Source organism: Akebia trifoliata, chromosome 7 (genome assembly GCF_017979445.1).
Source record: "Akebia trifoliata isolate Shusen 1 chromosome 7, ASM1797944v1, whole genome shotgun sequence".
Taxonomy (NCBI): domain Eukaryota; kingdom Viridiplantae; phylum Streptophyta; class Magnoliopsida; order Ranunculales; family Lardizabalaceae; genus Akebia; species Akebia trifoliata.
In genome coordinates, this window is record NC_141381.1 from 13,225,615 (window position 1) to 13,297,703 (window position 72,089).

General features: G+C 37.2%; 1 protein-coding gene across 4 annotated transcripts; it reads left to right on the forward strand.

The window, feature by feature from the left end:
* Nucleotides 1-21,212: 21,212 nt before the first annotated feature.
* PGLCT (plastidic GLC translocator) lies at nt 21,213-48,113 on the forward strand. Of its 4 annotated transcripts, none has more exons than XM_086447402.1 (14): nt 21,213-21,439; nt 21,699-21,945; nt 22,030-22,150; nt 22,286-22,353; nt 22,872-23,004; nt 23,096-23,195; nt 23,288-23,400; nt 30,267-30,360; nt 30,499-30,652; nt 31,369-31,515; nt 31,617-31,690; nt 35,896-35,984; nt 36,105-36,219; nt 47,940-48,113. In XM_086447402.1, the coding sequence occupies exons 2-14, from the start codon at nt 21,717-21,719 to the stop codon at nt 47,961-47,963; spliced, it is 1,461 nt and encodes a 486-aa protein (XP_086303528.1). In that variant the 5' UTR covers nt 21,213-21,439; nt 21,699-21,716; the 3' UTR covers nt 47,964-48,113. The 4 variants fall into 4 exon arrangements, with proteins under 4 accessions (XP_086303528.1, XP_086303526.1, XP_086303525.1 ...); XM_086447400.1 differs by lacking the exon at nt 47,940-48,113 and adding an exon at nt 47,442-47,912 and having other exon boundaries at nt 21,215-21,439; nt 21,708-21,945; XM_086447399.1 differs by lacking the exon at nt 47,940-48,113 and adding an exon at nt 47,442-47,912 and having other exon boundaries at nt 21,216-21,439.
* The last annotated feature ends 23,976 nt before the right edge of the window (nt 48,114-72,089 follow it).

Genomic DNA, 72,089 nt, shown 5'->3' on the forward strand with positions numbered 1-72,089 from the left:
TGATAAACATTCGGCTCCGTGCTGACAAACCTCCGGCTCCGTGCTGATAAACATTCGGCTCCGTGCTGACAAACCTCCGGCTCCGTGCTGATGAACCCTCAGCTCCGTGCTGACAAACCTTTGGCTCTGTGCTGATAAACATTCGGCTCCGTGCTGACAAACCTCCGGCTCCGTGCTGATGAACCTTCGGCTCCGTGCTGACAAACCTCCGGTTCCGTGCTGATGAACCCTCAGCTCCGTGCTGACAAACCTTTGGTTCCGTGCTGACAAACCTCCGGCTCCGTGCTGATGAACCCCCAGCTCCGTGCTGATAAATCCCAGCTCCGTGCTGATCAATATCTGGTTCCGTGTCGACAAACCCCAACTCTGTCCTAACACAAAAATTTTTTTTTTTTTCAAGACTTTCTTAATGCAACTTTACCAGTTAACCCAATCTGGCCTAAATAAATTATCATGCATTTTCATTGTGTAAACGATATATTAATGCCTAACTTTTCATCCGCAGGTGGCCAAACGACCTAGAAAAAAGTACTTGCCACCTGATAATCCTCCGTACTTTCTACGCTCGCAACCAACCATGAGCACATCAGAACAACCTCAGCAAACAACGACAGAAGTAGTAACGGATCTCGCCTCAAAGCTCGATTTGGTAGTGAAGGCACTGGAAAAACATGATAAGATTCTTGATCTGCTGATGGCCAACCCAAGTATCATCCAGGCCGTCCAACATCAAGCGTCCGGCTCGAACCAGGCCATACCCGAACAACCACAACAACAACCTCCGCAAGCACCGAATACCTTACCACCCACCATCCCTGCCAATCAAGGGCCACCGATTCACATTCACTGCAATCCACCACGACATGAAGTCATTCAAGAAGAAGAATGTGAATTTAGGGCAGCTGAGGTAAGGAGTACCACAGAGGAGAAACTCGCAAGCAAGCTCGAGGCAGTCGAGGAAGAGATCCGAAGAATGAAAGGAAATGATTCTGCAAGCGGAATGAGGTTCAGAGATCTTTGCCTCTACCCAAATGCATCATTACCACCAAAGTTCAAATGTCCTGACTTCGAGAAATACAATGGCATTGGGTGCCCTATGTCCCACTTAAAACTTTATTGTGGATCTATGTGCTAGTTTGGGGACGATGACAGGTTGTTGGTCCAGCTATTTCAGAGGAGTCTAACGGGAGCGGCTCTTTCGTGGTTCTCTCAATTAGATCATTCTCGAATCAAGAGCTGGCAAGATCTAGCTACATTGTTTTCGGAAGAATATAGGTTCAATACGGACATGGGATTGGACAGAAATGACATGGCCAAGATGACTCGGAAGCCAAAGGAAAGTGTGAAAGAATATGCCCAAAGGTGGCGAGAATCGGCTTCCAAGGTTAAACCACCTATGACTGAACAAGAAATGAACACCATATTCATCTCAACTTTGGGCCATTCATTCTATACGCATCTAGTTGGTCATACAACTGCAAGCTTCTCGTCATTGGTCCAAGTGGCGGATCGAGTTGAAGATGGTATTCGGTCGGGTCTGATCTACGATTTGTCCAGTCTAGGGGCACCAGTAGGGGGGTCTACTCAACGGAAACCGGTAGTCTTGAACAAGAAGAAAGAAGAGGCACAAGTTAACAATGTACAACCTGTTCAACCTTTTTTCATCTCAAACCAGAGGCCGCCAATACCTCAGGTCCCTTTCAAGGTGAACCCACCTCAAGTTGCACCGGCTCCACCAGTATTTCAGTTTGGTCAAAATCCAGTATTTGGTCAGAACCCACAGTTCGCCCAGAATCATCAAATCAAGCAGCGTAGACCCAACAGAATCCCTCGAGTCTTCACTCGTCTGCCTATGACTCTATCCGAACTACTCCCAGCACTACTCAGGGGGGAATATCTCACTAAGAGGCAGCCAAACCCAGAGGCAATAAAGGGACCAGGGTACAATCCCAATCAATTCTGTGAATTTCATATGGGGGCACCAGGGCATGCCACTGACCAATGTTGGCAACTCAAGCACCAAGTGCAGAATTTGATTGACAGGAAAACGATCATCTTGGATGGTCCGGCAACCCAAGCACCTCAGCAGAATATCAATCAGAACCCGCTACCGACGCATAATGGGGGAGGTAATGGGCCGACAGTCAATGCCATAGAAAAGGAGGAACCAAGCTTCAACCCTTCAGTTTTGATAGCACCTATTGGCTCTAAAGTTAGAGTCAATTTGAGGAAAGAACCAACGTCATCAAGCATCAACGCACTACCACAAGATATAACCAACCAATCACCATCCCAACTTCCCGTCAGACTGGCCAATCTCTCCATTCATTCAAACTCCCAGACCTCAAATTCTTCACGACCACCTCTCATTATACCTTGCACCATACCAACGTCAGGCCCTTCTTCCCGACCACCTCTTGTCATACCCTACACTGCACCGACCCCTCAAACTTCAAGCTTTTCCTCCCGACCACCCCTCATCCTATCTTATACCAACCCACCAACCCCAAACACCACTACATCAACCGTCAAACTCAGTCTGCCACCTCTTATCCTCCATGTAAAGCTAGACCCTCAACCCATGACCATTATATCCCCTAAACCATTTCCATTCCGCTCAAGTCAAACCGTCCCATGGAGTTATGAGACGATGATTGTGACATCCGCAGGAGTTGAGAAGCCAAAAGAGGCAATGATCACGGACGTCGGTCATATGACTAGATCAGGGAGGTGCTACAAAGTGCCAGAGAAAGAACAAAAAAGGCAGAACGAAGAAGAGGACAGAAGAAAAGAAAAAGGGAAAGGAAAGCTGGTAGAAGATGAACAAACACTTCAAGGGGAACCGGAGAAGAAGAAGAGCAGGGTAACTGACAAGGAGGCAACTGACCTCCTCAAGCTCATTCGAAAGAGTGAGTACAACATAGTAGAGCAGTTGAATAGAATGCCAGCTCAAATCAGTATCTTTGACCTACTTTTAAACTCAGAGCACCATCGGGAAGCACTACTCAAAGTCCTTAGTAATGCGCATGTACCTGAGACTACCTCGCCAGATGAGTTGGAAAAGACAGTAGGTCAGATCATGGCCCCCAATCCGATCACCTTCACCGAGGATGAACTTATTAGCGGAGGATGTGGACACATTGAACCATTGCACATTATGGTAATGTGCAAAGGTATGATGGTAGCAAGGGTATTGATCGACAATGGTTCAGCTCTTAATGTCTGTCCTCTACAAACTGTGCACAAGTTAAACGCGGATTTATCTTACCTCAAGTCAACTAGAAGGAACGTAAGGGCTTTCGATAGTAGAAAAACTGAGTCATTAGGAGAACTGGATCTCCCAGTCACTATCGGATCATGTACTTTCGAAATAACATTCGAAATCTTGGACATACCCTCGGCATTCAATCTCCTTCTAGGAAGACCCTGGATCCACACCGCAGGAGCAGTCCCCTCTTCTTTGCATCAGCGAGTCAAATTCATCATGGGACAGCGAATGATATCGGTCCTCGCAGAAAATCTCATACCAGCGAATCGATCGCCGGATGTGCCTTATATCGATGTAGAAATGACCGGGGATAAAGAGGGGTTTCACGCCTTTCAGTTTACATCTATCAATCACATTCAAAGGGGAAAAGAGAAGACAAGGGCAAGGTGGTCAAAAGCAAACCTAATGGTCGGACGAGTGATGAAAAGGGCGGGATATCGTCCGAAACAAGGGTTAGGGCCTAAAGGAAAAGGTAGGGCTACTTTGATCAGCATACGAAAACACATTCCCTACTTTGGTCTTGGATTCAAGCCTACGAGGAAGGACATCTTTGATATGAAGGATAAAAAGAGGGAACTTCGACTTGCACGAAGACAGAACCGAGAGCCTAATGTATGGAACTTGGGCAAAGTACCACACATCAGCATCAGCTTCCCACCATCCTTAAAGAAGTCAGATGACTCATCAGAACTGTCATCGACAAACCGCACCGGAGAACCAAGGGTTGTAAGTATCGAGCCAGTTCAATTGCAAGAAGACTCACTCGTTGAGTCCCCACATTCCTTTATAGATGGCATGGACATCTTGTTTGGAGGGGATTCCGAATGGAGTCAAAAGGAAGAAGAGGGAGAGCCCGCCAAGGCGGAAGTCGCAATATGCGAAGAAGAGAAATCACTGTTCCCCTTTCAAATCGATTGGGGATCTGTCATAATTCCACCCACGCTACAAATTCCTGCGCCCGGATTTGACGACAGTCACCCGGAAGTGATGGTTATATCTGAACCATCAAGGGAGTCATTCTCCCAACTTATCCGCCCTACAGAAGAAGGGCAAGTTTTCAAGAATTGGGAGGAATACCCAATCACTTACGAGGCCGCCATGGGGTCCAGAATCCCTACGGCCTCCAAAAAAAAACGTCATTAGTAAAATCTCGTCTGCCCGAGGACCATAATGAACCCTCGTCCTCGGGACAAGACTGTTTTGGGGGCTCACCTTCGTTGCTAATGAATTTGCATGATTTTTCCTTATCTTGTTTCAGGAATACAGATAGTCCACAAAATCTAAAAAAATCAAAAAGTTTTCAAAATCCGAAAAAATTAAAAATCTTTCAAAATTCAAAAAAATCAAAAACTCTCCAAAATTCAAAAAAATCAAATATTCTCAAAAATTCAAAAAAATCAGAAATCTTCAAAATACCCAAGGTTTTCAAAGAATTTCCTCAGTTGAATGAGCCTTGTGACAGAACAGAGTATGAAAGAGAAGAATACGACTTTGACCTCGAGCTCGACTTTGATCTCATGGGGATTGGAGAAGAGTTAGAGGAAGAGGTTGAGTATCCTCCAAAAGAAATTAAAAAACTCATAGAACGTCACGAGAAGGGTGTTCAGCCAAATATAGAGGATACAGACTCAGTGAACCTAGGCACTGAAGATGACCCACGGACCGTTAAAATCGGAGCCCTATTAACGATTGAACAGAAAGAGGAGATGACAAAGTTCTTACAACAGTACCAAGATGTATTCGCATGGTCCTACCAAGACATGCCTGGTTTAGACACAGATCTAGTCGTTCACAAGTTACCAATCAAGGCGGGAAGCAAGCCAGTCAAGCAGAAATTATGAAGATTGAAACCAGAATGGACCCTTAAGGTCAAGGATGAAGTAATGAAACAGTTCCAAGCAGGGTTTCTCGTAGTATCCACCTACCCTGAGTGGCTCGCTAATGTCGTTCCTGTACCGAAGAAAGATGGAAAGGTACGTATGTGCGTGGATTACAGAGATCTGAATAGAGCCAGTCCGAAAGATGATTTTCCATTACCACACATCGACACTTTGGTCGATAACACAGCAGGGCACGGTATGTTCTCCTTCATGGATGGCTTCTCGGGTTACAATCAGATAAAAATGGCGGAAGAAGATCAAGAGAAGACTGCGTTCATTACACCTTGGGGTACCTTTCACTATAAGGTAATGCCATTCGGTCTTAAGAACGCCGGGGCAACTTACCAACGAGCCATGACTGCGTTATTTCATGACATGATCCACAAAGAAATAGAGGTATACGTGGACGACATGATAGCTAAATCCAATCTCGATGAGGATCATCTGGTAAACTTGAAGAAATTGTTTGATCGATTAAGGAAGTACAGCTTAAGACTTAATCCGGCAAAATGTGTATTTGGGGCCACGTCAGGAAAGCTATTGGGGTTCATTGTCAGTAGAAGAGGCATCGAAATCGATCCAGCTAAAACGAAATACATCATAAACATGGAGCCACCAAAATCAGAGAAAGAGATCAGGGGATTCCTTGGAAGAATTCAGTACATTAGTCGGTTCATCGCGCAACTAACTCCGATCTGTGAGCCAGTATTCAAACTGCTGAAGAAGAATGAACCGAAAGAATGGAATGAAGACTGTCAAGAAGCTTTCGACAAGATTAAAAGATACTTGCTTAATCCACCAGTTTTAGTTCCACCTACATCGGGTCGACCTCTACTGATGTATCTTTCCGTACAAGAAAACTCCATGGGCTGTGTACTGGGGCAACATGATGAAACAGGTTGAAAAGAGCGTGCCATCTATTACCTTAGCAAGAAGTTCACAAGTTACGAGGCAAACTATTCAACCCTCGAAAAAACGTGTTGTGCCCTCGTTTGGGCATCACAACGACTACGCCACTACTTGCTTAGCTACTCGACCATGCTCATTGCTCGAATGGATCCCTTGAAGTACCTCTTCGAGAAGCCGGCGCTAACGGGACGCACCGCAAAATGGCAGTTACTACTATCTGAGTTCGACATCACCTATGTCACTCAAAAGGCCATCAAAGGACAAGCCATTGCTGACCACTTAGCGGAACACCCTTTATCCGACTATGAGCCACTAAAGACAAATTTTCCTGATGAAGCCATCTTATTTGCTGAAGCCGAGAGCGACGATGAAGAATCTACTTGGAAAATGTACTTCGATGGAGCAGTAAATCAAAGGGGAAATGGAATTGGGGCAGTATTGGTTAAGCCAGACGGAACACATATCCCCATTGCAGTCAGACTAAGATTTCAATGTTCGAACAACGAAGCAGAGTATGAAGCATGCATTGTGGGGTTGAAGGCAGCGATCGACCTCGAAGTGGATGAAATAGATGTATTTGGAGACTCAAGTCTGGTAGTCTACCAGACAACGGGAGAATGGAAGACCCGAGAACAGAGACTGGTTCCGTATCACGAGTATCTCGAAGATCTAAGTTCAAACTTCACCCGAATCTCCTTTACTTACATGCCGAGGGCTAAGAATCAGTTTGCAGATGCATTGGCTACTCTGGCCTCAATGATCAGCATCTCTGAAGACACCATAGTCGACCCTCTTGAGATTGGTATTCAAGATGAGCCAGCATATTGCTTACCTGTGGAGATCGAAGAACCTGAAGAAAAACCATGGTATGCAGACATCAAGGCATTCTTAGAGGACCGAACTTTCCCACCCGATGCCACAACAACGGACCGAAAGACTATTCAGAGATTGGCAGGACAGTTCTTCTTGAGTAGCGGAGTCTTGTACAAAAAGTCGCATCACGAGGTCCTCCTCAGGTGTGTAACACAAACAGAAGCTCAACGCTTAATCGAGACAGTGCATGGAGGAGTCTGTGGACCTCACATGAATGGACATATGCTCGCAAAGAAGATTATGAGAATGGGTTACTACTGGATGACTATGGAGAGCGACGGATATCAACATGTTCGAAAATGTCACTTGTGTCAAATCTATGCCAACAAGATCAACGCACCACCTTCAGAATTGCACAATATGACTTCTCCCTGGCCCTTCTCACTCTGGGGCATGGATGTCATCGGACAGATCAATCCTCAAGCTTCCAATGGGCATCGCTTCATCTTAGTCGCCATAGACTACTTTACGAAATGGGTAGAAGCAGCATCTTACGCCAATGTCACGAGAAGCAATGTCTTGAAATTTGTGAAGAACAACATCATATGTCGGTACGGCCTCCCAAGCGGGATAGTAACCGATAACGCCAAAAATCTCAAGAACAAAGACATGTCTAAGATGTGCAAGGATTTTCAGATCACCCATCACAACTCTGTCATTTACAGACCAAAGATGAATGGAGCAGTTGAAGCCGCTAACAAAAACATCAAGAAGATCATCGAGAAAATGGCCGTTACTTATAAGGATTGGCATGAGATGTTACCATTCGCTCTACATGCTTATCGAACGTCAATCCGGACTTCGACTGGGGCAACGCCTTATTCACTGGTCTATGGAATGGAAGCAGTCTTGCCCGTTGAGGTCGAGATTCCCTCCCTTCGGATATTAAAGGAAGTAGAATTGGATGAAGCAGAATGGGTCCAAGCCCGATTCGATCAGTTGAACTTAATAGAGGAGAAACGACTTTCAGCAATCTGTCATGGGCAAACTTATCAACGGAGAATAGCACGAGCTTATAACAAGAAGGTTCAACCTAGAGAGTTCTCGCCAGGAGATCTTGTTTTAAAGAAGATTTTGCCAATACAAGAAGATGCGAGAGGAAAGTTCCGTCCAAATTACGAGGGGCCATTCGTCGTCCAAAAGGTACTGTCCGGAGGAGCGCTGATTCTCACAGAGATGGACGGGGAAGTCTTTCCACAACCGATCAATGCTGATACCGTGAAAAAATATTACGCCTAAAGTCATTCCTTGAAATGAAGAGAGCCCATCTTTCTACTACCTGAACAATTATCTACCCTTAGTTAACCCTCTTTGAGCCATCACATTCATTTCTTAACCTAGGACCGGGGCAAGTCACCACCACAAAAAAAAAAAAAAAAAAAAAAAATTCGTCAAAAGTCAAAACAAAAATACCAAAGTATACTCCTGGCCCGCATGAGGATAAACTGTGAACGGCTAAAAATACAAAAAAATCAAAAAGTCAAAAACCTCGAATGTCTGATCTTAAGCTCGACCCAAATCTCTTACCTAAACAAGTTCGTGTGACAATGAGAGGAGACATAGATCATATTTTCGAAACAAAAACAGACAAACCCCATGTCCAATCTACCCATCAATAAATTCAGACTCAGCCTTTCTTATATCCTTTCACAACCCTAGCCTAAGCCTATGTTTTGTCCTATTTAAAGTCCTTTCAGATCAAGGAATGGCTCAAGGTAACTCGATCACGGTGGAAGCATGTCATGAAAAACAACGTCAGGGTATAATTGATTTTGCTACTTAAGTCAGATTTCAAGCTACCAAAGTCGTTGGAAGACGCGAGAGGGGAGGCCAGATCGAATATTCGAAAAAAAAGAGCGACTCGAAGTGTAGAGTCATTAATCTCGAAGCTCAACTTGAGTCACCGTACCATGAAAATCGTCGGAGGAACTCGAGAGGGGAGTCCAGATTTGTTACTCAAGAAAGAGCGTCACTAGAAGAGTAGAGTGTTCGATCTCGTAGCTCAACTTGAGTCACCAAGCCATGAGGGGCACAGAGAAATCAAGGAGGTATTCAAAGTGAAAATCTATAAAGTAAGCATAGACTGAAAGGGCATGGTGAAAACCCGTCAGGGCACTGTGAGTAAAAAAATCAGGCTATGGCAAGATCAAAACCACCGGCACGATGAAAACCCAAAAAGGGCGTCGATGCGCAAAAATGTGGAAATCGGGTCTGGTGAAAATCGTAATTGGCGCCAGGGGCAAAAATGAAAAAAACAAAAAAAAAAAAAAAAAAAAAAAAAAAAACAACTCCTGGCCCGCAAGAGTATAAACTGTGAACGACAAAAATCTCGAAATCTTCAATATTCCAACGGATACAGCGAAGATAACTCAGTAAAAATTCTCAATCTCGGGGATGACTCTAAAGAGGTTAAGGATTAGCTGACACTTGTATCCTCGACATTTGGCAAAGGCACCATGATCGTTAACTTTCAGAGTTTTCAAACACAGTCTATCACAGATTATTCGACAAAGGCAATCTTTTAAAACCTAAAAAAAAAAAAATGCATCATCAAAATTACTATTTTTGGCCTATGACGAAGAATCTAGGACTTTTCTTAAAATCAAATGTTTTCGAAAGCAATAGATATATCTGAGGCCACTATGTAAAAAACCTATTTCATTCATTTCAAATAGTGCTACATCATTCTCATTAAAAACAGGGTACAAGAAGGAATAGCGGGCAAAGAGCCACTCATGCATTTTCCTAGAAAGTGTAGTAGGCATCAAGTCATCCTTTAAGGCTTCGATCTGAACAGCTTGGTCAACGATGATTTTTACCATATCCGAGGCATGACAACATACCAAATACTCAAATATCATACCATCATGCAAGTCTCTCTCAAGGACGATCACGCAACGTTAAGCTTTCTCAAGACGATCCTGTAACTTCCATGAAAATGGAAGATGGAAGTTCGAAGTTCGGAATAAACAAAGAAAAAAAAATCTCAAAATTGCATTGCATGGTTTAAAACGTCAATCATTTTCCAAAACTTATCAAAAATCAATCCAAGATTTCAAACGAGCTCCGTGCCACGAAGTCAAGGGTTTCAACAAGGTTAACCCTGTCAGACCCTGTGCTTGGGTAGCCACATTCTACAAAAAAAAAATATTCAATCCATCCGATGTTTTTAATCATCATGCAATAAATTATTTCGGATTCGTGCAAATAAAGGGTCTAATTTATTCTTTGCAGTTCTTTGCAAGCAATTCCTGCAAAGAGGGGCAGCTGTAGACACCCCAATTTGCACGAACCCGTAGGAAAATTCAAAATTTTCTTGAATTAATTCCAACTAAGAACTCAAGCCTATCGGACCCGCATTGCCACTTGGCATCATCATTCATGCATACATACATACATGCATCATGTCATATAGTTTGCATGCTCAACCTTGTCCCTAACCCGCTCCAAATTCGCATCCATTATCCCTTTACCAATCCATCACCCATACCATAACCAAGGTCCATTTCCTCCTCCAACCTAACCCAAGTCCATATCCTAAATCCAAATCCAAGTCCAAAACCTAAGTCCATATCCTAAATCCAAATCCAAGTCCAAAACCCAAGTCCATTCTAAGTCCAAAACCCAAGTCCATATCCTAAATCCAAAGCCAAGTCTATTCTAAGTCCAAACCCAAGTCCAACCTAAGCCCAAGATAAAATCCATTCTCTAAGCCCAATACCAAATCCACTCCAAGTCCATTCTCTCACCCCTTCATAAGATGACACATGTTGATACCTCATAAGCCCCCAATGCCCAATGCATCATCTAATTGGAGGGTCAACTTTTCTTTTGTGAAAACTCAAGAATGCCCTTTTCAAAAAGTTTAGTCAATCCAAAAAGGTTATTTGGTCTTTGGTAATAATCCATAAAGGTGAGAGAACTTCCCATTATGCCCTTAAAAGGTGGGAATCTTCAAGTACATACATGGAGTTTTCCCATTGGTCCATGTCAAAATTATACTTCTACCCTTGCTTTATTTGTTATTTACAAATGAACCAAGATCTACTTTTTACCTACCACTTCACCTTTACACATGTCATCCTCCTATTCACTCTCCCAAATGTGCTTTTGTTTTCCCATTGGTCCATTTCAAAATTATACTTCCACCCTTGCTTTATGAGTTATTTACAAATAAACCAAGATCTACTTTTTACCTACCACTCCACTTTTACACATGTCACTCCTCCATTCATCCTCCCAAAAGTACTTTTGTTCTCTCACCTCTATTTACCAAAAAACCAAGGATCAAAGCATGCTTTTAGGGTTTCTTCACAAATGTCATCTTTACCCTCATACAAATGAAAAATCCAAAAAGAAACAACCTAAACCTCATGTCCATTTTCATTATTTTTAGGGTTGGACCACTTTATCCCCAAAAGTTCTCCAAAAACTCTATAAATACCCTCATTTCCCATGAACAACTCATGCTCTCAAGCCCCCATCTCTCAACCTAAAACTCTACCCAATTCTCTACTCATCTCTCATCTCTCAACCTTCAACTCACCCTCAACTACATCCTTTAACTCTCAAATTCACTTTTCAAGCTCAAGTTCATTCAAGACCTCCAAGGGGACAAGGTGGGATAGTAGTTATTTAGTTATTCTCTTTTATCTTGCATCTTCTTCTTCTAACCCTCTCTTTTCTTTTATTTTTAGAAGCCTCTAGGATGTAATGGAGAACCCTCCTTCATCCCGAGTAGATTGAACCTCAACCTTGGGCATGGAATGCTTGAGGCGGTTTGGTCGAAAGGATGGAGGTTGAAGCCCCTTCTAACCCATTATCATATCATGCATCATAATGTACACTATGCACGCACGTCACACATGTTGGCTATGATGAAGAAATGTGTAACTCTCTTGATGGGGTTAAAACACTAAGTTTCTAGCTAAACATGCATGCATTAAGGTTATAGATCTAAGAGAACTCCTTTCATGGAACTTCTCTAAAATCATAAACCAACATTTTAACTCATGCAAAAGTGTGTTGACTCCATAGGATGTCTTTTTCCATAAGATATCTCTTATGTCAACACCAACATCAAAACCTCTTCCAATGAGGTACATACATACTATATGCACCCACCCACTTCATACATCTCATGCATTCTACTTGTTATTTAATCTTTTTCCAAAAAATGGCCAAATCTAAAGGTAACCACCTTAGGTGGAAAGAATGGGGTGCTTAATACCTTCCCCATTCTCTAACCGAATCCCCTTACTTAGATTTTAGGTAGACCATACCTTTTCCATGATTGAGAGTCACTACAATGCCATAAAAAATGGTTTTCAAAAGAATCGATTCGGGTGCCCATTCACACCCATTTACAAAAAAGAATGGTGGCGACTCCAAACAACGTAGCATTGAGGTTCAAAGGTGAACATTCTCATGTTTACAACTTGGCGACTCCACTGGGGATATGTGGGTTCAAACCATGACCATTTGGCCATTTTTACAACAAAAAAAAAAAAGGGGAACAAATTTCAATATGTGTTTCTAACATTGTTGTTGTTTGTGTTTTGTTTGATATTTCGTCTTCTTATTCTTGGGGAATGGTTGTAATATGTTCTTTAATATTTTGTGGGTTGAATGCTTGTAAAAGGGGGTTGATACTTGTTTTTAAAATGCACTTGTGCACTTACGCTTGCATAGCCCATTCTCAACCTTGTATTGTTAATTTCTATTTTATTTTCAAATGAAAATAATCTATATATATAGTTATTTTGTGAGTTGTTAAAGAGTTTGTGAATGCCTAAAGGGATAGTACGTCATATCATCCGGAGTGGTGTACTATCCTGGGATGTACGGTAGGGACCACCAAGCACATACGTGGTATGGAACGCGTATGTGAGTGGAGTCAAACTGGAATCCAGGTTATTCTTCTCTATCTTTACTAGTAAACTTGTAATGTAAAGGTGGTCGTATATAAATGGTTTGTATATTTGGGAATCACATGCACGCCTGATAGGCATAGACGAAGATGATTAGTCAGTGATCACTGACAATCTATAGTAGTCGAACGTTCTGACACATCGAAAAGAGACCCATTGCTTACGGTTACGTCAAACGACCAGCCTGAACCGGATAAATGGTCAACCAAATGTGGTAAACAGCGACCAGTCACAAAATTAGGAATTAAAAGCCAGAGAAGAATTGTAACATCATGTCCCAACTTGGAACGATCTAGTCGTGAATCCCAACTCTCTAATTCCAATACTCCACCATTGTGTATTATGTATCTGTTTTCATATTTTGATATATAAAATGAAATGGATGTTTAATGTTTCTATTTGATTAATTAGATTTGTATGAAAAAAAAATGTTATAGTGAGTACTGTTTATCGATGTAATGTGAGTTTTAAAACGTTTAGTTGTTCATCCCTGGCTATATTACCAGTTAATCGTAATTTCTTTTGTAAATCTTTAATTATTTTTAAATGATTCAGTATGCTTATTCGTTTATGTTAGGAGGGGTTATTGGTAGAAATTGTTTGTTTCCTTACTAGGTATCCATTGTTACTCACAATTTCCTTATCTATTTTTTTAGTCTCAAATTCAGAGTTTGACGAGGCAAGGTATAAAACACGAGTGAGGATAATCTGGTAGGTCAGATAGACAATCAAAGTTCGTCACCTGGTGAGTATTGGGGCTACACCCCCTAGTGGGTCGATTTGTCAAGAAGTATAATAGATTTTGTTCTGAGCGTTAGAACTTTTGTTAGAGTGAGAAATATTTGTAAAATTTAATATTCTGGTTATTCTTCCGCACTCTGATCTTTCGTACGTTATTAGATGTATATAGGTTTCCGTTAGTATTATATTTTGTGTATATATATATATATATATGCAGGTATGTCGGTTATCAGGTGCAGGTTGAATCACCTTGGAATGCTAACATAAACAGAGGAGACCATGTCAAAATTTTGAGGTGCCACCTTGTACTTCGATATCTAACATGGGAATTTGTGTTAGCGTTTGGCGGGGCACCATATCAACGATCCCATATAATACTTTGTAAGCATCACAACACTGCACACATATGCACTTTTACATTAGTTAGAGAGAATTTTCCAAAATTCAAAGATCTAACATCGTCAGTGAGAGTTCAGGATCGAGGATCTGACCAACTTTTAGTTAGGGGAAAGTTTTATCCTTAGAGATCTGGACGTCCCGACGAATTGTTAAATCAGGCCGCAAAATGAACTGTCACTAGCTTTGGCATTTGGATATCGCATTATCTATCAAAGTAGATTTGCAATCTAGTTTGCTTCAACCCTCTATCAAATAAGAGCATTTACAGACACCTCATTTCACACTCGCCTGATTAATCAACTCGTCAACCTGATTACGACAGTTTCTAATGATGGATGAATATTCCAATATTTTTATTTGTTACTAGATGTGTTTCCAAAGCTCGAATGAGATATTTCAAGGAAGCAAAACTTTAGAAATCACGCTATGTTAGGAAAATATGACCCAAAAACATAAAAACGATCATTTTGAGACTAAAAAATTTTACGAGAAAAAATAATAATAAATGATTAATTTACAAAAATAAAATTAACTATTTCATCAATTTTCACAAAATTTGGCAAAATTACGAAAATGCCCTTCATAGGGTCCACAATCATTTCACGCCAAAAATCCATAAGTGATACAAATCAATATTCTCATTGAATTTCTTACGAAAAGTTGATTTCAAAAATTCAAAAACATCAAAAATCAACATCTTATCGTAAAAGCCCTCTTTGAGGGTGTAGACACATGATTTCGCCATTACGATGATCACATCTACGATGGTTTGGAGTCGTCACCATTCATTTTTGTAAGTGGGTGTGAATGATCACCCGATGTGCATTTTTTAGAAAATGTGGCATTTTTGGCATTTAGTAACTCTCGATGGATAGGAACTAATCGAATCTTGAGATTCGGGGTAAGTGGCTCGGTTGGAGAAAAGGGAAGGTGTTAGGCACCTTTTTCTTCCCACTAAATAGTGGTAACCTCAACTCAACTCGATTATTTAATCGAAAATACAAGAATAAAAATGAAAGTGCCATGTGTTGATAATATGTACCCTAAGTAGGGATTTAGTTTTGGCTCGATCATAGGATCATCTCATTGAAAGAGATGATCCTAATGGATCATTTGCCTTGAGATCCACTCATCTTAATCCATTTAAAATAAATGAAGAGGGGGGGATAATAGAAGAGGGAAGAGGAGAAGGTAGAGAGAGAGAGAGAGGGGGGGGATTGCCTTGAACCCACCTTGAAGCTTCAAAAATTTCTTTTCTTTTCTTTCCTTCCTTCTCCTTCTTTGAGTCTTCTTGAGTTCTTAATAGAGTATAAGAGTATGAGAATGGGAAGAGGTGATTTTAGAGAGTAGGAATTTCTTTTATTTTTTTTTAGTGAGACTTGTGGAGGATTAGTGAGAGAGGGTTGGTAAACTTGGTGAGAATTGGTGATGGTTATTAGTAGTGAGAGTTGGGGGGAGAATTTTGTAGTGAAAAGTTGGGGGGGCTTTTTGGGAAGAGGATGAGGGTATTTATAGATGTTGAGGAGTTATTTTAGGGATATAATGGGGTGAAGTGAAGAAAAAGGATAGAATGGTTATGAGTTTGATAGAGAAGTGGGTGTAATTTAGAGGAGATTGGAGGGTATTTAGGGAAGGGGGTTAAATGGGTGAGTTTTGACCCAAATGGTTTGGATCCTACCCAATCCATTTGGGTGGAGTGTTTGGTGAGGTGAGTTGAAGATGGTGGTTGTGATTAAATGGTATTTGGTTTAAGAGAATGGAGGATTTAAAGAGGTGATTGATGATATTTTGGGAGGGTGAGGGAAATGATGCCATATGTCAAAGTGGGTGAAAATGAAGGGTTGAGATAGGTTGATGGGAGAGATTGAGTGTTTGACTTGAGAGGATGGTGTAGGTTTAGGTTGTAGATGTGGGTTTTGTAGGGAATGATGAGGGTAGATTAGGGGAGGTATAAGTTAGGGGTGTGGGTAGATGTGTTTGATTTGAGAGAAAAGGTGATGGGTTGATGTGTGGGTAGATGAGGTTTAAATAAAATTAATGGGGTAGGTAGTTGGGTGAGGGAGGTGAGATGGGGTAATGACATGTATCATCTTTTGATGATAAAAGAGTGATTGGTTGATGTGGGTTGTGGTTTATGGGTTAGGGTTGTGGGTTGGATAATGAATTGGATATGGTTAATGATTTGTGGGCTTTGTAGTGTTGGGCATGGGTTTTAGAAATGGTTTTGGGTTTTATGGATTGATTAAGGGTTATTTTGGAATGGATTTTGAGGGTATAGGTTGGTTTTAGATTTTAGGTGACGTGGGATTGATTTTAGGTTAGGGGTAAGGTGAGAAATTGATTTAGAAAAGTGTTGAGGGCTTGTGGGCCTTAGGTGGGCCTATGATTTTTACGGATTTGGAGGCGGAGCGGTGGTGGTAGAGAAGGGGTAGGCATCCCAAGTCTCATATTTTTTTAATTTATTAATTTTTTTGAGATTTTTGAATTTATTGAATTAATCAAAATGTCATGTGTTGGAAAATTGGACTTTTTAGGCCCGTTGGTGAACTTTATTGAAAATTTGACGTTTTTGATTTTGGAAGTGGAGCGGTGAATATTGGGAAAGCGTAAGGTAGGCCGAGTCCTTTTGGTGGGCCTCCTAAACCATTGAGAGGTTTTAGGAGCCTCGATTCGATCAAAATGTCATATTTCGATTGATTTGGGCTTTTGAGGCCCGTTGGCAATTTTTATTGAAAAATATGTATTTTTGGGCCCTTTCGAGTATGGGCCCGTTCAAATTGGGGTGTATACAGAGGGCAAAATGATAATTTTTCAAACTCTAAAAATAAAAAATCTGAAACTAATAATTAAAACATTAATTAACGTAAAGTGAAATATTAATAAATCAAATTAAAATTTTTAAACGAATAAAATTAATTAATTAAGCCCACGAGCCAAATTTTAAGTAGTGGCCCATTTACTTAAGTGGGGCTCACATGATATTTAATAAAGAACCCTCCATTAGGGGGTTTTGTAAAAACTATAAAAAATTTCATTCTTCGTAAGTCAAAATTCCAATAAAACTTAATTAAATCATAATTGAAAAAATTTAATCTTATCTCTAAGTGACCTAATCCCAAACCCTACTCTCAAACCATAATTTCCTAAAAGTTCTTTAAAAAAGAGTTTCCACCATCTAAATTCGCAAGTCAAGAAAAGTCCTAGGAAAGAGAGGCCAAAAACTCTCCCAAGACTTTTCAAAATCCTAAATCTAAAGTCCCAAGTTCATACCTAACACTCAAACCTTATTTTTTACCTAAAAAATACCTAGAAATTCTCAAAACATCTTGAAAAACTAAAAAATATTCAAATCTATGAGAAAAAAATCTCATCTAGGAGATCAAAAGCAGATCTAATGACGAAGACAAAAGTGAGAAGATTCATATGAGGAACGTTCTCCGTCAATTTTAAGGGAATCGATTGTCGCAATTACCCAGGTAAAAAAAAAATATTTTTTATTTTTAATTTTTAGGACATTTTTCTTGCAATGTAAAACTTTTGGGAAGAGTAGAGATCGGTGTTTGTCGGACGGGAAATAGTCGAAAGGTTAGAGAGATTTGGAAGATATTTGGACAGAATTTTAAATCACCAAATGAATTTCTACATTTTCCTAGGAAGGGTCTCCTATTTATAGGATTTTGGGAGACCCTTAGGGATAGTTTGGTCATAAAACTTTGATTACTCAATATTCTCACAAAAACCTTAATGAAAGACAATAATTAGCTCTCCTCTCATTAACATTGATGATCTTTTACTTACTTATGGGTCTCATCAATCAAGATGATTGAAAAATAGGTTAGTAAATGCCCAATAATTTCTAGAGAATTCTTTGAAATGATAAAATAGTCGTAGACCTTGGTTTTGAGTCAATTGAAGGATAATTTGACCAAAAGACATGTAATTACATGATAAGTTTTTAGTCTCTTCAGTCATTTTCCTTGGGAAAGTCAAACAAACTAAGGATAAGTTGGTTGTTGGTAGAAATTCTAGAAAATTATCTAAAGTGGACAAAGGGTCATAGGCTTTAGAAGGTGGTCAATTTACATTGAATGCCGTAGAACTTCTTTTCATTTTGAAGAAGGTTAGAAGAGTAAAAGTGGGATTAGTTCTTGATAAGCCTCAAAAAACAAAGGTTGGACAAGGTAATTGACCTTAGGTGGGTACCAAGCAAGATTTTGGTTCAAAATTAGGAGAATGAGTAATTTATTAAAAGATCCTTAGTGGAAGAAATTATGAGGGATTTAGCAAGGGTAAAAGTAGAATTAAGAGGAGATTAAAAGAGGGAAATCCAACTTAGGAGGGTAGATGATGTCATTTCCCATGAAGAATCTTGTGCACACATGGGCTCTCTAACTGCCTAATAAACTTGGATGTATGTTAGGTACGATCAGAGGGAATTATGCTTGGTCTTACTTGAAGTAAGGGCAGTGTAAAATTAAGCCTACACAATCTCAAATGTAAGGTCAACACAAAAAATGACTTCGCCATATGTACCAAATGGTCAGGCAAAACTATGTTTGTCTGTTTGGCTCATATGACCAAGCAAATCTTGATTTTTGATGATCTTGATTGGTCATCTTTGATTGGTCTAAGTGGGTCCCACTTTTTGATTGAAATCCTTTCGATTTGATTTTTGATACTAGACTTGAATGAGTTCTTAGGTTTGTTTGATCAAATTGGGGTGTACATTAGGTCGAATTGAGCCAATGATAAAATGCCATATGGAGGACATGTTAAATGGTTGTTAGCTCAAAAGACGAAGTGTTAGGTCATATAAGTCACACATTGTATATCAAACAATGTGAGAGGGTAGACTAATGGGAAAAAAAAGGTGGACAAGCATTAAATGCACATTTTGGGAATGCACGACTGTTAAAACAACTACTAGTGCCATGGGTGTTTCACCAAATCAAAAGGTGACATGTGGAAAAAGGTGTGTTGAGTTTAGGGTGCTTGAAATAAAAGGGAAAAAGAATAAAATGAGGGTTTGTATCCAACGATTTAGAGCTTAGTGGGGCTTTCAAACATAAGAAGAGAGAGTTCTTGGAAGCTCGAACTATGTCCAAACTTCTAAAATGAGGCATTGTGGAGGAAATCTACAAGTCCAACATGAGAACACGTGCTACCTAGGGATACGAGTAGGTCGAAATTAACACAATTATATCAAGCAGTGAGTTCTAGTTAGGATGGCTTAGAGTTTGGTTAAAGAGAGGACAAAACCATAAGGAATAAGATCGAGGGAGATTCCTTTGAACAATGTGTCATCCCAAATCACACCAAACCCTTGATTTCTAGGGATTTGGGCATATATTTGGAAGGAATTAGTTATTAGAAAGATTCTAGAAATGATAAATCTTAACTAAATAAAGTTATTTAATCAAGATAATGATGAATTTGGAAATGTTTAAAATGAATCCCCATTTTCTATAAAAAGGACACACTCATGTTAATCAAAGGTAAGTGATTTCTTCTATTGAAACTCTTCTAAAATCATTTTGTGGACTGACTTAGGCGTCAAAGGCTCTGTGGTGTAGGTACACATAAGATGATTCACAGTAGTAAAGAAGAATCAACAAGGTGGTTGCAGATATCGAGGTAGTGCAAAATTTTTTGAATTACAAAAATGTTAACACCACTTTTGTGGTGCTGATCTATTGACAAAAGGGTAGCCACTAAAGACTTGCAATGAACATAATAAAATTATTGGATTTGTAATTGACATTATTTTAGTATTTCATAATGTTATTTTTTCTTGTTTCTTATTTCCCATTGTGTTATACACATTTATGATTTAGATTTTTTATAAAAAGAAATGTCTTGACAAGAACAATTACATGAACTACACAATGGAGTGCATTATGAAAGATTATTAATGGCGTTGTCCATGGAAGGGAGTATGACATAGATAACATGTAACCACTATAATTCACATTCATAGTCTTAACCAAAATATAATATTATTGTATCTAACTAAATTGAGGTTATTGACGTGTGTTTGAAGATCATGATCACATGCATAGATTTTTTAATTGAATCCTAAAATGAGTCGATTTGAAAAGCACATCTCTTTCCAATAAAATGCAATGCCAATTGAGAACAATGTTACACCACATTTTGGGATGACCATTGGCCTCCACGTTTTGGTATTTTTTTTTAATTAGATTATATAATAAAAGAATGTTAATAATTAAGGAATTCCTATTGAGCTGGAATTAGAAAGGTCCTCTCTTCAGATTTTAATAGAAAACTATGTTGGATTATAATCCTACTAAAAGAGGAAATCTAAACCCTCTATTCTCATTTATTAGTACTAAAAATCGTTGAAGACTTTTGTGCTAGAGACAAATCCATTCCAGCAAGGATGATTAAACCCCTAACTATTCTAACCATATAAATAGAAGAATGTGAATCTAAAAGTGAAGGTGATCCAAACTGGTTCACAAATACAAGGGCCAATTTAATTTATTGTTACAAGTTTTTATCGTTCATTCAATCAAATCTAAACAGAACAAATTAGAGATGTTTATAGGTTTGGCTCTCATAGTATTATAATATGAGCATTACAGAATATTAAAACAGTCATTAAAACAATTTCAATAGTTGTTAATAATTATGTTTAGGCTCATATATAATCTTATCCCCCAAAAAAAAAGAAAAAAGAAGAGTTTCTATTAGCTTTCCCACTTTTACTTGTTGTCAATCATTCATTCATTTTTATTTGTTGTGTAATTAATAAAAGTTGGGGGTGCCAATAACAACTCTCGTGAATAAAGGAGATTGCAGTACACGTGGAAGATGATATAATCGGTCATTATCTAAAACAAAATATAGACAGTGCGTATCAGAAATGCTGAGCTCTAAGTAGTGTAGTGAATTGTTTTCCTTAAAGAAAAACAGTAACAAAAGTATGACTAATGATGAAGTGACTTCAACTGGAACCTTATTTCTCACATGGAAGTGTAGGATCAATAGATTCTTTTTTACTCGAATAATGATAACGTGACCTCAAATCGCATCTTATTTCTCACATGGAAGTGTAGGATCAATAGATTCTTTTTTACTCGTATTTTTATGAAAAACATTTATGGTTCACACGTCAGGAATGTGAGAAATGAGATGCAATCTTTGAGGTCATGGGTTCAATACCCATCAAGAGGAAGAAAAAAAAAAAAAAAAAAAAAAAACAGAACTCCCCGCTCGCAGAGTCGCAGTCTCGCACACAGAGAGTTGAGATTTCCGCTGCCTCGTTGGTTACTACCAAACAAATAGTCTCCTTTAACTTCATTTTCTCTGGATACGACGGAACTATCGAAGTTAGCTTTCATTCTTCTTTTATATAACGAAACGAAAAAGAGAGAACAAATCATTGATCGTTTTCTTTCTTTTGGATCTTCTTCAAGGTTAGATTCTTTGATAATTTCATTGATGTCAGTTTCTTCTTGTCGATCTACTGATTTGCGTTTCCTTTAAGCATTTCTGCAATTTAACTCTGATTCATCTCGATTCGTTCTCTGTTTTTTAAAATGGAAGTTTGGTTTAAATTTTTTTACTTCTTTCAAAATTTGATTTCTACATTTTCGTTATCATTCAGTTTTTTTTTTTTTTTCTTCTGAATTCTGAATTCTGAATTTTGTTTGTGTGCGTCTGTGTTCTAATTAGTGTCCTCAGCGGGGAAAAATGCAGGCTTCGACTGTTGCAAACAAAGGAAGTCTAGGTTATGAACTTAGAAATTACACTAGTTTTAGCCAATTCAGGAAGAGAAGTTCAAATGTGAAGAACCTCTGCATAACAGACGGAAGAAACTCTTGCTGTGATATGGGAGCACAACTTGCTCATACAAGAATGAGATTAAATACTTATTTTGCTTCACCAGAGAAGCCTAGATTTGTCAAGGCTCAAGCTTCTGGTTTCTTTTTCTCTCCTTGTTTTGTTCAGCTGTCAGTACATGTTCACTAAATTGCTTATGACACCATTGTTTTACTTGTTGCAGGTAGAGATCTTGAGGATGCTGTGCTTGATAATGCTAAACCTCAAGGAAAATCTTCAGGATTGGTTCTGCCTTATGTTGGTGTTGCTTGTTTGGGAGCTATATTATTTGGGTATCATCTAGGGTATGACATTGTTGTAATTTTTATTATTAGATTAATAATTTTAATTTTGATTACAAAACCATGCTACACCGCATATGTTGTAATTAATTTTAAATTTATGCTGAAAAGCTTGCTCTATTGATTATCTTTTTGCAGTGTGGTGAATGGGGCACTTGAGTATCTTTCTAAGGATCTTGGAATTACTGAAAACACTGTTATACAAGGCAAGTGCTATAATCTTCTTGTTTTACTATCAAAAGCAAATCATAGTTCGTGATATTTATTTATTCATCTAAGTTTAATTAAACCGCGTAACAAATGTGTCGGTGTCGTCTACACACCTCAGTAAACCCATTACATCAACATGTTTGTACTGTTTATTGCATTTAATAAGAGATGTTTTGAAATAGTTTACTTCATTTAGATAAGCTGATAGGCACGATTGAAAAATTACGCCTGAAACCTATCTATTTGATAAATTAAGGTTTATAGGAGTGGGAGTATTATGTGGCTGAGACATGAGTCTGCCACAGCTGTATTTTCTGAAATTAACAAAAAAGTTTCAGGATCTTGGCATGTCAAAATTGAATTATACATTTTCATTTCTTCCTCAACATTATCTGACTTTAGCTCATACTTATTCAGTTCTTGTTAGAAATTGTAGTGTTTAAAATTCTTCCATATGATGTTCATGATTACCTGGATAGATTTACATGTTTCCATAATTTTACATTTTTCCTAGGATGGATTGTTAGCTCTACCCTTGCTGGTGCTACTGTTGGTTCATTCACTGGAGGAGCATTGGCTGACAAATTTGGTAGAAGAAGGACTTTTCAACTAGATGCGATCCCGCTTGCGGTTGGGGCATTCCTCTGGTTTGTCTTTTTTCAATGACTGTAAGGCTGTGGGGATTTGATCTATATATAGGAAAATATTGTGTTTAACCTGTTTGAATTATTGATCCAGTGCTACAGCCCAGAGTGTACAAACAATGATAATTGGCCGGTTACTTGCTGGCATAGGAATTGGTATCTCATCTGCTCTTGTGCCACTTTACATATCTGAGGTAGTAGCCATTGCATGTTAATGTGGTCATTTTAATGCTACATATGAAAATTTTGAATTGTTATTGTAGCTAAAACACTTTTTGATGTTCAGATATCACCAACTGAAATCCGTGGCGCACTTGGATCTGTTAACCAACTTTTTATTTGTGTTGGAATTCTCGCAGCATTGGTGGCTGGATTACCTTTAGCAGGAAATCCTCTATGGTAATATTTGCAATGCATTTTCTCTACCATTTCTATAATGCAGAAACCAAATATACTAGTGTTTGAGCTGAATTTGTATTAAAGTAAGGTAATAAAGGACCTGGTTTTGAAATACTTTTGCTCGTCCATATAAAATCTTGATCATCATCATGTATCTACTTGGGTGGGAATGTGAGTCCCATTTCACCTTTCAACTCCATCTTGAGCATGTAAAACATGTTATGCCTGCAAGATAAAATAGAAACTATTAACATTATTTTAGGAGAAAGGTCACCTAACTGTAAAATTGTTTGGGTATAACCTGTATAACTCATAGTCTCTAAATGACACCTTGGAAAATGATCATCTCTGGTCCAAAAAACAAATGGCTGAGTTTGAAGAAGTTATGGATGATATGGAACTGAGAATCATGGTGAGCCCTTACTAAGGAAAACCATTGGAGAGCATCATCAACTGAATTCTCATAAACAATTGGTTTACACCATTGTTTAGTGTGAGAACAAATGTAAAGGAGACGAATTAATACGGGACACAAATCGGGCCAATAGTCACTGATTGCAATGACAATTTTGTAATCATTAGATTAGCGCTTGTTTTGAGTCCAAAGTTATTTTTTTTAATCAATTTTATGTTGTTGGGATTAGTTTTATATTAGTTTTTGTTGTTGTTATTTTGGGAGTTTTATTTGAGTTTGGTACTATCCATGACTTTTCTTTAGACATTATTTGATGGGTCAAAACTTGTATTAGATTGATTTTGTGTTATTTGAAAGGTTATTCAGTTACCTATCAAACGAGTTCAAGATTTTGTCATTCTGTTGAGTTATGAGAAATTTATGACGGAAAATACTGATAGATATTAGTTTTACATGGTATTGGTTTTTCAAGGTAAAAAACATCAATGTTTAAGTCATGGTAGGATTAGGGTTTAGAGTTTAAAATATGAGAGCTTACATATATTGATGGGGATATCAAAACTTGAATAGTAAATTTTAATTTTTATTTAATTTTTTTGTTTTAGGGCATTATTTTATGATTTTTGGGCTTATTTTCAAGTTTTATTGGCCTATGATCTTAGTATAATATTTAGGAATAACTTGGTAAATTTATTCTGTCTTTTATTTAAGTTTATAGGGGTTGGGAACTTAGGAGGGAGAAAGTTACAAAAATTAGGTTATTTATTTGGTATTTTAGTTTATTAGTATTTTTAAATTTATTTTCTTTATATATAGATTGTATTAAGATTTTTTTAACGAAGAATTTGATGAATAAAGAATGGGTTTCTTTCATGAAGTGAAGTGAGTTCTTGATGTAGGACATCTATAATCTTAGTTAGAGTTTTACTAGGATTTCTATTTCTATTTCTATTTCTATTTGTACTTCTACGTCTAATAGGATTTCTATTTCTACTTCTAGTAGGATTTCTATTTCATAGTTATGTTAGGAGTACAATTCTTTATTAGTTTCTAATTTATTTTAAATTCATTTTTATTATTTAGACTATAATTAGAAGTGCTTAGAAGTCTCCAATTTGAGTTCTAATAGGATTAGAAGTTAGTATTATGTTATAGATAGGTTATGAATTTTAATTTTTAGTATTTTAGTAGGATTACAAGTTGTTATGATGGAGTTATTTATATAAGGAGCTTTAAATCCAAAAATCAATAATCAATTCAATTATCTTTTCTCTTTTAATTACTTTTTAGCTTTATGCTTCTTTTTCTTTCAAGCTGTTGCTTGTTTATCAATTGAATCTATTGATTCAAATTGATTTTGAGTGTTCCATTGAATACAACTTATTGAATCTTTTGATTCACATGCTTCCGCTATGTTAAATGGTATCAGAGCTCTTGCTACGATTCACAAAAGATGGATGGTGAAAGTGATTTTATCACATAATTTTATCTAGAAACTCAATTGGAAGTCAAATTGAAGAAGTTTGAAGAAAGAATCACCAACAAAATTATGGCTATGTTGAGTCCCGTGTTCAAGGCATGGTTCTCAACACCATGAGAAGGAGAAAGGTAAGAAAACTTTTGGAAATCAAGACCCAAAGGATTCTCACAATCAATTACCCATGTTAGGAGAGCAGAACTAGTTTGAGTGACATGAAATGTAGAGGATGTACCTTGAGGTGTGGCAACTGAGGTCACAGTTGAAGATGAGTGAGTATGAGCATGGATTTAATTTCATACAATAGTGACAATTTGGGTTTGAAGTTGTTGCAAATCAATATTGCCAAGGGAAGTAGGATGATTAGTGGGACGAACTAGTGATGACTCCACAATGGCAGCACGGGAAGCAGAAGGTCTCAAAAAAGGAGTGGCAGGAGATCGCAACAGATAGAGATAGAGCTGAAAACATCGGGCCCTTTCATGGCTAGTTTTCCCACAATGACTGCAAATAAGATCACTTCCTCGACCACAACCACAGCCCCCACGGACACGACTCCCGGATCCAGGAGCATGAGAGTCAGAAAATTCCTGAATTGGCTGCTAGAGCCATCTGATTTGTCACTGGAGTAAAGAGAATATCCAGAGTCTAATTTTGAGATGGGATTACACGGCGACGATGCTCTTCAGTATCAATAGTTGCAAAAGTCTCAAATAAGGAGGGTAAATGACATGTGTTAAGAATCTGTGTTGCAGTGCCTCAAACTCTGGATGTAAGCCCATGAGAAACTGGTATGTCTGATGTTGAGTAATCCTCTTAATCGCATACTCAGCAGCTTTAGCAGATAGCTCAGTCATAGACTCATAATGAGAAAGTTCCTCCCATCGAGATTGAAGAAATCCAAAATAATTAGTTACATTCTAAGTCCCTTAAGTAGCCTAGGTAATGTCTTGGTAGAGCTTATAAATCCACGAATCATTCCTAGCATGCACATATGTCTGAGTAAGAGCTGACCACAAAGATGAGACAGTCTCGTGGAACATAAACATAATATAAATATACTGCTCCATGGAATTAAGTAACCATCAAAGGATGGTATAATTGTCGATCTCCCATTGTTCAAATTTGGGATCAGTGGTAGGTGACTTATTAACCGTGCCCAAAAGTCATCTAGATTTGCCTATACTTCCCAAATAGAGTCTCATGAATCAAGACCAAGATTCAAAAGTTCGACCATCTAATAAGGACTATTAATACGTTGGGCTGAGGAATTGTGCCCAAAAGTAATATTTGATTCCTTGTTCTCTTGGTTTGATGTCATATGTCACATAAAAAGAAGGCAAGTGGATAAAAGACAATAGAGAAATAATAAAATGTAGGAAGAATACAGTTTGATGAAAGGAATAGTGTAGGATTAAATCAACAAACACTTATGGTGCGACAAGCAATTAAGAGTGCAGAATTCTTGAAGAAAAAAGAAGATAAGGCTTTGGCTTGAAGGGAGGTCTTGGCAGTTCCAAACACAATATGCGAATCTCAAAAGGGGCTAAGAAAAAGCAGCCCTATCCCAAGAATGCAGCACTATTGCAGAATAACATTATCTCAAAGAAAAATTAATCGCAACACAGTAACCTAGCTGCACTGTCATACAGCCAACACAGCAGCCTAAATTGCAACACAGCAGCATTGTTATCTAGCCAACAGAGCAGCAAAACAACAGCTTAACGCGCAACATAACAGCGAACACATTAGCACCACAACAGCCAAAATGAAATCCCAACAGCCAACACAGCAGATGTAGCCCTATCGCAGGAGCATTGCATGAGCAATACAGTGATGTAGACCTATCGCAGGTGCATCGCAGCAGCCAAAACAGCATCAACACAGTTCTGTGGGAGAAATACAGCCACTCCAGCTCTATCGCAGGAGCAATATGGCAGCACCAGCCCTATCGCGACATGTGATTGGGAGGTTTGAACCAAAAGAAAACGGAAAAAGAAACCCCCGAAGGGGATACCCTCTAACAAAGGCTACTCCTAGGTCGTTTGATCTTCAAAGATCCAAAGAGAGGAGAAGAAAAAGAGGAAAGGGTGGTTGGTGGTGAGGTTTCAAGGGTTCAAAACCGAGGAGAAAGAACCCAAAGAGGGCTGTCGATGGGTCCGCTAGGGCTTTGAGACCAAGGAGAATTGTGAAAGAGAAATTGTCAAGTCTCATAATGAGAGTTTGACAGATATTTATATAAACTAATGTGTAAATGGACATAAATGCTCTTACATAGAAATAATAGAAAACTAAGAAACTACATTATTTCCAATATCTGGAACCTTCTCTTGGGGCTGCTTGTAGGAATTGCAGTATCTTGGATCCAATTGTTGAGAGGTTGAGGAAAAGGTTGAGCCGTTGGAGAGCTAAATATCTTTCAAAAGGGGGAAGTTGAACTTCATCTGAAGCATTCTCAATAGCATCACAATTTACTTCCTCCCTTTGTTTGTGATCCTTAAAAAGGTGGAAGCCTAAATTGAGAAAACAATCAGAGACTTCCTTTGGAAAGATTGAGGAGTTATTCATAAGATTCATTTGGTCATTTGGAAGCTTGTTTATTGGCTGAAGAAGAAATGAGGGCTTGGCTTCAAAAAGTTTAGACTTATGAATTAGGCCTTTATGGGAAAATGGATGTGGAGATTTGGCATGGAAGAAGGGGGAGGGGGGGGGGGGGGGGGGGAAGGGGTTGTAGAGGAAAGTTATCGAGTCTAAGTAGGGGGAGGAGTGAATGGGTTGGGTAAGTCGGCCTTCAAGGTTGTTCTACAGTTGTAGGTTGTGGTAGGGGTGAACAAGAGTCTGTTAGATTTTAGCAAGCATATTCACTTTAAGGTCGGCAAAGGGAACTGTTCTTTTGGGAGGATCATTAGTGTGGTGATGCCGCATTTCAAATGAGTTTCCTAGGATGTTCTTGTCGTGTCAACGGAAAAATCCTGACGTGTCTCGTCCATTTTGATCTTGAACATTGGGGATGCTGCCTTTCTTTTATACTTGTTTAAATCGATTTGGAACCCTAAGATCCCGTCCAAAGTCCCCTTCTTTGTTTGGACTGTGGCTTTGAATAAATTCCCAACTGCCAACATTCTTAGAGATAGAAGTCTCATCCTCGTGAACTGCTGCTTTTTTTGTAAGTCCAATGGGGAATCTATAGATCATTTGATATTGCATTGTGAGTTCTCTTATGCAGTGTCTTATGTTCTTTCGTTGTTTAAGATCTCTTGGTGCTTTCTCAGCTTGGTTTGCCTTACCTTCCAAAGCTGGAAACCTATGATCGTGTCTGATACAAAAAGTTTTCTTCAGAATCTTGCTCTTTTCGCAGTGTTTTCGAGCTTGTCGAAGGAAAGGAACGGGATAATCTTTGAGGGGAAGTAGCAGTCCTAGGAAATCATCTTTTCGATTTTGGGTTTTATTTTCTTTGATGTGAACAAAATAGGGAGTTAGAGGCTTCACTTTTGAGGACTTCTTGTTTAGGTGGGACCTCGTTAGTGATAGGAGAAGTTAATTCTGTTTGTATTTCTTTTCGAGGATGCCTCGTCCTCCCTTAATTATAAAAGTTTGCATTTATGAATAAAGATAAGTCAGGTGAATTAATTTCCCTAATGAGTCCTACATCATAGAGTGACATTACATTTTAGAAAGTGTTACGGCTTATAGATAAAATCTTAGGGCAAAGTTAGGGACATAAATGACAGGATAATGACATAAAGGGATTGACCATGATACTACTTTTATCAACATTAGAGGAATAAAAACCATTAACAAGTTTTGCTTTATCCCTACTAGAAAGAATGTGATTAGACGAATAAAAGGATACTAGGCATATTACTGATGCTTCTAAATCAATGCACTAATAGCAGTTAAGAAAGAAAACAGACATTGAGGGCCGAAGTTGATGTACCTAAGTGAGCAAAAGAGGATGTGGAGGCTGTATTGGCTGGCTCAAACTGATCCATAACGCGTTTGGAAACCTCAATCTCACTCTGTGAGAGGCTGATACTACCTGTGGAAGTGATCTTGGCCTGGGTAGGCGTATAAGCATGCTCCAAAGTCTCGACACAACAAAAATAGTAGTCGAGTGACCTCTACCACTATACTGATTACCGAGATCCCAACTAGTCTCCTTGGTGTGATGAGTGCAACCACAATGATCATCACTAGGAATCCCTGATCGTCTGTATCAAACACCTTTGGCCATCACTACATACAATAATTATATATGGAATGACTGAAAAACCTTTTAAGAGGCAAAAGTATTGTCATTGAAGAGGGTAAATTGGTAAAGTACAGTCAATACAAATTATGAAAAGAAATCATTTTCAAGTTTTAAATAGAGAGCTGATATTGCCACACCAACTTTTGCTAATGCCACACCAATTCCTGTGTAAATCACCAAAGAATTGCACACAGTTGGTGTGGTGTTAGCAAAAGTTGACGTGGCAATAGCAGCTCTCTTTAAATATCTATGTGATGAAAAATGAAATCCGTATTATTGATTATTATCACATTCTTTCGGAGGATTGTACCTAATTAGGACATCTTGCAAAAGATCGTACATCCTTTCTGCTTTATCATGAGAATGTTTTCCCTAGATTCAGTTCCCCCAACTAGAACCCTACATTCTCCCTATTTTCAGCCTTAATTCCTACCTATACTTAATTTTTCTCAACCAATTTTCTGCCTGGAAGATGTTTTCCTACTCTACTTTGCAGACTCATGGTGTAAACGTGGCTTGTTCATCATTTACTATCATATTTTTATTTCTGTTAACTAGTTGGGGACCGGACTTTGGTTTGCAGTGTTAGAAACTTGGACAGTATTAGCTTTTCTATGAGTATTTTGAATTATTCGTACTTCTCTTAGCAGGAACTTTTAGCATGAGCTATTTTGCTTCCATTGTCTCTGTTGTATTTCTGATTCACTTAAATCTTTTATCAGGTGGAGGACAATGTTTGGTATTGCAGTTGTCCCCTCTGTTCTGATGGCTCTTGGAATGGCTGTTTCTCCAGAAAGTCCTCGGTGGCTTTTTCAGGTTTTGTTTACCAGACTTACGTGTGAATGGTTTGGATTATCATTACATTTTATTAGTATATCTTCCTTCCATGGGAAGACACTTTCATATATGAAGTTATTATTTAAGAAAGCAAAGCTGAAGTCCTTTATTATTCAGCAAGGGAAGATCTCTCAAGCTGAAACAGCTATAAAGACTCTTTGGGGAAAAGAAAGAGTGGCTGAAGTTATGCATGATTTGAGAGCAGGTAGCCAGGGCTCCACTGAACCAGAAGCTGGGTGGTTTGATCTATTCAGTAGCCGCTACTGGAAAGGTACATTCTTTTTGTCAAATTACCAAAATGGTACATAAAAATTGAATAATTACCAAAATGGGGCACTAATTCATCTTAATTCCGATGACAGTAATTTATCATTTTTGGAGTAAGTTATTTTACCAAAACGGTAAAATTTGAAATGAACAGTAACCTTTTTTTTGGGATTAAGTGCAACGTTTTTGTAATTTTTCAATTTTGGTGCACATTTAGGTAAATTAACCTTTTTTTGTGTTATATTCATTTGATACTCAGGATGGAAGATTTACGAATGTTATGATATTCATATTTTTCATCAAAATGTTATGCTATTCTTTTTGAATTTTATGTCGATCCAGAATAATAAATCTAAACATGTTTGCAATAGTTGGCTGATCCTTTTGTCTGCTTTTAGTTGGATCTGTAGTTGGTAATGTCACCATATGGTATCAAATTGTTTTGTACTTTATCTTTGTTACTTAATTGCAATAGTTCGGTTACATCTCTTTTTTAGAGGTTTTCTTAAGTTTTACTTAGAATAACAAGTGTCTCTGATTTATAACCATAGGGAGACACCAAAATCTTTTATGAAGGGTAAGTTTGTGTCTCCATGCATCACTATGATGCTGTGCACTATGGTTTTTCTTCTATAACTTCAAAGTTGTTCTTGTTACAACTTTGTTGCTGAGACATCATGAAACATTTGTACAATTTCTAAAACTAATGTCCGATTGCAGTTGTGAGTGTGGGTGCAGCACTTTTCTTGTTTCAACAGTTGGCTGGGATAAATGCTGTGGTATATTATTCTACTTCGGTGTTTCGCAGTGCTGGAATTGCATCTGATGTTGCAGCAAGTGCTCTTGTTGGGGCGTCGAATGTCTTTGGTTAGTCTTTTCTTGTGTGAATTGTCCTTCAAGTAACATGTGAAAACTGGGAGAATCTAAGTCCATTTCATGCAGAACTTTAATATGATGTTAAATTACAGGCACAGCTATTGCATCTTCTTTGATGGACAAGAAAGGAAGGAGAAGTCTTTTACTCACAAGCTTTGCTGGAATGGTAATATATATCCTTACAATTTATTTGATTTTCATTGGAAGCACAAGAAAATTGACTTTCTTACCTTATTATTATTCCAAAGGTTAACTGATTGCGTAGCTTGTTTAATTGGGAGACTGCTATCTAAAGATTTGATTTCGTGGCCTCCACTCTTCTTCTATCCTTGAGAATCTATTGAGTGATTTAAACCTGGTCTTGTGGTCAATGGATTCCATAAACAAGATTGGATTGACTTTTTCAAGAACTTTAGCTCAACAGTCAAGCCCACGACAATCTGGGTGGTTTTCATTCTAGCTTTACAATTTGGGTAGCCTCCCTGGTTTGTAGACTCACTTTTTCCTACATGTGTGTTGTTTCTAAAAATAGTCCACTATGTTACAAACAGGCTCCCCATAAATTTCCCCCCCAATTCACTTGCTTTCTGATGGAACGGGGTACAGGGATTCCATGCAGATAATTTTTCCTCCAATGTGAAAAACATAAATTATTCTCCTACTTATGTATGTCAATGATATCATAATCACCAGTTACTCCTCTGATGCTCTCACTTGAGAATTGACCATCTTGGTATGATCTTTGCAACGAAAGAACTTAGCAACCTTCATTATTTTCAGGGGCTCCAGTGCTCTAAGTATACTGTGATCACAGTAGATTTTGCTTATCCCAGATAAGCTTATTCCTCTATTGATGGAAATTGGATGGTGTAAAACAAGTCTATTCCGAGTCCGACTTTGAAGCAGCTAGGCAGCTAGGCTGCTTAAATTTTTTTGAGAAACCTTCCTCAAAACATGACAAGTGTCTTCTTGAATTTATTTCATGCCCCTACTTTTTTGTCAATATTTGGGTTACATCCTTGGAGACAACACGTGTGTATTAAGGGAGAGGGTCCTACCATAATTTTGAAGAGGGATGGATGCTTCAAGGTTTTTTTTGTCTATTCCTGTTTCTTTTGACCAAAAAAGTTCAAATATGAGGGATACCTATTTCCAAATGCCACTGATTACAAAAGCTTTGTTGGCGCATTATAATCACTCTCTTTCACATGCCCTGATTATCCCATTGCAGTTAATCATGTTGTGCCAATTCATTCATATCTCAACCTTCATTCACTCGTCAAATTTCAAGCGTATCATGTGATATCTTAAAGGCACCCTCAATCATGGCCTCATGATAAAGCCTAATACATCGTTGGATCTAGAGTTCTCAAGCTCTGTTGTGTGGATGTCCTTATGATAGGAGATCTACAAGTGTATTCTGCATTTTCCTGGGCAATAACATCATATCAGGGAGTACAAAGAAAAAGAAACAGTGGCATACACTAACTTTGAGGCTGATATTGCTCTCTAAGTCACATAGTTGCCGATCGTTCCTGGTTTCATAACCATCTAAAGGTTCTATCTACCTTTTTGCCCCTCCATTATTTTGTCTGACAACATGAATGCTATGATGGCTCTTGCTGTGAATACTGTGTACGATCTCAAAATGATCTTCAAGTTGCGGGGAGAAGTTGCAAAACCCTGTTTCCATCGAGAATTTCCTGGAGTTTTCCTGTATTTTGACCAGAGAGACGCATACCCAAACACATGGATGTAGATAATCACTTTATCGGAGAACATGTGGTACTCAAAGACATTATTTTATGCTATACTCCTCAAGATCAAATTGCGGATGTTTATTCAAAAGGTTTTATTGCTTAGATTCAAGACTCTGATTGACAGAGCCCATCATTTGAGGGGTGTATTAAAAATATGCTAGATACACCAGATTTCAACCCAAAATTAACTCTCAAGTGTTCTTATCCTCACAAGGTTCACACAGTTATCTCAACTGAACATGTTCACAAGCTCTCTCACACTTTGTTTAGTTTCCTAACTAATTGTAGTTCTCTTAGAGAAGCATTTCTAAGACCTATTGTAACCAACTATATTATATATAGAACTTGCACATATGTTTATTTCGTTGAGAGATTTACTTTGTGATATAGCTTGTAAGACACTTTTGAGTGATATGTAGGTAATAACTGTAATTGTTTTGATTCTTCTCTTTGCTTACCATATTTGCATGTTTGGATTTTCGAGATGGACGATCTCTGTTCATGATTTACAATCATTGCATGGGATACAAGTTGTCAATAATCCCTAATCCCTTTAACTATTGTCTGAAGAGATAATTTTCTTAGTCTTATGTGGGCTAAATTGATGTAGGACATCTACCGTTCTAGTTAGAATCTTAAGTAGTTTCCTAATTCTAATAGGAATTTATTTTTATTTTTTAGTTTTAGTAAGATTTATATTTTCTACTTCTAGTAGTATTTTTATTTCATAGTTATTTTAAGAGTACAATTCCTTGTTAGTTTCTAATTTGTTTTAAAATTTGTTTTTGTTATCTAGAGTATAATTCGAAGTGCTTAGAAGTATCCAAACTGAGTTACAATCGGATTAGAAAGTTTCTACTATGTTGTAGATAGGTTAGGAATATTAATTTTTAGTATTTTAGAAGGTTTCGAAGTTGTTATGATGAAATTATTTATATAACTAGCTTCACATACGAATTTTGAGATAATATTCATTCAATAAATTTTGAATTTAGCTATTTCTCTTATTTCAATTCCCTTCTTTTCCAAGCTTGAATATATTGATTCAAACTGGTTTTGTGTGTTCCATTGAACACAATATCTTAATTCCCTTTGAATCTATTGATTCACACAGTTCCACTACATTAAGTGGTATCAGGTTCTTGGTTGAGATCCACCACATGGCCGAAAGCAATAATTTTGTCACAAAGGAGCAACTGGATCAAAGGCTTCAAGAACTTGAAAATCGCTTGATCACCAAGATGTAAACATAGTCACCAAGTCAGGTTTGGGAATAAGTCGGCAAGGGAAAAAGTAAAAAAAAAAAAAAAAAAAAAAAAAAAACAAAAAAAAAACAAAAAAATCGGGATAAAATCGAAATAGTGTTAAGACAATATATTTTTTTCTACTAAGTGATGTTATTATTTATATCATCAAATCCTATTTTAAATTTAAGAATAAATGGTCTTTAAAAAAACCCTTTTAAAATAGCTTGCTCAGCAAAAAAAAAAAAAAAAATCATCACATTTTTTTTTTGTTTAAATCGCGACTTTTTCAAAACGTCGTGATTTAATCTCCAGTCTTTAAAATCGCAATTTAAACACGATTTTTTGAAGAAGTCGGTGACTTTAGTGACTATGGATGCAAGACATGATCTCAATTACTTTTGACAAATTTAATGACAAGAAGGAAGGAGAAGATCAACTTGGGCAATTAGAGAGTTCTCTGCCAGTTTTCAGCCATGAGGTAACCCCCAAACAGCACCCCAGGGACCTATGACAAGACTAAGTTCAAGAAGATAGGTCCACTCTGTATCCTCACGAAAATCAGCGATAATGCTTATGATGTGGACTTACTGGAAGATGTACACATCTTTCCTTACTATCCCGACGATAGATTTTCTTTATATGTGCTGAACTTGAGGACAAGTTCTCTTCAAGAACAAGGACTTGATGTAGGGCATCTACCCGATGTAGGACATCTACAATTCTAGTTTGAATTTTAAGTAGTTTCTTAATTCTAGTAGGGTTTGTTTCTATTTTCTAGTTCTAGTAGGATTTATATTTTCTACTTCTTGTAGGATTTATATTTCATAGTTATTATAGGAGTACAATTCTTTGTTATTTTCTAATTTATTTTAATATTTGTTTTTATTATTCAGACTATAATTATAAGTGCTTACAAGTATTCAAATTGAGTTACAACCGGATTAGGAAATTGCTATTATGTTATAGATAGGTTATGAATTCTAGTTTTTAGTATTTTAGAATGTTTCAAAGTTATTATGATGAAGTTATTTATATAACTAGCTTCACATACGTATTTTGAGATAATATTCATTTAATAAATTTCGAATTTAGCTATTTCTCTTATTTCAATTTATTTTTTCTGGTTTTCCCTTCTTTTCCAAGCTTGAACCTATTAATTCAAACTGGTTTTATGTGTTAACACAATATCTTAATTCCTTTCAAATCTATTGATTCACATACTTCCGCAATGTTATAAATAGATTAGGACCCCACCTGTGTTTCTGTCTAGTACAAGTACAATGGCATTTATCTTTCCCTTAATCTCCTTTATTATCTAATCAGATATTCATTTTTATTTTTATTTTGGGTACTTTGTTTTGAAGGCTGCTTCAATGTTGCTCCTTTCCTTGTCTTTTACCTGGAAAGTCCTTGCACCTTATTCTGGTACCCTTGCTGTATTTGGCACAGTCCTGTAAGTTAAATGTTATTTCTTGAGAAGTTAATGAAGCTTATTTAGAATATGGTTCATTTATGCATTTCTTTTCACCTTATGAAACAACAAATATGACTTGTCCTCACTTCTGTCAAACAGCTATGTTTTGTCCTTTTCACTGGGTGCTGGGCCAGTTCCAGCTCTTCTACTTCCAGAGATATTTGCCTCCAGAATCAGAGCCAAAGCAGTTGCCTTGTCTTTGGGAATGCATTGGGTAAGTTTTGAAGAACTGCATTTCATGGAACTGATGATGATTAATGGATTTACAATTTTGCATATTGCTTTCAGTATGTATAAGTAAGTTGAGTGGCCAAATTGCTTAGTTTTAGAAATTGCCCAGTCCAAAACCAGCCTTGTCATCACTGAGTCTAGTATTTGGTAAACTTGTACTAGGTCAGGCTATAAAATTTTCTTGCCAAATGCCACTCTAATCTTGAATCTGACCATTACTTTTTTTTCCCTTCATAACTAGACTTAATTTTATGGAATAATTAAACAGATAGAAGATATTTCCCCAAATAATACAAAACATCAAAAAGAGTTCTGAGTATCTTATTCACTAACAATAGATTTTGGCTCAGTCTAAAAAATTGGAGATCTCAAACGCTAGACACAGAAGTGTTTGTATGTTTGCGGATGGGTTTGTGAAGGTGAGGGCTGTCGAAGATGATGATGGAAAACTCCCAATCCAAGGAAATTAATCCTCCTATGCGGACATGGTGGCAAGGGGGAAGAAAGGTCTCAATGAAGTTGTTTGTCCAAATCAGAAGCCTTCGGTGAGATTTGGAGAACTAGCTATCTTTCCTAATGATGATAATGGTTATGCGGGCTCTTCTGTGTTCCTATTTTCACTGGTTGTGTAGTTTTTCCTGTCCCATCACATTATGAAGAAATCCCGTGTAGGAGTTAAATCTGGTCCTAAATCAGTTAGGGAGAGAAAGATTGATAGTTCTTGTGAAACTTTAACTATAGATTATCATCTTATGTTATTTAACTACTTGTCTCTAGCTGACATGAACGCTACATGGTTGAAAGAACTGATTGAAGTTGAAAATACTAAACGGTGTTCGAGACTCAAAGCTACTGAGGCATGCATGCAAATAGACGTTGAAAAAAGCTATCCTAGCTAGGTATAGGTTGGTCAATAGGCCATAGGCTTAATAGGTGAATTATCAAAAAGAAATGGAAAGGATGGTGATGGGAAGGAAGCATCTGAACTGGTGGCAGTTGACGTGGCTATTCTTGGTGATGTGGCATGTGACTTGTAAGATATGGTAGAGGTTGTCCTAGCTGAGTGTGATGATGGATTAGTTCCAAATTTTGAAATTCAAGAAAATAGAGAGGTGTGATCAGTTGGGAATCTTGGATGTTTCCTTCCTAAATGGGATTCTCATTCAACCAACAAAGTAAATGAATGCTACGGACGGTATTTTGGAGCATAACAATTCTGGAGGAAGTCAATCCGATTTCAAATTCCAAATTCAGTTTAGTTGAAATCTTGTTAGTGGGCCCACTGATGATAAGCTGGCAAGTAATGAGTGTACTTTTGTGAGCCCAATTTATTTATTAAGGCCCATGGAAATTGGCTGAACTTTTGAAGGGGCTGATCCTATGCCTCATGGATGAATTAGGGTCCGACAATTCAAAGGAAGAGGAGGAATATGGAGGCTGTGGAGTGGTAGGAGGGAGAGCTTGCAATTCAAATTTGGCTGGAAAAAATCAAGGAAGAAGTTTTGGTCTTTCTTGGGTTCTCCAACTAAGACTAGTTCCAAAAGTATGTCTTAAGCCTTCTTCTTTTGTTACAAATGTCAATTATAATATGGAATATTAGAAGTATTGTGAATACCTCGTCTCAAAGCAGATTGTAGAATATAAAGCAGGAATCTAATCTATTGTTTGTTGATATTTTAAAACTTATGTCCAGAACATTTTTTAAAATTGTTTTTTGATGTCCCAGAAGTGTATAGTTAAAGTATTCAATGTTGATCTAGACAATGATTTTGGATCAGTTTGGTTCTGGTAGTTTTGCTTGAAGTCAGATCCACAAGTTTTTTCGTGGAAGCTGAAATCAATGGAACAAATTCTAAGATGTGTGGTGCGTGTTCCATTCAGGATAGGTAGTTTCTGTCAATTGGATTTTCATAGGAAGTTTCTCAATCAGATAGTCTATTTTTTGTTGGAGAAATCGGAAAATAGAAGAGCAGATAGTGATGAGGAAATTCATAAAATCGATCCGAGGCACAAGAAATATTGTTGGCTTTAAATCAATATTTTCCCCCACCATGTGAAACGTGATCAACAATGGGTTACCAGCAAAGTTGATTCTAGGATACAATGGATCGAACCTGAATTCTTGTGATTGACTTGTCGAATCTAATCACACTCCGAAGAACACTAAACTATCAACAACACTTTAATGAAGTAGAAAAACATAGAAAATACTTGTGGGGAAGAATGAAAACCAGAGATTTTTTCAATGTATCTGTGTGTTGGAATTGAGTGCAAAAGAATGAAAATAGTCTCTTTAAATAGTATCCAAAAGGTGTTTAAGGTACCCTATAGTTTCCAAAACAACCCTTTGGTTCAAAAGTCAAAAGGTAGGGGGTGCCAAGAAAGTTACAACACAAAAGAACCAGTTGGGTATTCCCAACGATTAAAAAAATATTCTTTTAACTCAATGAAATGGTTGGACAAAACACCTAGTTCCAAGCGTTGGTTTTTTAAAAATCTCTTTAGACAAGGCTTTTGAAAATTATCATTGACAAATGGTTACAAATTTAGAAAACTTAAATAAAATTTCAATAATCCCCCACCATTTTTAAAGTTTTAAATCAAAGCAAATAATGAAGGCGTGCTTAGATGAAGGTGTCTAAGAAACTTGAACCCTCACTTAGTGAAAATGATTCAAAGCTTGTCAAGATTCTTAGTAAATTAAATCTTGAACTAATGATCTTTATATACACACCAAAATTATCCCACCCACGTCTTTCAAAACAATAATGGTGTTCAATAAAATATTAGCATATTTGGGACCCTATGCTAGTGCCCTGGTTTTATAAATGTTTGTGTGGTAAAGCCATTTCTCATTGAAAGTAGGTGCACTTTCTGTTCTCCCTCTGTAGTTTCAATCTGATTTCTCTTTGATTTGGGTACATTTCGAGGCAACGATCGATTTTCGGGACAAATGAGGGAGATAAATAGCTTGAGTTCATCCTCTTGTTCCAACCATGAAGGTAATAGATCAAGAAACAATCTCAACAAGATGAAGTGTTTAGATCAAGTTTACGATTTGAATTTTTATCCATTACAATCGAAGAACAAGAAGACAAGAAGAAATTACAAGAAAATCAGAAATTTTATGAAGAAAATGGAAAGAAAGTGAAACGATTTACAGATTTTGAAGTTTTTTCCATCAATCGGAGTTCTCTCCCATGGAGAGAACTCATTCTCTTTCCAGTTCATCGTGTCGTCCCTTTCCAAGCTCTAGTTGTGTTTTTCTTCTATTTGGAAATAGAGAACCACAACTAGGGTTTTTCCAACATCTTTTCTAAAAACTCTCTCATCTATTTAACGAGTTAGATTATTTAGAAATTACAATTAACTCCCTCACTTCTCAAATTACATGAATTCCCCTTCTTTACAAAATTATGACAAAATTGCAAATGCCCCCTTTACTCCCAAATCGTACAAATTACCCCAATAAGTTCTATTAAAAATTGCAAATCAACCACAAACTATGATGAGAAAGTTTTACCCCTATAACAAAAAGTCCCCTCGGTGTTTGTCTACCAGAGTGAAGCTCAAGGGCTAATACCGACTGCAAATATATTCGTAAAGCACCTTTGATGCATAAATCAAGCTTCTCTGGACTGGATCAACTTTCTTCATGTCGTCTTTGATAGACTGACAAGTGTCAGTGAGTCAACTTTACTCTATAACATAAAAGCTCCCTTGATACTGCCCCGCCAAAGAACATCTCAAGGGGTGGCATCAACACCACTAACTGAGTCATGTACTGAATGAAGAGAATATGCTTCGAAGAATGAAAGGGTCGATCACATTCACACTTAGCCAATTAGCGAACCTCTTGGATGTTTCATCTGTACTTTGAACCAAAAATCTTTGAGAACAACATGCACTGAAGAATGAAACCACTGCTTAGTGAAGGAACACACTCGAGCACTAATAGCAATGGTGAACGTTTGAACTCATCAAAATTGGTTGCCCATTCAATTTGAAAATTCTGTCTGCTTGATCTCCAGTGTTCACACTTGCCCTTTAAGCTAGAAAATGTACATAGTCTCTAAAAGCAACAAGCCAACATACTCTGACATTAGCACCAATTACGTCACTCTTTCTGAAGTGAGATGCTCGAATTGGCAGAATGCATTATGGAAAATGTTGAAAGTCAAGACGTACTTTTATTCACATTAATATTCTTTGCTCTGCTTGACCAAATATGACTAACAATGGGGAAGCTTGGTCAACTTAGATCTCTGCTTGATGTGTGCAACTAACTTGAATTGCTTGCCATCGCTTTCAAATATAATCATAGGTGAAAATCTTGTCCCATCATTCGCAAATCAGAGGCTCTTTGAAAAAATACCCATGTGATTGATTTTGCATCTGATGGAATGGATAACACGAGTATCATGTGTCACATGAAACCGATCCAATTGCACTATCCCATCATTCATAATTATGCTTTATCATGACATTGTTCTAAATAAAGACAATTCAATCACTGCTATTGTATTATTCTTAATTGTGATCAACTACCGACATGCCACTGATTCCAAGAACTCGAGTATAGCATCAACTATTATCCCATCATTGAAGAATCTTCTCTATACAGTCTTGATTTGAGATTTCTGAAGCAAACATCTTCGAAACTTTCCGTTGTTGAAACTGTTTGGGCACATATGATGGAAGAGACTCCTAGATAGGACAAAAAAAGTATGCCTCAAATGTGTAGAAATAAATGACTTTTCAGGCTGATAACGTATCTAATGTCTTTATCACCAAAGGAATCAAATAAGTAGGACTTCATATAGATGCGTGTACCTCAATCTTTCATGATTAAAAGATATATTTTTGTGCTTTCCGTAAGGGATGCTCAATGCCCCGATGTCACTACATTTAAGGGTACGGATAAATTCTTCCTCATGGAATGAAAAAAATGAAATATTAGAGCTAAGACACCTAGCTCTTGAAGTAAAAAATTAAGGATAAAATCATAAGACCCTTTCTAGTATCAACACCTTTGGCTTGGGGGGGGGGGGGGAATGAAAAAATGTAGTCGAGTCAAGAAAATATAGGGTATCATGCAATGAAATCACACAAGATGTTTGCATTTGGCTTTTGAAAGATTTGGTTCATATTGTTCGCAAATATCATTTATGCAATGGATGAAAATGCAAAACCAAGAAGAAGGCAGAGCCTCAATATAAGTCGAGGTAAGATTATTGTTCTTTTAATAGGTTCAAAGTGATATATGAAAAAATTTCATGGATCAATACACAACCTTTATTATGCAATTATGGGGGTTGACATTATTATTGAAGTTGTTTGGGCTCAATATGTAAAAATCTGGGGTGAAGTTAAGGATATGGGGGAAATTTCACCGACCTGGTTATTGATAACCTTTGTGCTTCTCAAATGGTGAAAAAATAAGTATTAATGAGCATTCCTAAAATGTGAATTAAAATTTTATGTCTCGAATGTTGAAATCAATAAGGGTTTTAAGCCAATGCCGGAATCTAATATCCCCATTACCTGTGGAGACAAAATAAGTAGGACTTAACTGAAATGTGCCTCAATCTCATTTGTCAAAATTTTGGAGAAATAAGTGCCAAGAGGGAATCATCAATGTCCTGCAATTGCTATTGAGAGAATATGGATCAGCTTCTTTTATCTGGAATGAAAGTATAGGAAAATAGGGACCAGGACATAAAACCTCCTAGTAAAGAAAATGAGAAGAAAATAATGAGTTCTTTCTTAGCATCAACGTCACAAGCTCTAAGGGGAATAAATAAAATATGGATGAGTTGAAAAAATCATGTTAATACAAATGCCTTTTGATGTCAGACATAAATGCAAAAATCTCGACCAAACCAATAACATTTTGTAGTGGGATTCATAAAATAAGATAAACATATCAATGCCTCATATGGTGCAAATTGACAGGGGTCAAGGCTAATGATGTTTTCTAATACCACCACTGTCAAAAGAACTGAAGTGAGTAGGACTTAATAAGTCATACATTTTGCATGCCTCAATCTCACTCAATTATAGAGTTTCGGGTTGCCAATTGAAAAGCATCAATGTTCTAAGGTTGTTAGAAAAGGGGTTTGGGACAAATTTTCCTCATAGAAACCAAAAGACGTGTATAATTGTGATTGGGGCATGAAGCCCCTTTGTCAATGAAATAAGATAAGGATCATAGAGTCCCTAGATGGCTTCAACACCAAAAGATCAAAGGGGTATCTAATAAAGACATTGCTGAATCTACAAAATTTGGTATGTTTTTCCATTATTCAGATTCAATCACTCAAATGCATGGCACTATCAACATTCACCAAACATTTTTTTTGTTGTATTTTTCAATTTACGCCCACGGCCATCAAGACTACCCTTAGTTTGGTGATACTAGGAGTGGATACCTTCTGGCAATGTTGGTCTATTCATGGTATACCATCTTTTAATTGAATTAAAAATAATACCTTCTAGCGTTGTTGGTCCATTCATGGTACCTCAAACACTTAGAGTGCCTCCAAATTGTTGGCCCTGTCGTGATTGTAGGGGTCTTCTAAAATGATGAACGATGAAGTTCCACTCTATTAATACAATGGAATAAGAGATCAACCACGTCCTAGGACACATGGAGATTGAACTTCCAAATAGGTTAAAGGTCGTCTAGGGGCAACCCCCCAACTTCATAGATTGGGGATACTCCAAAATCCATGTTTACCACTTTCATGGGCCAGCCCATAAAAGTACCTTGAAAGTCCCAACTCTCATTCCAATCTGTCAAGGGCCATCTCCTAGCTTGAAGGATCGAGTATGAAGCCCATGTTCTGGGATTGACTTCATCTCTTCCAAGTTGCTTGGTGGCAATTCCCAGCTCAAACAGTCGACGAGGCGTCAACCAAATCCATGATTGGAGATTGGCTCCACCTTATTCGCTCCACCTAGGAGCTCTTGGCTTGAAGGGTTAGTGAGACAAGAACCAAGCCTAGGATTTGAAATTGATTCCATCTCATCTGAGTTGTGTGGGGATACTTCCCAATTCGAAGGATTGGGAAGACAACTAAGCCCATGATCGAAGATCGGCTCCTTGTCATCTAAGCTGCCTAAAGGCAACTCTCGACTTAATGGGTCAGCTCGAAGATCTTCCAACCATCACTCAATTGGGTCAATCTGTAAGTCACCAAAAAACAAAAATTTATGGGTCGACATGAAGGTCTGGAATCATTACTCAAACAAGTCAACCTGTAATGTCACCAAAAGGAGCATAGTTTCCGATCCATAGCTCAGTCACTTGGGCTGCGTTGAAGGGATGATTCCTAAGGACACCTCACGGGCTGACCCTATGGAGCTCCACCTTGGATGCCATTCCATCGTCGACAACACACTTAACAATCATTCATTGAAAATAGATTCCCATTATAATGATCACAGTCACCAAATCTTATTGAAGCACGAAGTAAGGATTACATCACAAAAGCTACCATATTTCCACCAAATTGACACCAATCCGACCTCGTGACAATCCAAAGAGACAAAATACAAATTCTTAGTTGGATGAGCCATTAAGGTCTTAGGCCAAAGATTATTGTTCACTTAAGCCGAATTTTAGTGTCAATGTTCGAATTCTTAGTTGGATGGTTCACTAAAGTTGCCAAATAAAGATTGGCCCATCGCTCGAGTGAACCTGAAGTGACAACATTTGAATTCTCAACCCGATGGGCCACCAAGGCTGGAAACTGGTCGCCAAGACTAAAAGCCTCGTATTATTTGCCCATTGAAGTCCAACCAAGCTTTTGGGCACCATCAGAGCCACTATTTACTCGGATAACTATAGACTTCGACTACATATCAAATTTTGTGCTTGAGAATAATAGTTTCGAGACATTTTTGTCCATGGCGACTCAGATTACCCCTTGCAGAACATGTAAGTTATATTGTTAGGCTTTCTAAGAGCAAATAAATCAAAATGAAGTGCATAAAAAACACACATGCAGGAATAGAAACACAATATAACAACCAAATATGAGCACAAGTCAAATATCTAGGGTGCCAATAGAGGCTTTTGACAAAAATAACCGTTACAATTATCCATCGAGAGTCCAAAGCTTAAGAGCCAGCAAAAACAAGATGTTCGTTGCTGTAATTATGAATCAATAAGAATATAATAGTAGAACAAAAATTAAATAAAACGTTGGCAAGCAAAGGTCGATCCACAGAGACAACACTATCGAATTATCTTTCTAATTCAAATCAAATAAGGATTTTGGCTAACCAATTAAAACCTAATTTGGAAATATTTATCAACTAATAAAATAAAAGATTAAAACTTGTAAGAGAAAAGTTTGATCAGTCAAATCCACCCTAGCAAATATAATAAATAAATAGGTTCGAATCTTTTTATCTCAATCTATTCAGACAAAGTTAATGCCTGTAGATCGGTAAGTAAATCTGGTTTCACATATATAATAATTAAAAAGTATGATTCCTTTTTTAAATAAACAAATAACAGAATCAAAATCAAACTACTAGAACTAAGCATTATTTAACTTGACCTTATCTAAGATTAAACCATCATAACTCGATAATTTAAAATAGATTTTCAGCACTCATAAACAAAAGGTAAATCACTAAGAACATTAAACAAGATAGATTAAGAACAAGTTCATTCATTATATGTTACTTTGGCTTCATTGACCTCTCTAATGGAGGTTTAGCCCAGAAACATTGCAAGAACAATAATAGCAAAATAAAATAAAAAGGAGATAGATGAGAAAATAAAACTTATTTTTATTGATCTTGAAATTGAAGCCGAGTCTCCTTACAAAAATTAAACTTAGGAAAAAAATAGAAATATATAAAAACCCTAATTCTGATGATCTAGATATATATTTTCAGATCTCCCCTAAACTTTGGTCTGGTCTCCTATTTATAGAGATCAGATTAGAGTTTCTAGGGTTTCAGATAATATTCTGATTTCATACGACTTTAAAGTTGATTTCAATCAGAATTCTTTTTAGTCGCCATCATACTGTACAAATCTTGAGGAATTTCACGCTATGTTCACCGCGTCACCCTACCCAACCTGAGCGTCGTGGTTCATGTGGGCCCACTGGATCTGGGTCTTGGCTTGTGACTTTGGTTTGGATCCTTGATTGCAGTGGATGCTTCGAATCTTATGATTCGTTTATAGAAATTTGCAACTTTTTGCTGTTACACGAAAATAACTGTAATTAGTTCCAAAATACATCATTTAATTAAAATTAATAATTATTATGGACTAACAATGAATTATATTTACTTTGAGGATTTACTGTAGATTTTATCCATAAAGTCTGTGAAATTAGGGCTCTAAAAACCACTTTCTAGACCCTGATTACAAGACTAAGTAAAAGCTTTAAGCAACATGATCCTCGCTTTCTTTGGTAGATTCCTCCTCTGCAACTCCAGCGTGCTCGGGCACATCATCTCCGTTCCTTTTTCAATATCACCCTCATCAACTATGGACCCCATCGGGTTCCCATACTCTTTCGGCTCGATCTTAGCATAGACGTACAACACTGACTATGCAAACAATAAAGGAATGAAAGTAGAGGGGGGTGGGGGGTAGATAAAACACATGCATCTTGTTAGAATCTCTTCGTCGATGAATAACCCAAGCACCTCTTGCAACCACTTCTTCCTCCAAAATCCCCCCCCAATATTTGGATTTTAATCAAGGCCAAGATGGATCTTGATGGAAAAGGCACTTCTTGGGACCTCGAATCATTTTGAGATTGAAATCCCAAGAAGGGGAATTGTGAGGGGTCATTCCCGAACTTATTCAACATTCGATATCATCTTTAGGATCCGTCTCCAAAGACTATTTTGGCTCTTGCCTGTATCAAGAAGATAATCTCGGATCTATGCAAAAAGGTTCCGTCCACGCTCCCCCCTAAGAGAAAGAAGGACGAATCGTCTAATTCGTTCCTCTAACCCCAAAGAAATGATGGATGGACCACTACTATGCCAAGTAGTTTGGAAAATTAATGATGTGTTAGAGAAATTGTAGAATAATGGGATGATGGAGAGTAGTTACTCAATAATGATGTAGTGGAGAGCAGTTACAAACTTGGCTTTAGTAGTTCATAATAACTGCTAGTGCTTCCTTTCTCTACAGAAGGAGAGGGATCCTGACTTTCAAGAGGGAGAATAAATAAAAAAAAGCATACATTTTCTCTATGCAACTTATCTCTTTGCAATTTTATTGGTCTTTCCTAAATTGACCATTGGAGTCTTTTAGGTAGGCACTACACCCGTATCCTAACATTAGACCAGATCGTCAAAGAGGAATACTTTTAGATCAGCACTGCATTGGTGTCCCAGCAAAGACCATCATATCGTCAAAGTAGAAGACCTGAGCTCGTCAAAATCGACAAAGAAGAAGACCAGAGTCCATCCACCTGGTCAAATATCTTTTTCCATGTGTATCTCAAAGAGTGCGCCACTCAAAAGTTTCCCACAATAAGCACAAATATTATCAGTTGGAACATCTTCATGCTTAGTTGAATTCATCTTTTAAGCCTACTAAAAAAGCCTCAATCAGGAAGATTTTGGGTAGTTGAGTTGTATGATTAACCAATTGCTCGAATTGAGCTTTATATTCTCGAATTGTTGTAGCTTGTCTCAACTTAGACAAGGCCACACTCAGTTCTTCACTTTCCGGAGCACTGATTTGTCTGTAGAAGGCTTTTGTAAATTGAGCGAATGAGATCGTCCTCATAGTCTTTCTTGATCTAAGGATACCAAGATGAGAGATATATCGATGCCAATTCCACCAAGTGCATCTCCCAAAAAACATAAAATTAAATTCCTAAAATAGAAATCTAAATAAAAATTAAAATCTACTCTTTAAGATTAGATGTCCCCATCAAAAGCTGTAGTACCTATTAAACTTTTAACACCTAAGGATAACTATACCCAATTCTATTTCTATTTTAACTAAATATTGAGACACGAGATTATGATTAAAATTGAAGAAATATCTAACAAAATTAGGGATAAAGTTACAAGATCGTATCAGAAAAAATAACCCCTATGTGCAGCATTTTGTTTCAATGGTCAGGTTATGCTATTCTCTCAATTAATTTCTTCCATCTAATTATGGCTCATGTATTGATTTCATGAGTTTGATGGTTGTCTATGAAACAGGTGTCCAACTTTGTAATTGGGCTATATTTCTTGAGTGTTGTAAACAAGTTTGGAATCAGCAGTGTGTATTTGGGATTTTCGATGGTCTGTCTTTTGGCTGTTGTGTACATAGCAGCTAATGTGGTGGAAACAAAGGGACGGTCACTTGAGGAAATAGAGCGTGCTCTGAACCCTGCAATTTGATCTAGTAAAGATGTCAAAGGTGCAAGAAATAAATAATAGGACTCAGTACTCTCATGGACATTAATCATCTAAACTGTGTGATTTTCTCCTACCAAATACTGATGCTCCAATAAGGCTTCCATGCTCAGGTTTTTTGTCCCCTGTATTGATATTTATCTTTGAACATTTTGATTTTAGTTGTGATCAGGCCAGTGCTAGTGAGGTGTGCCCTTCTGAGGGGTTTTTTGTGAATCAAATTACTGTTCATTTATGACACCTTTGCAATTTTTGATTTTTGTTTTTTGATCATTGATAAGTTTTATACTTAGATTGCAGAGGAAATGTGATGCAAATTACTGATCGCTATTGGCAGCAATTGAAATTTAAGTGGGCTCTACCTCAGTCTAAGAGTATTTTTTTATGAAATCGATTCCACATTCGCTCTTCAACAGACCATGCAATTGCGGGAGGGTATTTATGATGCAATATAATTTGATAGATGACATAAGCTAAATCATATCCAATATATCTCATCAATAATGGAAAAGTTATTATGTTTGGAATGCTGTGTTAGACATTCTGAATAATTTAAAAGATTTTTATCATTGGGAAATGTTCAGCAACAAACATTTTGACAAACATTTTGGCAAAACATTTTTCAAAACATGGGTTAGAGGTTTTGGAATGGGCTGATTTTTGGTGAGGATGATCTCTACGGTGAGGAGATCATCATCACCAAAAATCAGCCCATTCCAAAATTTCTAACGCCATCAAAAATAATTTACAAGAAATGGACGGTCCACGATTTTTCAACTTGTAAACTGGGGCTAGAAGTTTTGGTGAAGAGATCATCCTCACCAAAAATCAGCCCATTCCAAAACCTCTAACCCATGTTTTGAAAAATGTTTTGCCAAAATGTTTGTTGCTGAACGGGACCCTTTTATCATTAGATACTTACAAACTTAGGATTCTCAATTAGAATTTCTAAAGTACGAAAATCAAGGCTGGTGTTCAATTTTCTTCAACATGGTCAGCACTATGTAAAAAAAAAATGCAAGAAATATTCTTAAAACAAAAATGAAACTTCTAAAATTGTTCACACACAAATTAGAAACAAAAAATCTACAAAATCCTCAATCGTAAACACATTCAAGCCATAAAAAAATCCCCAAGAAATAAACCCAAAATTTCGTTTCCCTCCAGACTTGAATTTTGGATCATAAAAAAAGTCTCGAAAAAGCCTCAAAACATAAAAAACTGAAGTCCTAAACCATCCTCAACCAACAAAAACTTGGATTCTACATAAAAAATAACCCTAGAATTTATCATAACCTCAGAAAAGCTCTAAGATAGTCTTAACATCTTTCCAAAGAGCTAGGCCATATCAAGAATTGAAGATGACTCGGAATACTGTGAAGGAATTAATTTTCTACTTTGGGAACCAGACAACATCCCTTTTTTATTTTACAAGGTAAATCATTTTCTTAGTTTATTTCTAGGCCAAATTGTGAAGTAACATTCATTGGAATTAGTAGAGAACTGTTTTTGTTGGGTGGGATTGGTGCCTAGTATCTTCTAATCCCATACCTTGATCCACTAACCTGTTTTGCGCAGACCATGTCTTATTTATTTTGTGAGTCATGATTCGATTCCTGGACTGTTCAAAACTAGCTGGCGACTCCAATTTTTTGATAGGGATCTGTATTTGCAGGGTATCTTCACCTTCATTACTTCTTCTAGCTCGATGTACTTTTTTGCTCGTACAAAAAGGTCTTCTAGTACTACAGGTGGGTTTTTTATTTACTATCTAGGATGTATGCATCTGTGTTCTAGGGAGTGCTTCTCTTTGGAATGCTATCACAACAATCTTCTCGTCTAAATATTCCACTTTCAAGTCCTCAACCTTGAATCTTGGCAAATAGTCCTTAATGGACTCTCCTAGATTCTTTTTACTTGATGAAAATCTCTAAGAGTTCTCTCTTATTTATAGAAGATAAGAAGAAATGGGGTTAGAAGAGAAACCCTAACTAACTAGAATAAAATTTGGAAGGTTCAACAAATTTGATGAAATTGAAAGATTAGAAAAATCTCAAACGATATAGTGGTTTGAAACATAATATGAAAAAGTCGTAAACTACTTCTAAGCACTTGGTTGACTGAGTGACCAAACTCGAAAGTTATGAGAGTTTTAGGTTTGGTTGACCGAACAACCTTCGTTGCTCGAGTGAACATAAAATGAGGTTATCAAGTTTCGGGTTTGGTTGACCAACCAAACTCGATCGCCCGAATAAACATAAAATAAGGTTGTCAAGTTTGGGATTCGGTCGCCTGAGAGAAGAAAAGAAGAGAGAAACTAAATTATAGGTTCGGTCAACCGAATGATAGACCAATGACAGTCACACACTAACCTAAATTTTTTCAGTCCATTTTTGACGAGAGTTGAACTTGGTCTTGACCTTCATTCTTCTTCAACTTGAATGTCTTCTTCACTCTTCTTAAAACCTCCATCATACTCGATTTTCAAAAGGATATAACTTTTCTTAAAACCTCCTTAGTAAGGTTTTAACTTTGAAAAACTATTTTCAAGCTACGTACATACGATCTTATATATTTGATCATTTACAAAAACTTACAAGAAAATCATTTTACATTAGAAAATCATAGATGAGAACAAAACGTGTCTACAAAACATTAATATTCCTGGAAAATAACGATGAAAATTGCTATGAATGGAATAGGATCATCCCTGAAAGCGATATTGCATTCATCAAATAGTGATAAAAAAATTGCTTTTAATATAGCGATATGAGATCACTATGAGCCAAAAGCGATTTTATCAAAAATAACGATATTGACAAAGCGATTTTCAAACAAAGGAAAGAGTGATATCGGATCATGTAATATGAACAAAGTGATTTTCGAACACAAGAATGGTGATATGAGCAAAATGATTTAGGACAAGAAAGTGATACAAACAAGATAGCTTAGGAAGATACCAATAGCCACATAGTGATTTTGAGGACAGAAGTGATATTGCAATAGTGATATGGGGAAAGTGATATTGCGAGAGCGATACGGTGAGAGCGATATTGCAATAGCGATATCTGGCGAAAGCGATATCGAGAGAGCAATATGAGGAAAACGATCTTGCGAGAGCAAGACTGACAGAATTAATGGTAACAAACGGTATTTAGCGATTTAAACTTTAGAAATATCCCAGAAGAAAGGATTAGGAAACATAATAAAAATTTGAAAGATTGATTTTGATTAAGATAAAGAGCGATCTACACAGCTAGCCAACAGTCAAAGAATCATCCCAATATGGATAAGAATGTGATATCAGATGACATAGCGGTATACAACAATCCAAGAGAGCGATTTCGATCAATGCAACGAAACTCTCGTTAAGAAATTCATTTTAAACCTCAATCTGTAATCACTTGAGATTATACCACCCATCACATAATCATTTCTCTTATGAATATCTTCTACAAAAATTCCATAACACATTGTGAGCTCAAAACCCAATCATTGAAACTATGCCTTCTATGCAAAAAAATCCATAAATAAGAAGCTTTGAAAGCAACGTAACAAAGTGCTAATAGAAGAACCATGTATGAGGAACATCATCCTATGCTTCCACAAATAGAGGATGATATCAAAATTGAAGAATGTGCAGCGGACCCAAAAAAAATACATTGCAGAACATCCAAGAGATAATATTAACAGATTAGCAATATATGTGAATACAATAGCTGATGTGATGTTTTTACAACAAACAATGATACCAAAAAGAACCTCCGTAGATCAAGTAAAATAGAAATCATTATACTTTCTAAGATAAGAAGCAAACAATGATATTATTCACAAATTCTTCTATATCAACAACTAGTAGCCAGTGCCATGGTGTCATGGTCGTGTTCTTTTGAAGTGAGGTCGTGCGACGTTTGGGGTGTTAATCCACAAGCAAGTCTGTTAAAATTATCTTACTCACACAAAACGTAGCTAGCAAGCAAGAGAACGGGGGCAACACGAGATAAAGCCCCGAAGGTAATTTTGTTGATATAGTATGCAAATTATATGGAGTAACATGTCACAAAAGTAAATAGGTGTGTTATAAGCAACTAGTGATCTATGACATGCGGGACTCCACATAGCTTGGGCGAAGGCTCGAAGTTAACGTGGGTGTAAGTTGGGGATTGGGACCAAAGACACCCTTTTTACAAAGAGCATGGTAAGTCTTTCCTAGGTTTCCAGAAGGAAACATCAAAAGTAGAGGTCGGTCATACTTTTTCCTATTTGATTACAAAAATGCCACTAAGCTAACAGATATGCCCTGGCACGGGGCTAATATGGTTTCATATATGAACCTTACATAAAATTACATGGGTGCTCCTAACTAACTAGGGGCGAGCTACACCTAACTCTAGGTGTCATCATGTATGACCTTCATAGTCTCCTCCACCTATTTTACAGACGTCCTCGTTGCATTTTCTCTAAGAAACTCTTCAATTTTCTACTTGAAAGGTAATAAGTTCTTTGTACTTTCCTAGGTAGCTTCACATTTTGGCATGTTCTTCCATTTGACGAAGTACTCCATGTGTTGCTGTTTGCTTGAATTGCTACTGACTTAACGCTTTGCAAGAACTTTGTCGACAATGCGCTCTGGCTGAATGACTGAATGAGAACGTGTACGTATTGGAATGCTATGCACATGATCTGCTAGATTTGCATGGAATGACTTAAGATAGCTGATATGGAAGATAGGGTGAATGTTGCGTAACCAGTGTGGTAACTTCAACTTGTCGAAAACTTTACCAACTAGAGAGAGGATGAGCATTGGACCTTCATAACACTGTATTAGGCCTTTGTGTACTCGGTGAACTCAGTTGAACTTTCTCAATTGATTTGTCTTGAGTAGAACTAAGTCACCAACTTTGAAAGGATCTGGTTGACTATATTCATCAGCCCATTTCTTCATTCGCTTACGCTTTTCCAAAGTAAGATCTGACAATTTCATTGTTGTTTTACCAAAACTTGACAAACCTGTATGCCCTTGGAAAATGTCCCTGATAGCTTAAAATAACAGTGTGAGGAGTTAGAGGTTATTGGCCAGTAATAAGTTCAAAAAGACTTTTGTTGGAGGAAGAGCTCTTTTGAAGGTTGAAATTGAACTACGCAACATCAAGAAGATTCACCCAATCCTTAATGTTGGCATTGGTAAAATGCCTTATATATTCCAACATAGTATTGAATCGCTCCATTTGCCCACCTTTTTGAGGAGGTCCACTGTTTGAAAAGTCAAGTTGAAACCCAAGTAATATGAATAGTTCGGTTCAAAACTTCTATGTGAATCTTGAATCTCTATCACTGATAATGTTCTTGAGCACACCCCAATACTTGGTGACATGCTTGAGAAGTAACTGAGTACTTCTTCTACAACTTAAACTTGCTAATTACCTGATCTCAAATCCAACTTCGAAAAGTACTTGACTGCCCCAAGTTGATCGAATAAGTCGACAATTAGTGGGATAGGTGTAGACACCCCATTTTTTTGCATTTGCCTAATTCGACAATTCGTCACTTGGTTGTTGTGGATTCCTAATTCTGAATGCAAAGAACTCAAAGGTGTGTGAGTATTATTCTTGATTTCTCCCATTGTAGTCCTTTAATTTTCCTCATTTGCCCAATCCTTAATGTTGGCATTGGCAAAATGCCTTATATATTCCAACATAGCATTGAATCGCTCCATTTGCCCACCTTTTTGAGGAGGTCCACTGTTTGAAAAGTCAAGTTGAAACCCAAGTAGTATGAATAGTTCGGTTCAAAACTTCCATGTGAATCTTGAATCTCTATCACTAATAATGTTCTTGAGCACACCCCAATACTTGGTGACATGCTTGAGAAGTAACTGAGTGACTTCTTCTACAACTTGAACTTGCTAATTACCTGATCTCAAATCCAACTTCGAAAAGTACTTGGTTGCCCCAAGTTGATCGAATAAGTTGATAATTAGTGGGATAGGTGTAGACACCCCATTTTTTTTACATTTGCCTAATTCGACAATCCGTCACTTGGTTGTTGTGGATTCCTAATTCTGAATGCAAAGAACTCAAAGGTGTATGAGTATTATTCTTGATTTCTCCCATTTGTAGTCCTTTAATTTTCCTTATTCGTTACGACTCGACATATATTATACACCCTTAGGATCACTACATCTTACACCCGATTTAGAAAGTACGTACGCTTAAGTTCGCTACACATTTCGATATCTTAGGGGCATCGCGAAGCTAGGAAAATGTGACCTCGAGACTTAGAAATAATCACGTTGGGACTAAAACAAACCTCAAACCAAAATTCGTAAAATTCTACAAAAATCAATAAAATGACGAAAATACCCTTCATAAATCTTAGGTTTCCGAAAAATCTTGAAAGTACCTTTATCACATTTAGAATATGATTTCGAGTCTAATAGGACCCAAATCAGTCGAAACAGAGAAATTTATGAAAAATCACAAAAATGATCAAAATACCCCTATTGTCAGATTTTGACTTAGAGACTTTGATTCTCAGGAAAACTTGATTGAAAAAAAATCTTCAACGGATTTACGTACATCAAAAATAAAAAAAAAATTTCACATGAAAAAAAAAAACGAAAAACAAATCGAAAATTTTAACCTAAACAACTCAAAATAAATTTTTTTAACAATCGATCAATAAAATAAAAATAAAAATTCAATTGATCAATTAAATAAAAATTAAAATTTAATTAAAATTAAAATCCAATCGATCAATAAAATTAAAATTCAATCAATCAATCGAATTAAAATCCAATTGACTAATCAAATCAAAATAAAAATTAAAACTAACCTATCAAATTAAAAATTCAAAAATCAAATCAATCGCAAGAAGACTACCAAAATACTCTCATCACTACCTATATAATTCTATAAGAGACGTCCTCTTAAAGGAGAGAAAATTTGAAAAAAAAGTTCAAGATAGAAATTCTACAAAAAACGTCTTCTTAAAGGAGAGAAAATCTGGAAAAACAATCCAAAACATAGAAAATCTGAATAAATTCAAAATAAAAGAGAAATGTCCCGTTGTTTTCTAAAAGGAAATCTCTCTAGTATCCAACGTCTCATTTTATGAAGATCAAAAGAAAATGTCATTTTTCTTAAAAATAAAAAATAAAAAAATATTAAAAAAAGAAAAAATGTCTAAAAGAGGATGTCCTCTTATTGAAAGAAATAAAAAAGAGAAGAAGATGAAAATAGAAAGAAAATTCTATAGAGGGCCGACCTTTTTCTCATTCTCAAATCACCTTATGCTCTTGTCTCTTACACATTCTCTCTCCCTCTATTACTTTCCACGTTCTCACAACACCTCAAACCATCTCTCCTACTTTCTCCTCACTTTCTCCCTTTTTTTTTACAACAATCACAAACTTGCCTCAGTGTCTTTCCCATTCCCTCTCTTTCTTTTAGATAGTAGTAAAAAAAGAAAACAAACTAACAAAAACAAAAGAAAGAAAGAAAAAAAAAGAGAAGAGAAAAAAGGATGGACCTAACTTACCTAGACTATAGCCTCACACCATAACACATCTCCTTTCCTCTTTTCTTGAACATATCAGCACAATTCCCTTAGAAACACCCCAAGAACCCCCAGCCATCCCTCTTTCTCTCCTTTAGAAATGCCCTAATAGCCTGATTATTCAACCTCATCCTCCTTTCAACACCCTCTCTCACAACACATCCTAACAATAACCTTCTCCCAACACATCCTTCCAGCAGCCCCTCACAGAACCTCCTTTCACATTACTTCCTTTCAGCACCTCTTCTAACAATTCTGTGACAGTTCCTATCTCTCTTTCTTTAAACATCCAGGGCCCTCCTCTTTCTCTTTCCTTCTCCATTTATCTCATTCAGTATCTATTAACGTGCCCAGTTCTATCTCCTATTTTTTAAAAGGCCCTCCCCTTGCGAAACACAATTTTGGTCTATCACTCTTCGCTGTGGTGACATAGGTTCCACCCAAGTTCGATATAAGAAGACATTCACTTATCCGAGCTCTTCCAAATGAGATGTTTAAATAACTGAATGGAAACTGAATGTGAAGAAGGAAAACTGAACGCGAAGGATGGAACTGAATGGGAAGAAGGGGAAATCACTCATCCAGACCCTCGAAGTACCTATAAGTCTTGGGCTTCAGTTGTGGGAGGGAGAGCTTCTACTAGAGGGGAGCAAAACTAACCTATACAAAACCAGAAAAAATTGATGGCAAGATGGTTGTAAAATGTCCTGAATCTGTTGTAGCTAAGGGAGCTGCGTTTTGTGAGAGATGTGTTGTAGGCCATTTCCTCAATGCTAAAATCCCTTTCATAGTGGTAAAGACTAATGTGGAAAGGCTTTGGAAACCAAAAGGTGGCATGGAAGTCTACTTAGACGATAATAGACTGTTCTTCTTTAAGTTCGAGGACCTCGAAGATAAGGTTAGAGTCCTGGAAAATGGCCCATGGTTTGTAGGAGGGAAGCTGCTGATTACCAGGCCTTGGAATAAACTAATTGAGTTGGATAAAAGAGAGTCAACTAAACTCCCTGTTTGGATTAAGCTTTACAAACTACCCAAACAATTTTGGACAGTAGAAGGTCTCGGGTGTGCTGCAAACGCAGTAGGGAATCCTCTATATTTGGATATAGCTACGGAGGAGAAGAAACGCTTTTCCTATGCTCGTGTATGTGTGGAAATATCAGCAGAAGATGACCTCCCAAAGTTTATCTTCATGGATATGGGCGAAGGATCTGAAGCTAAAGTTAAAGTCGAATATGACTGGATGCCCCCTAGGTGTTTGGGCTGTTGTACTTTTGGGCATGCTACTTCTAAGTGCCCCATTGCCACAGAACCAAGCCAATGTGGGTAGCCAAAACAGGGAGTGGGGAGGCTCCAGCTATTACACCTCCTGAAGAGCAAACTGACAAAGAATGGGAAATGGCTAGATTGAGGAAAGGGAAGAACCCTGAAACTAACTCTCTTATTCAAGCTAGAGAGGCCAGACAAGAAGATAAACAGGCCCGTACTATCAGCTCACCTCTAGAAACTTATGATGTTGAGTCACCAAGTGAGAGTACTGATAAAGAGCCAACAATAAGCATTGTGAGTCAAGAGCCCACTCCCCCCCACCCCATCCCCGTAAGAATAACATCAGCCCAATAAAGAACAAATCAAACAACATTGTAAAGAAAGGGTCGAAGAACAAGGGGAAGAATAACAAAGGGAACCCAAGTCCTAACAGATTTGAGGCCCTAACTAATCTTCCTACCCAGGAATCAGATGTTGAGACCCCCCCAGGAAAAGGATGGCTAGTTGATGAAAAAGATAAGAAGGATAAAGAAAAACCTCCAACTACTTCTATCAAAGATTTATTGGCTAGAAGAAGTGAGATCTTAGTGGCCCCAGGAGGGGGCTTTGAGCCCTCTATCTAGATTGTTTCCATGATCTGTGCATCATGGAACATAAGAGGGTGAATGACTCTCTTAAACAGAAAGAAGTGAGGTATCTCATTTCAAGGAATAAGATTTTGATTTTGGGCATTGTGGAGACGAAAGTAAGAAGTATCAATAAGGACAGTTTTTAACAGTATTTGTAGAGATTGGGGGCTGGGGGAAAACTATGAAAAAGCTTTAAAAGGTAGGATCTGGATTGTTTGGGATACTCAAGTAGCTAAGGTAACAACCACATTCAAATCTGACCAAATCATTCACTGTTTGGTGGAATCATCTTTGGGGGAGGCCTTTTACATGTTAGTTATTTATGCTTCAAACAATATGGTGGAGAGGAGGAGACTTTGGAAAGATATTGGCAAGCTAGCTACAAATATTACTGTCCCTTGGGTCTTAATAGGTGATTTTAATGTGGTTACAACTAGTGTTGATAAAGAAGGGGGTCAAAGGTTCAATGCCGCTGTGGCTCAGGAAGCAATGGATTGCTTTTTTCAAGTGGATATTTCTGAGTTAAAGGCTTTAGGATGCAGATTCTCTTGGTGCAATAACCAAGGGCCTGGCAGAATTATTTCAAAGCTGGACAGAGTGTTGGTTAATCCCTTTTGGATCAATATTTTCAATGAATTAGAGGCTGTATTCAAGACTAATGGCATCTCCGATCACTGTCCTATGGTGGTAACCACTTCTAGACCTGCTGAAGAAAGGAAAAAACCTTTCAAGTTCTTTAACCATTGGGTTGATGATCATATGTTCTTGCAAACTGTATCTAGTGCCTGGAGCTTACCTGTTAGATCTAGTCCAATGCTGAAAGTTATACTTAAACTGAAGAATGTTAAGAATGCCCTCAAAGATTGGAGCAAAGCTAAATTAAAAAAATGTTTATGAAGAGGTGAACAAGGCTAGAGAAAAGCTTGAAAACATCCAAACTAAGCTTCAAAATGATCCAACCAACCCTCAACTAATCATCCAAGAGAGGGATGATCTTGAAGAAATTTCTTGTAAGGCCAGAGCAGAGGAAGCTTCTCTTAGGCAGAAAGCTAGAGAGCAGTGGTTGAATCTAGGAGATTCTAATTCCAAATTCTTTCATCAATCTGTGAAAGCCAGAAGACAAAAGAATAGAATTCAGAACCTAACTCGTGAAGATGGCAAAGTCATATCTTATATACATGATATTGATGAGGAAGTGGTAAATTACTTCAAGGAATCATTAGGTAAAACCCATAATCCAAATAACAGCAACCTTGGGCTGGACTTCTCAAAACAAATCAATACACAACAAGCTCAAAGTTTGGAGGAAGAGGTGAGGGAAGATGAGATTATAAATGTGTTATTTTCCATGAATGGGGATAAAACTCCTGGCCCGGATGGTATCACTGCCTTATTTTTTCAGAAATGTTGGAATATAGTGGGGCCTGAGGTCATTCTTGCTATTGGGAACTTCTTCAGAAAGGGGAGACTCGTTAGGGAAGTTAACTTGACAACACTAACTCTTATTCCTAAGATCAGTATGCCTAACAACCTGGGGGACTATAGACCCATTGCTTGCTGCAATGTTCTGTACAAATGCATTTCCAAGATTCTTGCAAATAGATTGAAGGGAGTCCTCAACAACCTTATAAGCCTAAACTAATAGACTTTCATTGGTGGAAGAAGAATTTCTGACAATATCTTACTCTCGCATGAAATCATTAGAGACTTTCATAAGCATAGTGGGGGCCCAAAAGCGATTGCCAAGATAGATCTTCAAAAGGCTTATGACAACGTGAAGTGGACAACAATTGAAGCAGCGATGAACAAATTTAACGTCCCTTCTAGATTTACAAAGTGGGTTATGGAATGTATATCTACCACTAGGTATTCCATATCGGTTAATGGGAGCCTTCAGGGGTACTTTGAAGGGAAAAGGGGTATCAGATAGGGAGACCCCATCTCTCCTTATATCTTTGTTATGATTATGGAAGCATTTTCTGTTAATCTGAAAAAAAAGGTTCAATCTGGCATGTTCAGCCTTCATAGCAGATGCAAGAATCCTTCTATCTCTCATTTATGCTTTGCTGACGACTTGTTGGTGTTCTTCAAAGGTAATATCAATTCAGCGATTGCCCTCAAAGATACATTGGACTTTTTCATGGAGTTTGCTGGTCTTCAAGCAAATGAAACTAAGAACAAATTGTTCTTCTCGAATGTGCCCCATTTTCTTAAAGAAGCTATCTCAATTAAGATGGGATGGAGAGAAGGAAGCCTTCCTATTAAATACATAGGAATCCCTCTCATCCCTTCAAAGCTTAATGTTCACGATTGTGAGCCTTTAATCGATAAAATTAATCTTAAAATTTACTCTTGGAAAGGTAATTTGCTTTCTTATGCAGGCAGATTGGATCTGATCAGAACCACTCTTAGTAGCATGAGCATTTTTTGGGCTTCCAATTTTCTCTTGTCGAAGAAAATTATCATAATCATCAACCAAGTCTGTGCAAGATTTTTGTGGGCTGGCACAACCGCAAGAGCTAAACATCATGTGATCAGCTGGAACATAATCTGTAAGCCAAATGAAGAGGGGGGTCTGGGAGTCAGAAATTTAGAAACTTGGAATAGAGCTGCGACCTCAAGGCATCTATGGACCCTAGCGGCAGACAAAGAGAACCTATGGGCGCAATGGGTGCATGCAAACAAGCTTAAAGGGAAGTACTTATGGACTTCCACACCAACTACAGGAGCTTCTTGGGTTGGAGAAAACTTCTTAAAACTAGGAAAGAGATGCTAAATGCCTTCAAATATGTTATAGGAAATGGGGCTAACACAAATCTATGGCATGACCCATGGACCTCGAATGGGATCTTGTTCGACAACTTCCCAATAGAGCTAACTAATGACTCAAGGATTAATGCAAAGGCTAAGGTGAGAGCTCTTATTAGGAATGGAGAATGGGTAATGCCTCGATCAGGAGTAGAGGCTCTAAACTTAGTTTGGCAGGAGATTGCTCAGATGGAGAGAGTGGAGATCGAAGAAGATAGAGTTGTGTGGACTGCTGATTCCACTGGGATTTTCACCACTTCTTTGGCTTATTCTTTTCTTTGTCAAGAAGCTACCAATAAGGACTGGGCCAAGATTGTGTGGAGCAACAAAGTGGTCCCTAAGCATCTGTTTATATCCTGGATATGCTTTAGTGGCAGCCTTAAAACCCAAGATTGGTTAGTCAGGAGAGGTAAGCTTAATCAGGCTTGTTGTGTGTTTTGTCGTGCAAATGAAGAAAATAGAGACCATCTTTTCTGCTCATGTCCCTTCATCAAACAGATATGGATCAATGTTCTCAAAAGATCCCTTACTACGAGAGTGCTTTCCTCATGGGAATTCGAAATCGAGTGGATCACAAAAAATTGGAAAGGTAATGACTCGGCCACTGAGGTCAAAAGAAACAGTTTTTGTGCTTTCATCTACCATGTATGGACAAAAAGATGTCGGAGAATTTTCCAAAATGAATACTTGCCAGCTTCTTAGATCGAAAGACTAATCACTAATGATGTTTGATTGAGATTCTCTTACTTAAGGCTAAAAGTTGAAGACATCCTTATTCTAGACAGTTTTTTGACTATTGGGCGATTAATGTGACATTTTACTACAAGGAGTGTATTAGATGCCAGTGGAAAAAACCTCCTTGGGGATGGCACGCTCTTAATACAGATGGATCTCTTAGAAGACTCTATGGGGGCCAAGGGGCCATTATAAGGGATGATCAAGGATCACCTCTAGCAGCTCATGCCAGCTGTATTATGGGAGACAATGTTCTAATGCATGAACTCCGGGCTATTAAAGAAGGGTTGAAGTTGGCTATCTCTCTACAAGTTAACAAGCTGTGTGTGGATTTTGATTCTAAGCTTGCTGTCCAATTTATCTCGGGTCAAGCTATTATGCCTTGGTATGCAAGAAGGATGATCAACTCTATTAAGGAGCTCTCAAGGTCATTTCAAGAGGTCTGATTCTCGTTTATCTATAGAGAAACAAATAAGATTGCAGATTTTTTGGCGTCGTGGTATAGATCTTTTCAAAGTTCAACTTTGTATCCTTCTGAATTTCCAACACAGCTAAATTCCATTGTAAATGAGGATGCCGTGGACAAATCCTATGTGAGATTGTAACTTTCTTTAGTCGGCTGGGGGTCCGCTAAATACCCCCCATTACCTTCCAAATTTTTTTTTTTTGGTTTATCACCATTCTTATCGGTACATCTTTGAAATGAATGGATCCAACGATTTTCTGTCTGGATTCGGATAAGTGTTCAAGATAAAGTTTATAATTGGATTTTGAGTGACGTATTCTTATACTCCTTACATTCCTCCCTCTGAAGGAATCACATCGACCAACCCATATTTGTTCATCTTTGTTGGGCTCAAGTTTGGACTGCTTTACTTCTCATATTGATCAACTTATTTCCGGTAAGATTCACTTATTTATTTTTGGGTTAATGATCACCTACAATAATGAATAAATGTATCATGAAATCAAGGTCTTTGACTATCCACGCATAGAGGCATTATAAGGTTTTGAGGACAGTTTGATTTCTTTTTAAAGAATTGTAGATTTTCTGGTTTTGAAGAACATAAAATTGGCATGTGGGTCAAGTCACTGATTTTCATGTACGTAGGGGGTTTAAAATTGATTTTTCTTTTATAAAATTTGCACGTGAGTTGACTCAATAGATTTTGTGCACGTGGATGGATTAGATTGATTTTTTTTAATGAAATTTAGTTGACTTTATGAACTCTAATTTTGGTGCATGTAGAGGTCATAAAGTCAAAATTTCTTTTTATGACCAAAAGTAATGACTTTATGGTTTTTGTCATTTCTTTCATTGGTATGTGATTGGATGTGATTGATTGTTTATTTCTCTTGATTGGTTTTGATGGATGTATGTAAGATGTATGGTTGGATTATTCTCGAAAAACGTCCCGGGAGTACCCTACCCTATTTGCACACACCACTAGCACGTTTAATTTATGATGCATTACACGTTTGCATGTCCCTTATAGCCAACATCGTATTATTGTGTGGTCTGATCTCCTCATGGGATGAGACATCATTCATGAATACCACAACTCCAGTCATGTACCTTTATGGTATATAAAACTGGGGCATTGTATCGTTTAATCAAATGACCCTGAAAGGTATATCGATGCACCCATGCTGGAGTAACCTAAGCTTTTGTCCTATTGTAAGCTGCATAGTCGCATGTCCTGATTGCCAATGTAGTACTATCATGTGGTCGGTCTCCTTGTGGGACGTTAAACCATTATGAAAGCTACAACCCTAACCTCGTACCTATACGGTATATTAAACCAAGGCACCACATACCGTTTGATTGAATATGTTCGAGACATATATAGGTTCACTTGGGCAAGGGTGGCCAGATAATTGCATTCCATGTAATAAACCTAGAGTCTGGGAACCTTCCTATAAGTCACGACTCAACTTATCGAGGGTGTTCCTAGGTTGCTCTATTCAATCTAACAAAAATGTAAGTGAGTGGACCGTCCGTAATATTGGTCCGACCCAAGAAAATCAATTTAATTAATAAACTATACCAATCCATTAGGATGCACCTAGTGTACATCAACCAATCGATCGATTTAATTGAAAATAGGTCTTATTGAATTACACTAAATCAGTTAGACTGATTGGTTCTTTGTCATAAACTACTCAGTTCCTCCCAATGGATCAGAATAGTTCATAGCTAATCAATTGACCTGTTTCGAACAAATATTTTGATCAACTTTTACAAAATCAAATAGACCAATTAATTATAAGCAAAGAAGTGGCTAGTTTAGCCCATTAGGTCAGATCAATCTGAATAAAACCAACAACTTGATTGGTTACATGGATTCATTCATGGAGCCAGTCAAATCGAAGGGTTCCCATTATCTCATTTTGATCGGTCTGATCAAATGAATTAAACCAGTCACCTCACCTTGCCCATCTGACAAGGTCATTCTAATAATTTTTCATTTTGGTGAACCTGATGATGATAAATGATGTATTTAGATTCAATAACAAAGGAAATATTTTATTTGGTCGAAATTGCTCTAAGACATTCTACGTCATCCCATTTTGTGTCAAGTTTGTCTAATACATCTCTACCCAGGTTATTATCTCAAGTCGTGTAATACCCCAAGTTTTTAATTCGTATCTCGAGAAAATCAAATTGAAAAATTTTGAGAAAAATTCTAAAAGAAAGACTTAGGGTAAAATACTCGGATCTTGTTATGTTCATTTTCAATGAAAATCGACTTCCTCATTAGATTAAAAAAGGTCGAAATATATACTTTGGCCTACAAGCAAGCTTGAATTTGAGCTCGAATGAAAAAATTATAAAATCCTCGAATTTTGTGTTGAGTGGGACCTAAAAGAATAAAATTTTCGTTAGAGAGAGAATCAAGAAAATTCGACCTCTCCATTAGGTCCTCAACGAAAAAAATATTCAAGATGGAATACTCATTTGTCATTTTTCGAGTCCGAGTAGTCAAGTTACTGCTAAAACTATAAACAATGGAAAATGTTACAAAGATGCCCTCAGCCCATTGTATTTAAAAGAAAGTTAATTTTCTCTTATTACTTTTTCTTCTTCTCTAAAGAACCAAACACCAGCCACTCTTAACCCAAGGGTTTCAACCCATTCTTATCAAGTTCTATTGCAAACGAGTCCGTGTTGATCGTCGACGAAGAAACAAAAGTAATCGACATCAACGAGCTCTACATTTTCATCACCTTGGATCTTTACTTTCCCTTCTTCCTTTCTATATCTCATAAAAATTAGTGAGTGAGTTTGGATACCACCAATTCGGAGCTTCATGTCGTTAGTAGAAGACTCATCTTCTATTGTAGAAAAGAAGGAGAGTGCTTTCGTTAAAAGCTTTGCAAAACCTTCTTTCATTTTGTACTCAAATCAGCCCAACCTTGACTCTCATGCCATCCAACCTTGATTATTGTGCTAGCTTTCCACATCCAACAACCACGAACTCATGTAGAGGACTCTCATTTTTTACTAGTAAACGTAGATTTCAAAACATACATTTAATAATTTTTATCGAATATATGTCGTATTTGTAAATTGTAGAAATCTTTTGTTTAATTTTCAATTCATGATTAGAATTAGAGATTTCATGTGTTTTTATCAAGTTTAAACATTAAATTCATGGGTGGGTTGACGGATTCGAAGAATGGAGAGAAACCCGAAGAAATGATCGAAAATTCAAAGTTTCGAGCAAGCTGGAGCTTGTTGACGGCACCACCGTCAGAAGCTATTGGTGTCATGGTAGATACTCCATTTTTACACTCACCTGATTAATCAACTCGTCAACCCGATTACGACGGTTCCCAATGATGGATGATTATTCCAATACTTTATTTGTTACTAGATATGTTTTAGAAATTCAGATGAGGTATCTCAAATTAATAAAACTGTAGAAACCACGCTGCGCTAGGAAAATATAATCCCAAAAAGAAGTTTTACGATAAAAATCACTAAAAAATGATCAAATTACTAAAATATTCCTAACATCAAAACATCCTTAGAGCCCCCTTATGCTTAGGAAAATCATTTCGAACACATAAAATAACAAAGTGAAATCAAATAAATCATTTCGTCAATTTTCACTAAATTCGACAAAATTACAAAAATGCCCCTCATAGGGTTCACAATTGTTTCATGCAAAAAGTTCGTAAATGACACAAACCCAATGAATTCCTTACGAAGAAGCGATTCTAAAACATCCTGGAACATCGAAAAATAACTTGAAATGCAAAAGTTCTCTTTAGGGGCAAAATGATAATTTTTCAATTTTAAAAATTTTAAATTTCAAAATTAATAAATGAAATATTAATTAACATAAAGTGAAACTTTAATAAAATTAATTTAAAAATCTGAATCAAGAAAATTAATCAATCAAGTCCTCAGGCCAAATTGTTGATGGTTGTCCACTTATTTAAGTGGAGCCCCCTTGACATTTATTAAAAGACCCTTCCATCTGGGGGTCCGAATAATTAAAGATTTAATTAGGAGGTTCTCCACAAAATTTAAAAATATATTTTTTCATTGTACACAAGATTAAAAAATCTAATTTAAAAGAAACCTAGTGAATCAAATAAGACTTAAGTCAAATTCCTAATTAAAATCTTAATCTAAAGAAACCTAGTCAATCAAATAAGACTTAAGTCAAAACCTTAATTAAACAACTTTATCTTATCTAAAAGGAGACCTAGTCAAATCCTAATTCTTTCAAAAAAATCTATAAATAGGATCCTCCACAACGTAATTTCGTAGGTCAAAATAAACCCTAAAAAAATAGGTCAAAAAGTCTCCCTAGCTCATCGAAACCCTAATTTTGAGCCCTAACTCCCTACCTACCCAATTTTTACTCAAAAAACACGTAGAAAACTTTCAAAAATATTCAGAAATCTTTTAAAAAAATATAGAAAACACTCAGATCTTGATACCTCAACTTGGAGATAAAAAACGGATCCAGTGACGAAAACAAAGTAAGAAATATCATATGAGGAGTCTCTCCGCCAGTTCTGAGGGAACAAATCGTTGCGATCGTCTAGGTATACTTCTTATTTTTTTATATTAATTTTAGGTCTTTTAGCAATGTAGTCTTTTTTGAAAAATAATAGAAATCGACGTTTGTCGGACGGGATTGGTGCCTAACACCTTCCAACTCCGTAATGTGATCCCCAGACCTGTTCTCTTTGTAGATTAGCGTTTTATCTGTTAAGGTAATATTTGGTTCCTAGACCATAATAACTAGGTGGCGACTCCCAAACCTCAAAAATCAAAAGCGGATCCACACACCCCGTGGATCGAGGGCGCTTTCATTGGCGACTCTACTGGAGATTATTGAGGATCAGACTTGAAAAGTCCCAAGTATGGGAAGCATTGCCAGAACGACCTAGTTTTTTATTTTATTTTTAGTTGTTTGTTCTTTGTTTATTTTTGTTTTTTTATCATTCTTTTTGACTCGATTAGTGATTACTTGTTTGAATGGTGAATATTTTATTTTGGCACATTCTTTCTATATTTCAATCTAGGGTTATTTTGGGATGACTCTAAAAAATGAAATATTCAAATTGACATATGAATTGAGGACGGAATGATGGTCGTTGGGATGAGAAGCTATAGAGTTTTAAAAGAAATTTTTTTTTTGGATGAAAATCTTTTTTTTTTAGCACGTTAATATGTATGGGTGATAAGTTGCGAAAATAAATTATTTGTGAGTGATGTGCTAATAAATAAAAAAATTATTTTTTAATGTTGTTTGTGATGAGGAGAGAATTCCAAGAAAAGAAAATTACAAAAAAAAAAATCATAAAAAATAATTTTTTTTTGCGTGGAGTGCCAATAGTAAAAGCATTTTTTTTCCTATATCTATCTTCTTCTCCAATGAGAAAGAAGAGGATGAAAAATAGCAAAAAGAGAGGCGTTTCTCTCTCTCTCTCTCTCCCTCTCAATCTAAATCGATTAGAACAGTAAAAAAAATAAAAATTTTGATTTTTTCCTAAAAATCTGGTTTGATTCTTCGAACGAAGCTTTTTATTTTGAAACCCAAATTTTTTTAAGAAAGGTTTAATCCCAATTTTTTTTTCCTTTGGAGATGGATCTGAAGTTAGGGATCAGATGGTTGGGTTTGCTATCTTTCTATTACCCCTTGATTGGACTGTAACGATGAACCCAGAAATTTGTAGGGAGTGTGATCTTCTTCATGAGCTAAGAAAGCAAAGATTCACTAAAAATCAGAGATCATACGAGTAATCTTTCGCTCGATGTCGATCTCTATCTTTGATTTTCTTTTCGTTTGAAGAATGTCTACCCTATCGATTCTAGTGGCTGTGACGCCTTTCTTTTAATCGATCGTATCTGTTATTTTGTTGCTCTAATCTAGATCTTGATTGTGATAATTTCTTTTAATCGATCGTCTCTTTCGTAAGGCTGAAGTGAAAATAGCCATCGACTGTAACAGTTTTCAATGACTAAGGTGTACCCAAAATCATTTTAGAAGGACTGAAACAAGAATTCGACCGACAAGAGAAAGTGCTAACAATTTGGAAGAAATCACTTTTCTTCAAGTGTAAAGATTTCATAGCTTTGATACCAGGGGTAATCTTGCCTTTCACATTGGTAATAATGCTTCTGGTACTAATGGTGAGATATCCAACGGTTGTGATGGCACTTATCCTACTTAAGTAGATTCTTGGGTCAAGATGGTCGTATGCTTTATTTGACTCACTTCTATTGCTCGATCGAAATGTAATCATTCATGACTAATGGGTCACCACATCGTGAACCAGAGAACAAGATCAACATCTTTTTTATTAGATGAACGATTTTTAATATCTCTTGAAATTGCCACGTATGGAAGGGATAATACCACTTTCTCGCAGAATTTTTGATATATATAATTCTTTTTTTTTTGTATTTTATAAAGTTCTTTTTTTTAAATATAGACTTGTTGGCAACCCTTTCTATGGCCAAAGAGAGTTTCTTTTTCTATTGTCACACCAATTTTTGCATGTGACACATTATAATAATTTCTTTGATGGTGAATGTATAAGTTGGTGTGGCTGTAGGTTTTTTATTTTATTTTATTTTGGGTGGTGTTTTCAAGTTTTTTTTGTAGTAATTAGTAATAATTTTGTTTTCCTCTATTTAAAAAAAAATCAATTTGTTAAAAAAAAAGAAAAGATAGTCATTACTCCTTATCTCAACAACTACCATCTTATCCTCAATTCAATATTCTTTGAGAATCTCGATTTGTTTAGGGTCACCTAAAATGATCTTTGATTGGACCAATATATATATATATATATATATATATATATATATATATATATATATATATATATATATATATATATATAATAAATAAAAATTGTGCTTGTTTCAATGTTGGATCTTGTAACACCCCGTATTTTTAACTCGTATCTCGAGGAAATCAGATAGTATTTATTTGAAGAATATTTTAGAAAGGAAACTTAGAGTCAAGTACTCGGATTATGCTATGCTCGTTTTTATTGAAGATCGACTTCGCCATTAGTTTCAAAACGATCGAAATATATACTTTAGCCTATAAGCAAGTTTGAATTCAAGTTCGGGTGAAAAAGTTAACAAATCCTCGAATTTCGCGTCGAGTGGGACTCATACAGTAAAATTTTCGTTAGAGGGAGAATCAGGAAAATTCGACATTTCATTAGATCCGTAGCGAAAAATTATTCAAAATAGAATACTCGTTTGTCATTTTTCGAGTCCGGATAGTCAAGTTACGGTCGAAACTGGAAATAATAAGGAAATTACAAGTATGTCCTCGCCCTTGTTATAAAAGAAAATTTATTTTCTTTTCAATCACTTTCTTTCTTCTCCAAAGCATCCAAAGCTCAGATTTTCCCAAAAACCTAGGGTTCTCCTCTTTTCTCCTCAAGATCCGTTAAGAACGAATGACCGTTGAACTTCGACGAAGAAGACAAAGTTGTCGGCTACGACGATAGCTACAACCTCACCCTCCTTGTTAACCCATTCTCGTTTGTTTTTCCCGTCCTCCATCAAAATCCAGCCGTGTGGTTCGAGTGAATCTTAACACATCTTCCTCGAGGGTTCCATCGAGTGAGAGTTAGGTCCACCATTCATTGTAGAAGCAAAGGAGTGCTGTCGTCAAAGGGGATTGCAAACCCTAGCTCACTTTGCATCAAACTCAACTCAACACCAACTCCTTCACCACCAACTTTGATCCTTATACGAGTTCATCGCTTTCGGCATCCACAAACATGTAGGGGACTTTCAATTTCTATTGGTAACTTTAGATTTCTCAATGTGCATTTAGGGTTTTGGAAACAAAACTTATTGTTTGCTTTTGAATCGTAGAAATTGGTGTGATTTCAAATTCATGGTAGAAGTAGGTGTTTTGTTTATGTTTTATCGAATTTTGATAACAAAATCGTGGGTGGGTTGAATGCTTCGAAGAATGGAAGAAGAAATCGAAAAAGGGATCGAAAAACCCAAAAATCGCGAGGGAGGTTCAGGTTGTAGGCGGGAAGGGTCGGTGCCACCGACACCTACCGAAGGCATTCTGTCGGTCCCACCGACAGAATGTTGCTTCTACCACCGACAAAATCAAGAAGCACCCGAAAATTTTGTTCTGTCGGCAGGGCCGTCATCTGCCGATGACCAATATGTCGGTTCCACCGACAGAATCCTGGTTCTACCACCGACAGCCACCGACAGACACAGTTTTGATCAGAACAGTGTTCTGACTCTTGGCTTGACCTCTTCACACCTTATACACTATTTCTCACCCTTTATTTCATTAAAAACATTTACTTTAAGTTCTTTAATGAAATTAAGGTTTTACCCCCCATTTCGGAACAATGGGAATGGTTTTAAGATCCAAATCTCAAAGGATCGAAATCCGAATTTTGGTTTCAAGAACAAAACGTAATTTTCGACGTTTTCGGCAAGTTTTCAAAATGAAATAACTTTCGCGTTCCTTTGAATTAGATTACAAAAACTATATGGTGTCGAATCTCATGATCGAGACTTTCATTTCGAAAAACCCGTTTTCAATTTCGAGAATTTTGAAAAATTGAGTTTCTGATACTTAGCCAAATTTTCACCAGCTTTCTCTATTTTTTTAACAGCCTTGGTCCTGAGCATCGCTGGGACTTTATTTTTATAAACTTTGATGATTTTTAATGGAAAGACCAAAAGAATGACTTTGAAATATTGAAAATGGATGGTCGATATGAAATGATGAAAAGTGAGAATGTCGAGAGAATGGGAAAAGGGAATGAACGGTAAAATGTCAGAATCACACCCGAGGGGTGATGTCTACATTTTACATTGTATGTTGTGTGTAGGTTGGTGAAAGGATATCCAGGTTATTAATGAAAGGGTTGCATGTTTATTTCCGATTATGTTAGCGCGTGCGCTGAGTACTGTTGTTTATTTTAGGCCGGGTGGCCACGGTTGCATGGTAGGAACTGGATATCCGTTCTCAACCCTGTTCTGTTAATTTCTCTTTTGTTTTAAATGAAAAATCATATATGTACGTAGCTATTTTGTGAGCTGTTAAAGGGTTTGTGAATGCCTGAAGGGATAGTGTGTCACATCATCCGGAGGGGTACACTATCCTGGGATGTATGGTAGGGACCACCAAACTCATACGTGGTATGGGACGCGTATGAGAGTGGAGTCACAACTGGAATCCGGGTTCATTCCTTACTTATCTTTACCAGTGAACGTGTATTGTAAAGGTGGTCGTATACGAGTGGAGTGTCATTTGGGAATCACATGCACGCCTGATAGGCATAGACGAAGATGATTAGTCAGTGATCACTAACAATCTAGTAGTAGTCGAACGTTCTGACACATCGAAAAGAGACCCATTGCTTACGGTCACGTCAAACGGCCAGCCTGAGCCGGATAAATGGTCACCCGTGTGGTAAGTGCAGCGACCGGCCACAAAATCAGGAACTAAAAGCCAGATTTATGTTGTAACATCATGTCCCGACTGGGAGCGATCCAGTCGTGAATCCCAACGCTCAAATTCCATTACTCCACCACTTGTATTATGTATCTGTGTTATATTTCGGATTATAAACTGAAAATCATGTCTACTATTTCAATGTTGTCAACTGTATTTGCATAAATGAAAAACGTATAATGAGTATGGATGATTGATGTTATGTGTAATTTTTACAACTGTTTAGTTGCTCATCCCTGGCTATATGTACCAGTTAATCGTAGTTTCAATTGTAAAACTTGCATGTTTTGAAATAATGAAGTATGATTATTCGATCACGTTAGGGGAGGTTACTAGTAGGAATTGTTTGTGGACCTACTGGGTAACCATTGTTACTCACCCTTTCCCTCCATTTTTTTTAGTTGCAGAGCCTTCAGTTGGCGCAGCGGGTGCTGAGCTATTAGCCGAGGAACACCTGGTCGGTCAGATCGACGACCAGAGTCCGTTGTCCGGTGAGCAACACGACTACTTCTACTAGGAGTCTGTTCATCCTAGGAGGTGTACATAGTATTTTGGGACCGAGTGCTAGGTCTATGTTAGAGGGAGGATAGACTTTGTAATCCTGTATAACTTTATACCTTTTTGCGCAACTCTGATCTTGCTTATTTTGTTGTTCATAAAATCTATTGTCTCTCGTTGCTTTATACAGGATTATTTGGTATGGTTTATCAGGTTTGAGTTCCGTGAAACGCTAACATAAACAGAGGAGACCATGCCGAAATTTCGAGGCGCCACCTAGTGCCTCGAGGCGGTATTGGGATTTGTGTTAGCGTTTGGCGGGGCGTCACAGATCTGACTGTTATTCTGTGTTAGATCTAATTGATTGTTTATCTAATATGTCATGGTCTGATTGATATATCTCAATGATGTGCATGCTTTGATTTCGAACTGGATGTTTTGGATATTTTGTATTTCTTGATCAATATTTACTTGATATCCATATGTTGATGATTTGATCTGGCCCATGGACCTATTTATTTGAAAAATGCCCTGGGCACACCCCATCCTATTTGGCACACACCACTAATACATTTATTTTATTGCATTGCATTGCACGCTTGCATGTCCCTTATAGCCAACATGGCACTAGTGCATGGCCCGGTCTCTTCGGAGATGCGATGTCATTCATGAAAATCACAACTCCAATTACGTATCTTAGGGTATATAAAACTTAGGCATCAGTACCGTTTGATTAGGTGACTCTGAAAGGTATATCGATGCACTCATGTTGGGGCAACCTGAGCCTTTTGTCCTATTGTAAGCCGCAAAGTCACATGTCTCGATCGCCAACCCTAGACTCATACCTATACGATATATAGAAGTTAATCTAAGTTCACCAACTACACTTCTTAGTTAAAATCAGTGCCTAAGCGAGATCCTGTCCTGATGTACTACGGTACAAGTGGGATAGACTACGTCTATTCTAG

Coding starts and splice junctions, on each gene's coding strand:
- PGLCT (XM_086447400.1), top strand. CDS start 21,717: ATGCAGGCTTCGACTGTTGCAAACAAAGGAAGTCTAGGTTATGAACTT. Junction 21,946..22,029: donor TGTCAAGGCTCAAGCTTCTG/GTTTCTTTTTCT, acceptor TACTTGTTGCAG/GTAGAGATCTTGAGGATGCT. Junction 36,220..47,441: donor TGTCTTTGGGAATGCATTGG/GTAAGTTTTGAA, acceptor TCTATGAAACAG/GTGTCCAACTTTGTAATTGG.